The sequence below is a fragment of the Triticum urartu genome, chromosome 2A (assembly GCF_056163025.1).
Source record: "Triticum urartu cultivar PI428250 chromosome 2A, HENAU_Tu73, whole genome shotgun sequence".
Classification (NCBI taxonomy): Eukaryota; Viridiplantae; Streptophyta; class Magnoliopsida; order Poales; family Poaceae; genus Triticum; species Triticum urartu.
The window spans coordinates 398,459,967-398,532,055 of NC_141874.1; positions in this window are offsets into that span (position 1 = coordinate 398,459,967).

Here is a 72,089-nt window from a genome sequence, read left to right on the forward strand (position 1 = left end):
GCATTAAAGGTGCGAGGGAAGGGGAAGAGGTCATATGCATTCTCAGAAGATTTTGAAGATAAATCAGTTTAGAAGACATTGACCTCATAGTGCGAAGACATTCACTCATATGTAGAGAGTTGGTTCCAGATTTGTACGAATCCATGAATAAGTACAAGTGAGGAATCTAACTACTTTGTGAAGCATAAGTGAACATACTAGGCATGCTATGAGATGCAGAATGAGATAGATCCAACTTGTGGGAACAGAAACCACTTGTGGTTGAAAAGGATGAATCTATCGGATCAAAAGGACTGTAAAAAGAGGTTTTATTTACCACACGAGGAACTGCTAGACGGAGCGGGAGAGGAGGCCGAGCAGTTCGATCTTCCGTGCCCTAACTTGGCGACGGAGGACACCTACAGCGACGGCAGAGAAGACGATGTCCGCGGCCGGCGTGAGGACGGCGTCGGTGAGGTCGCGACAGCTAAGCGCTTCGTCGCATGCGTCGTCGAGGGCTAGTGGTGGCACTAGGGTTTGTGCGAGAGTGGAAGAAGAGATAATGACTGGGGTGAGGCGTGTATTTATAGAGACAGGGACGGCACAACGTTATTACGCAAGTGCCCCTGGCGGTTCACATCTGAAGGACACGTGGCGATCATGCAACACATTGGAGGTTGTTCCATGTTCCCACGCACGCCTGGATTGTCGGGTGGTCGTTCCCGCTTCTTCGGGTTTCAGGCAAAAGGATTGAGCATTTAAAACGGATTTAATGTTTGTCTCTGTATCTGCTGTTGACAAGGACACATCAAAGACATTCGACAGTTTCAATAGAATGCATATGATTTGTATAGATAGACTTGAGACGGGAGCATAGAAAGGTTAGGGTCCGATCACATTCACTTAGTTTAAAAAAATTCAACATGAAGACATAGCTATAAGTGAATGCTGTAGAGGACAGAAACCAAATCAGTACATTGAAGATAAACATGAGGCCATGTTAACATTGAAGACAAACAAAATGTGAAGACCTGCAAATGTAACGCAATGAGAAAAAACACTTCTAAGGGAAGAATTTGGTGGTGGCGTTACCCACCGTATAGGAAGTATTAGACCCAGACACGGCGCACAATTATCGTGGCGCTCCGAAGTCAAATTCCATGTTAATGTATTCACACTCAGAATGTAAGTCTTCATTGATTGAAGATATACTTTACTTCGTGTGTTGCACATCTAAGTCATCAACATGCATAAGTGTGAGGATGTGTGCCTGATCACAGGACATTTGAGGATTCCAAGATATTTAGCTCATACTGTAACTTGCAAAACCTTTTCTCATCCAAGGGCTTTGTGAAGATATCTGTCAGTTCCTCTTCAGTGTTGACGTGTATGATATCAATATCTTCCTTCATGACATGATCTCTGAGAAAGTGATGACGAATTTCAATGTGCTTTGTCTTCGAGTGCTGAACTGGGTTATTAGCAATCTTGATGGCGCTTTCGTTGTCGCAGTAGAGTGGCACTTGCTTCAGATAATTGCCATAGTCTTTGAGTGTTTGCTTCATCCATAGAAGTTGAGCGCAGCAAGATCCAGCATCAATGTATTCAGATTCAGTAGTGGAGAGAGATACACAGTTCTGCTTCTTTGAAGACCAACATACAAGTGAGCGTCCCAGAAAGTGACATGTGCCTGATGTACACTTGCGATCCACCTTGTCACCAGCATAATCAGCATCCGAGAATCCAACTAGATCAAACTCTAAGCCCTTTGGATAGCATAATCCTAGTGTTGGGGTGTGAGCCAAATATCGAAGAATTCGCTTCACAGCTAAGTGATGCGATTCCTTTGGTGCCGCTTGGAATCGGGCACACATGCAAACACTAAGCATGATATCTGGCCTAGATGCACATAAATAAAGCAAAGAACCAATCATGGAGCGGTATACCTTTTGATCGAACTCTTTACCATTGTCGTCGGGACCCAGATAGTGTTTAGCTGGCATTGGCGTCGTGTAACCTTTGCAGTCTTGCATTCCAAACTTCTTCAGGCAATCTTTGAGGTATTTCTCTTGAGATATGAAGATGCCGTTGCGTTGCTGTCGTATTTGAAGACCAAGGAAGAACTTCAACTCTCCCATCATGGACATCTGATATTGCTCTTGCATCATGTATCCAAACTCACCACTGTATTTCTGATTAGTGCAGCCGAAGATAATGTCATCCACATATATTTGGCACACAAACAGTTCACCATCATATGTCTTCGTGAAGAGTGTGGGATCTAGGGAACCAGGTTTGAAGCCTTTGCTCTTCAAGAAGTCTTTGAGTGTGTCATACCAAGCACGAGGGGCTTGTTTGAGGCCATACAGTGCCTTGTTGAGCTTATACACCATGTCAGGATGTTTTGGATCTTCAAAGCCAGGCGGTTGTGCAACATACACTTCTTCTTCAATCTTGCCATTGAGAAAAGCGCTCTTCACATCCATTTGATACAGAAGAATGTCATGATGATTTGCATAGGCCAACAGTATGTGTATAGCTTCAAGCCTAGCCACAGGAGAAAATGTTTCATCGAAGTCAATTCCTTCAACTTGAGTGTATCCTTGAGCAACGAGATGAGCTTTGTTTCTGACAACTTGACCATGCTCATCTTGCTTGTTGCGATATATCCATTTAGTGCCTCTGATATTGTGCTTACGAGGATCAGGACACTTGACCAGTTCCCATACATTATTCAGCTCAAATTGTTGAAGCTCTTCTTGCATAGCTTGAATCCATTCAGGTTCCATGAAGGCTTCATCAACTTTCTTGGGTTCAGATATTGAGACGAATGTGAAGTGCCCACAGAAATTTGCTAGTTGTGTTGTCCTTGAACGAGTGAGTGGACCAGGTGCATTGATGCTATCAATTATTCTCTCAATCTGTACTTCATTTGCAACCCGAGGATGAACAGGACGAAGATTTTGCTCTTGCTGATCATTGTCATCGTTAGAAGGATTGTCTTCAGGTTGATCAGGTGCAGAGATGATGAGTTCCTCTTCGGGCTGTGCTTCAGATGGTATGATTTCTCCAGTTCCCATAAGCTTGATGGATTCACTGGATGGACCTTCATCTAGCACATTTGGCAGGTGCTCTCTTTGCGAGCCGTTAGTCTCATTGAACCGCACATCCACAGTTTCAACCACTTTATAGTGAAAGAGGTTGAAGAATCTGTAGGAGTGCGAATCCTTTCCGTATCCAAGCATAAAACCTTCATGTGCTTTCGGTGCAAATTTTGAAGTGTGATGTGGATCCTTGATCCAGCACCTGGCATCAAATACTCTGAAGTAACTGACATTTAGCTTCTTACCAGTGAGAAGCTCATAGGATGTTTTGTTCAGAAGCTTGTGAAGATAAACACGGTTGATGATATGGCATGCAGTATCAATGGCTTCAGGCCAGAACTTTCTTGGAGTCTTGTATTCATCGCGCATCGTCCGAGCCATCTCAATGAGTGTTCTGTTCTTGCGTTCCATGATGCCATTCTGCTGCGGCGTGTACGGAGCTAAGAACTCATGAGTGATGCCCAAAGTATCAAGATAAGTGTCGAGGCCGGTGTTCTTGAATTCAGTGCCATTGCCACTTCTGATGTGCTTGATCTTGACGCCATAGTTGTTCATGGCTCGATTGGCGAAACGTCTGAAGACATCCTGCACTTCAGTCTTGTAGAGAATTATATGCACCCATGTATATCTTGAATAATCATCAACAATGACGAAGCCATAGAGACAAGTAGTAGTAGTAAGAGTTGAGTAGTGAGTGGGACCGAAGAGGTCCATGTGTAGCAGTTCGAAGGGTTGAGTCGTTGTCATGATTATCTTCAAGGGATGTTTGGCCCTCGACATCTTTCCAGCTTCGCAGGCACCGCATAAGTGATCCTTCTTGAACTTGACGCCCTCGATGCCTATGATATGCTTCTTCTTTGCAAGAGTGTGCAAGTTCCTCATGCCAGCATGCCCTAGCCTCCGATGCCAGAGCCAGCATTCTGAAGCTTTTGCAAGAAGACATACGGCAAGTTGTGGTCCTGCTGAGAAATCTACCATGTACAAATCATCTTTCCGATACCCTTCAAAGACTAGAGACTTGTCAGATTCCATTAGAACAAGGCAATGATATTTTCCAAACATCACAATCATGTTTAAATCGCAAAGCATTGAGACAGACATTAAGTTGAAACCAAGGGATTCAACAAGCATCACTTTATCCATGTGCTGATCCCTTGAGATTGCAACTCTACCTAGACCCAATTGTTGGGGAACGTAGCAGAAATTCAGAATTTTCTACGCATCACCAAGATCAATCTTTGGAGTAATCTAGCAACGAGGGGAATGAGAGTGCATCTAAATACCCTTGTATATCGCTAAGCGGAAGCGTTCAAGTGAACGGGGTTGATGGAGTCGTACTCGTCGTGATCCAAATCACCGATGATCCTAGTGCCGAACAAACGGCACCTCCGTGTTCAACACACGTACAGCCCGGTGACGTCTCCTACGCCTTGATCTAGCAAGGGGAGAAGGAGAGGTTGGGGAAGACTCCATCCAGTAGCAGCACGACGGTGTGGTGGTGGTGGAGGAGCGCGGGACTCCAGCAGGGCTTCGCCAAGCACTACGAGAGACAAGGAGGGAGAGGGGTAGGGCTGCGCCAACAGGGAGAGCAAATCACATGTGTTGGGCAGCCCCAAACCTCAAGTATATATAGGGGAAGGGGAGGGGCTGCGCCCCTACCTAGGGTTCCCTCCCTAGGGGTGGCGGCAGCCCCCAGATCCCATCTGGGAGGCGGCCAAGGGGGAGAGAGAGGGGGGCGCACCTAGGGTGGGCCTTAGGGCCCATCTGCGCCTAGGGTTTGCCCCCTCTCCTCTTGAGGACGCCTTGGGCCTTGGTGGGAGGCGCCCCAGCCCACCCAGGGGATGGTCCCTTCCCACTATTGGCCCATGTAGGCCTCCGGGGCTGGTGGCCCCACCTGGTGGACCCCCGGACCCCTCCGGTGGTCCCGGTACACTACCGATGATGTCCGGAACATTTCCGGTGGCCAAAACCATACTTCCTATATATTAATCTTTACCTCCGGACCATTCCGGAACTCCTCGTGACGTCCGGGATCTCATCCGGGACTCCGAACAACATTCGGTAACCGCGTACATACTTTCCCTATAACCCTAGCATCATCGAACCTTAAGTGTGTAGACCCCACGGGTTCGTGAGTCATGCAGACATGGCCGAGACAACTCTCCGGTCAATAACCAACAGCGGGATCTAGATACCCATGCTGGCTCCCACATGCTCCACGATGATCTCATCAGATGAACCACGATGTCAAGGATTCAATCAATCCCGTATACAATTCACTTTGTCTATCGGTATGATACTTGCCCGAGATTCGATCGTCGGTATCCCGATACCTTGTTCAATCTCGTTACCGGCAAGTCTCTTTACTCGTTCCGTAACACATCATCCCGTGATAAACTCCTTGGTCACATTGTGCACATTATGATGATGTCCTACCGAGTGGGCCCAGAGATACCTCTCCGTTTACACGGAGTGACAAATCCCAGTCTCGATTCGTGCCAACCCAACAGACACTTCCGGAGATACCTGTAGTGTACCTTTATAGCCACCCAGTTACGTTGTGACGTTTGGCACACCCAAAGCACTCCTACGGTATCCGGGAGTTGCACAATCTCATGGTCTAAGGAAATGATACTTGACATTAGAAAAGCTTTAGCATACGAACTACATGATCTTTGTGCTAGGCTTAGGATTGGGTCTTGTCCATCACATCATTCTCCTAATGATGTGATCCCGTTATCAACGACATCCAATGTCCATGGTCAGGAAACCGTAACCATCTATTGATCAACGAGCTAGTCAACTAGAGGCTTACTAGGGACATGGTGTTGTCTATGTATCCACACATGTATCTGAGTTTCCTATCAATACAATTATAGCATGGATAATAAACGATTATCATGAACAATGAAATATAATAATAATAATAACTAATTTATTATTGCCTCTAGGGCATATTTCGAACAGTCTCCCACTTGCACTAGAGTCAATAATCTAGTTCATATCACCATGTGATTAACACTCACAGGGTTCTGGGTTTGATCATGTTATGCTTGTGAGAGAGGTTGTAGTCAACGGGTCTTGCCATATTCAGATCCCTATGTATTTCGCAAAACTTTATATCGTAGATGCTGCTACCACGTTCCACTTGGAGCTATTCCAAATTATTGCTCCATTATACGTATCCGGTATCTCTACTCAGAGCTATCCGGATAGGTGTTAAGCTTGCATCGACGTAACTCTTTACGTCGAACTCTTTATCACCTCCATAACCGAGAAACATTTCCTTATTCCTCTAAGGATAATTTTGACCGCTATCTGGTGATCTACTCCTAGATCACCTTTGTACCCTCTTGCCAGACATGTGGCAAGGCACACATCAGGTGCGGTACTCAGCATGGCATACCGTATAGAGCCTATGACAAGAGCATAGGGGACGACCTTCGTCCTTCCTCTTTCTTCTGCCGTGGTCAATCTTTGAGTCTTACTCAACTTCACATCTTACAACTCAGGTAAGAACCCCTTCTTTGACTGATCTATTTTGAACTCCTTCAAAAACATGTCAAGGTGTGCGTTCTTTGAAAGTATCATCAGGCGTTTTGATCTATCTCTATAGATCTTGATGCCCAATATGTAAGCAGCTTTATCTAGGTCTTCCTTTGAAAAACACTCTTCAAACAATCGTTTATGCTTTCCAGAAATTCTACATTATTTCGGATCTTACAATATGCCATCCACATATACTTATCAGAAATGTTGTAGTGCTCCCACTCACTTTCTTTTAAATACAATTTTCTAGCAAACATTGTATAAACCTAAAAGCTTTGATCACTCCATCAAAGCATGTATTCTAATTCCGAGATGCTTGCTCTAGTCCATAGAAGGATTGTTGGAGCCAGCATACCTTTTAGCATCCTTAGGACCGACAAAACCTTTTATTGTATCACATACAACTGTTCTTACGAAAACTGGTAAGAAAACTTGTTTTGAGATCCATCTGTAAGATTTCATAGTCGAAAAATACAGCTAATGCTAACATGATTCCGACGGACTTAAGCATCGCTACAGGTGAGAAATTCTCATCGTAGTCAACTCCTTGAACTTGTGAAAAGACTCTTTCCCACAAGTCGAGCTTCATAGACGGTAACATTACTGCCCACGTCCGTCTTCTTCTTAAAGATCCATTTATCTCAATGGCTTGCCGATCACCGGGCAAGTCCACCAAAGTCCATACTTTGTTCTGATATATGGATCCTATCTCGGATTTCATGGCTTCTAACCATTTGTCGGAATACGGGCCCACCATCGCTTCTCCATAGCTCGTAGGTTCATTATTGTCTAACAACATGATATCTAAGACAGGATTACCGTACCACTTAGGAGTAGTACATATCCTTGTCGACCTACGAGGTTCGATAGCAACTTGATCCGAAGCTTCATGATCACTATCATTAACTTCCTATTCAACAGATGTAGGCTCCACAGAAAACATCTTTCTGTGTTGCATCACTCTTTGGTTGAAATAAGGTTCGACAACCTTATCAAGTTCTATCTTCCTCCCACTCAATTCTTTCGAGAGAAACTCCTTCTCGAGAAAGGACCCGTTCTTAGCGACAAACAATTTGCCCTCGGATCTGAGATAGAAGGTATACCCAACTGTCACCCTTGGGTATCCTATGAAGATGTGTTTGTCCGCTTTGGGTTCGAGCTTCTCCGGCTAAAGCCTTAAGCATCGCAGCCCCAAACATTAAGAAACGACAACTTTGGTTTCTTGCCAAACCATATTCTTACGACGTCGTCTCAATGGACTTAGATGGTGTCCTATCTAAAGTGAATGCAGCTGTCTCTAACGCATAACCTCAAAATGAAAACGGTAGATTGATAAGAGACATCATCGATCGCACCATATCTCATAAGGTTCGATTACGACGTCCGGACACACCATAACCCAGTGGTGTTCCAGGTGGCTTCAACTATGAAACAATTCCACAATGTCTTAAGTGTTTGCCAAACTCATAACTCAGATATTCTCATTGATCAGATCGTAGGAATTTGATCTTCTTGTTATGATGATTCTTAACTTCACTCTGAAATCGCTTGAACTTTTCAAACGTTTCAGACTTGTGCTTCATTAAGTAAATATACCTATATCTACTCAAATCGTCAGTGAAGATGAGAAAATAGCGATATCCACCGCACGGTTCAATTCTCATTGGATCACACGCATCAGCATGTATGATTTCCAACAAGTCACTTGCCCGTTTCATTGTACCTGAAAACGGGGTCTTAGTCATCCTGCCCATGAGGCATGGCTCGCATGTGTCAAGCGATTCAAAATCAAGTGACTCCAAACATCCATCGACATGGAGTTTCTTCATGCATCTTACGCCAATATGACCTAAGCAGCAGTGCCACAAGAAAGTGGTACTATCATTATTAACTCTACATCTTTTGGCGTGAACATGTGTATTACCACGACCGAGATTCAATGAACCATTCACATAGGGTGCATGACCATGAAAGGTATCATTCATGTAAACAGAATAACCATTATTCTCTAACTTAAATGAATGACCGTATTGCAATGAACATGATCTAATCATATTCATGCTCAACGTAGACACCTGATAACATTTATCTAGGTTCAATACTAATCCCGAAGGCAGATGGAGCGTGCGATGGTGATCTCATCAACTTTGGAAACACTTCCAACACACATCGTCACCTCGCCCTTAGCCAGTCTCCGTTTAGTCTGTAGCTTTTGCTTCAAGTCACCAGTAATAGCAACTGAACCGGTATCCAATACCCAGGTGCTACCAGGAGTACTAGCGAGGTACACATTAATAACACGTATATACTTTGTTGAAGTTGCCAGCCTTCTTATCTACCATGCATTTGGGGTAATTCCGCTACCAGTGACCGTTCCCCTTACAATAGAAGCACTTAGTCTCGGGTTTGGGTTCAACCTTGGGTTCCTTCACTGGAGCGGCAACTGGTTTGCCATCCATGAAGTTTCCCTTCTAGCCCTTGCCCTTCTTGAAACCAGTGGTCTTGCTAAACCATCAACACTTGATGCTCCTTCTTTGATTTCTACCTTTTGCGGTCTTAAGCACCGTGAACAGCTCCGGGATCAACTCCATCCCTTGCATGTCATAGTTCATCACGAAGATCTAGTAGCTTAGTGATAGTGTCTAGAGAACTCTATCAATCACTATCTTATCCGGAAGTTTAACTCCCACTTGATTTAAGTGATTGTTGCACCCAGACATTCTGAGCACATGCTCACTAGCTGAGCTATTCTCCTCCATCTTGTTGGCAAAAGAACTTGTCCGAGGTCTCACACCTCTCAACACGGGCATGAGCCTGAAATCCCAATTTCAGCTCCTGGAACATCTCATATGTTCTATGGCGTTCAAAACGTCATTGGAATCCCGATTCTAAGCCGTAAAGTATGGTGCACTAAACTATCAAGTAGTCATCAGGATGTGTCTGTCAGGTGTTCACAACATCCACAGACGACATTGTAGGGGTTTGCACATCGAGCGGTGCATCAAAGACGGCAGCCTTCTGTGTAGCAATGAGGACACTCCTCGGACTACGGACCCAGTCCGCATCATTGCTTACAATATCTTTCAACTTAATCTTTCTCTAGGAACGTATTGAAATAGGGAGCTACAACGTGAGCTATTTATCTACAACATATTTGCAAAGACAATTTAGACTATGTTCATGATAATTGAGTTCATCTAATGAACTCCCACTCAGATAGACATCCCTCTAGTCATCTAAGTGAAACATGATCCGAGTCAACTAGGCCGTGTCCGATCATCACGTGAGACGGACTAGTCAACATCGGTGAACATCTTCATGTTGATCGTATCTTCTATACGACTCATGCTCGACCTTTCGGTCTTCCGTGTTCCGAGGCCATGTCTGTACATGCTAGGCTCGTCAAGTCAACCTAAGTGTTTTTGCTGTGTAAATCTGGCTTACACCCGTTGTATTCGAACGTTAGAATCTATCACACCCGATCATCACGTGGTGCTTCGAAACAACGAACCTTCGCAACGGTGCACAGTTAGGGGGAACACCTTTCTTGAAATTTTAGTGAGGGATCATCTTATTTAAGCTACCGTCGTTCTAAGCAAATAAGATGTAAAACATGATAAACATCACATGCAATCAAATAGTGACATGATATGGCCAATATCATTTTGCTCCTTTTGATCTCCATCTTCGGGGCTCCATGATCATCGTTATCACCGGGACGACACCATGATCTCCATCATCATGATCTCCATCATCGTGTCTTCTTGAAGTTGTCTCGTCATCTATTACTTCTACTACTATGGCTAACACTTTAGCAATAAAGTAAAGTAATTACATGACGTTTATGTTGACACGCAGGTCATAAATAAATTAGGACAACTCCTATGGCTCCTGCCGGTTGTCATACTCATCGACATGCAAGTCGTGATTCCTATTACAAGAACATGATCAATATCATACATCACATATATCATTCATTATATCCTTTTGGCCATATCACATCACAAGGCATATGCTGCAAAAACAAGTTAGACGTCCTCTAATTGTTGTTGCAAGTTTTTACGTGGCTGCTATAGGTTTCTAGCAAGAACGTTTCTTACCTATGCCAAAACCACAACGTGATATGCTAATTTCTATTTACCCTTCATAAGGACCCTTTTCATTGAATCCGATCCGACTAAAGTGGGAGAGACAGACACCCGCTAGCCACCTTATGCAACTAGTGCATGTCAGTCGGTGGAACCAGTCTCACGTAAGAGTACGTGTAAGGTCGGTCCGGGCCGCTTCATCCCACGATGCCGCCGAATCAAGATAAGACTAGTAACGGCAAGTAAATTGACAAAATCAACGCACACAACTGCTTTGTGTTCTACTCGTGCATAGAAACTACGCATAGACCTAGCTCATGATGCCACTGTTGGGGAACGTAGCAGAAATTCAAAATTTTCTACGCATCACCAAGATCAATCTATGGAGTAATCTACCAACGAGGGGAAGGAGAGTGCATCTACATACCCTTGTAGATCGCTAAGCGGAAGCGTTCAAGTGAACGGGGTTGATGGAGTCGTACTCGTCGTGATCCAAATCACCGATGATCCTAGTGCCGAACAGACGGCACCACCGTGTTCAACACACGTACAGCCCGGTGACGTCTCTTACGCCTTGATCTAGCAAGGGGAGAAGGAGAGGTTGGGGAAGACTCCATCCAGTAGCAGCACGACGGCGTGGTGGTGGTGGAGGAGCGCGGGACTCCAGCAGGGCTTCGCCAAGCACTACGAGAGACAAGGAGGGAGAGGGGTAGGGCTGCGCCAACAGGGAGAGCAAATCACATGTGTTGGGCAGCCCCCAGATCCCATCTGGGAGGCGGCCAAGGGGGAGAGAGAGGGGGGCGCACCTAGGGTGGGCCTTAGGGCCCATCTGCGCCTAGGGTTTGCCCCCTCTCCTCTTGAGGACGCCTTGGGCCTTGGTGGGAGGCACCCCAGCCCACCCAGGGGATGGTCCCTTCCCACTATTGGCCCATGTAGGCCTCCGGGGCTGGTGGCCCCACCTGGTGGACCCCCGGACCCCTCCGGTGGTCCCGGCACACTACCGGTGATGTCCGAAACATTTCCGGTGGCCAAAACCATACTTCCTATATGTTAATCTTTACCTCCGGACCATTCCGGAACTCCTCGTGACGTCCGGGATCTCATCCGGGACTCTGAACAACATTCGGTAACCGCGTACATACTTTCCCTATAACCCTAGCGTCATCGAACCTTATGTGTGTAGACCCCACGGGTTCGTGAGTCATGCAGACATGGCCGAGACAACTCTCCGGTCAATAACCAACAGCGGGATCTGGATACCCATGCTGGCTCCCACATGCTCCACGATGATCTCATCAGATGAACCACGATGTCAAGGATTCAATCAATCCCGTATACAATTCCCTTTGTCTATCGGTATGATACTTGCCTGAGATTCGATCGTCGGTATCCCGATACCTTGTTCAATCTCGTTACCGGCAAGTCTCTTTACTCGTTCCGTAACACATCATCCCGTGATCAACTCCTTGGTCACATTGTGCACATTATGATGATGTCCTACCGAGTGGGCCCAGAGATACCTCTCCGTTTACACGGAGTGACAAATCCCAGTCTCGATTCGTGCCAACCCAACAGACACTTCCGGAGATACCTGTAGTGTACCTTTATAGCCACCCAGTTACGTTGTGACGTTTGGCACACCCAAAGCACTCCTACGGTATCCGGGAGTTGCACAATCTCATGGTCTAAGGCAATGATACTTGACATTAGAAAAGCTTTAGCATACGAACTACACGATCTTTGTGCTAGGCTTAGGATTGGGTCTTGTCCATCACATCATTCTCCTAATGATGTGATCCCGTTATCAACGACATCCAATGTCCATGGTCAGGAAACCGTAACCATCTATTGATCAACGAGCTAGTCAACTAGAGGCTTACTAGGGACATGGTGTTGTCTATGTATCCACACATGTATCTGAGTTTCCTATCAATACAATTATAGCATGGATAATAAACGATTATCATGAACAATGAAATATAATAATAATAACTAATTTATTATTGCCTCTAGGGCATATTTCCAACACCAATACCTTGCTTTTACCTGTATCAGCAAATGTGATGTGACTCTTGTCAGATGGACGTAAGGTTGAGTCCATGAGAAGACTTCGCTTGCCAGTCATGTGATTAGTACATCCACTATAAATAATCCATTCTGAAGCAGCTGGTGTCATACCCTTGGCATCGCGTGCCATGAAGCAGTAGGTGGGAGCAGAGTTGTCATGGTCATTAGCATCGACGTCGGTGATGAAGTCATTGTCTACAATGTTGAAGATGCACTTGGCAACGTAGGCTGTAGCCAGACTTGCAACGCTAGAATCGGACTCCTCCTCAGACTCCACCTCCGCCTCCTCAGAAGCAGACTCCTCCTCTGAATCCATTTCCTTGCCAACAAATGCACGAGCCTTGCCAGATGAGCTCTTCTTGTGTGATGAAGACTTTGATGAAGACTTGGAAGAATACTTTGAGTATTTCTTCTTCTTCTTGTCGTCAGAATCATATTCCTTGCTCTTCTTCTTCTTCTTGTTCTCGTTGTCCCACTGCGGACACTCAGAGATGTAGTGACCAGGTTTCTTGCACTTGTGGCATGTTCTCTTCCTGTAGTCATGAGCAGAAGCTTCATCATTCCTTGAGCTGGATCGTGACGACTTTCTGAAGCCTTTCTTCTTGGTGAATTTCTGGAACTTCTTCACAAGCATAGCAAGCTCCTTTCCAATGTCTTCAGGATCATCAGAACTACAATCAGATTCTTCTTCAGATGAGGAAACAACTTTTGCCTTCAAAGCACGAGTTCGTCCATAGTTGGGACCGTAGATGTCTCTTTTCTCAGAAAGATAAAACTCATGTGTGTTGAGCCTTTCAAGTATGTCGGACGGATCGAGTGTCTTGAAGTCAGGGCGTTCTTGTATCATCAGGGCTAGGGTGTCAAACGAGCTGTCAAGTGATCTCAGGAGTGTCTTGACGACTTCATGCTTGGTGATCTCAGTAGCGCCAAGGGCTTGAAGCTCATTTGTGATGTCAGTGAGTCGATCAAACGTGAGCTGAACATTCTCATTGTCGTTTCTCTTGAAGCGGTTGAAGAGGTTACGAAGGACACTGATTCTTTGATCTCTCTGGGTTGAGACGCCTTCGTTGACCTTGGAGAGCCAGTACCAGACTAGCTTGGATGTTTCCAGAGCACTCACACGGCCATACTGTCCTTTGGTCAGATGACCACAGATGATATTCTTGGCAGTGGAATCCAGTTGAACGAACTTCTTGACATCAGCAGCGGTGACACCTTCACCAGCCTTGGGAACGCCATTCTTGACGACATACCAGAGGTCGACATCAATGGCTTCCAGATGCATGCGCATCTTATTCTTCCAGTAGGGATATTTAGTTCCATCAAAGACTGGGCACGCAGCGGAGACTTTGATTATCCCTGCAGTCGACATAGCTAAAACTTTAGGTGGTTAAACCGAATCACACAGAACAAGGGAGTACCTTGCTCTGATACCAATTGAAAGTGCTAGTGATCGACTAGAGGGGGGTGAATAGGCGATTTTTATGAAAGTCTTCAAAACATGGAAGTTTCAAAGACAAACGATAGAAATAAACCTATTACCACGCAGCAGAAGGTAGACTACACTAAGCAAGCCATAGTCAAGCATTCAATGAAATGAAGGCACAAAGACTAATAGCAGCTAGGCAGTATAGATCAGGACGGAAGATAGTATGAAGTCAATCAGAACAAGCAGTCACACAGTGAAGACAAATAGATAATGCAAATAGGCAATGACTTCACAAGGACCAATATGCAAATAAAGAGATGGGAAGGATAGAACCAGTGGCTCGTTGAAGACAATGATTTGTTGGACTAGTTCCAGTTGCTGTGACAACTGTACGTCTGGTTAGGGAGGCTGAGATTCAACTCAGAAGACCGCGTCTTCACCTCATTCCCCTTGAGCTAAAGGACACCCAGTCCTCGCCCAATCACTCTGCTAAGTCTTCAAGGTAGACTTCCAAACCTTCAGAGACTTCGTTCACCGACGATCCACAATGACTCTTGGATGCTCAGAACGCGACGCCTAATCGGCTGGAGGATTCACAGTCCTCAAGTGTAATAAGTCTTCAGATCACACAGACAGGAAGACTTCAGTGATGCCTAACACTCTTTGGCTCTGGGTGTTTAGGGCTTTATCCTCGCAAGGAATTCTCTCTCAAAGGCTTCGAGGTGGGTTGCTCTCAAACGACAAAAGTCGTACACTAGCTCTGAGCAGCCAACCAATTTATGGTGTAGGGGGTGGGCTATTTATAGCCACTAGGCAACCCGACCTGATTTGTCCGAAATGACCCTGGGTCACTAAGGAACTGACACGTGTTCCAACGGTCAGATTTCAAACACACACGGCAACTTTACTTGAGCTACAAGCAAAGCTGACTTATCCAGCTTTGGATAAGATTTGCGCTTATTATCTTCGCTCGAAGACATAGGATTTTGGTTAAGCATCACTTCAGCCATTCTGACTGGTTCACTTGGACCCCACTTAATAGTACGTGGTTCCTATGACTCAACAAAGAACAAAAAGAATGACGAAACAACTAAGTCTTCGCGCTCCATAGTCTTCACGCGATGTCTTCTCTTGTCACAGTCTTCAATGTGAATGTCTTCACATACCTCCTTTGACTTCAATGTCTTCATACTTTTTAGGGGTCATCTCTGGTAGGAAAACTGAATCAATGAGGGACTTCTACCTGTGTTATCCTGCAATTCTCACAAACACATTAGTCCCTCAACCAGGTATGTCGTCAATACTCCAAAACTAACTAGGGGTGGCACTAGATGCACTTACAATGCCCAAATATACAGGCTAGGTGTAAAGCCAAGGCTGTTTAAAAACAACCAGATATAAAATAAAGAATACATGTTACCTCATTGTTTGACCCATGGCTATTATAAAAGGGTGATGACACCAAGCCGGAGTATAGATGACTCCTTCCCGGTTGTCGGTTTATGATAAAACCGTACCGGGTTATGATAAGCACCGGTTTTATCCATATAATACTGGTGACTTGTAGTCAAAACCAGACCGAAATAATAAAGGCCGTATGATAACTGATCATGTACTAACAATTTAGCATTGTAAGCCATGCTGGGTTGTAATAAACGTCAGTTTATCAGAAAACACTTATGAAATTTATCAAAAGAGAAGGAACACTTTGCAAAAAATACAAGAAGAATATGCGAGGCTTTTCATGGGCTGCCAGGCCACTGAGTTAAACCATTTTTAAAAGCCTTTTAAGATGGACCTCAATCTTTAACCAATCATCTTTTAACTTTGACAAGTTCAGGGTCTATGAGATTGACTTGTCAAACGTTCGATGGGTCATACCAGGTTTACCTGGACGGAGTTGCTTAATTAAAAAGGTAGGATAACCCGAGGTTTTAGGTGAATACACCTGGCTTCCAAGCCTGGCTTGATAGCCTATTGCCAGGGTGCAGACTCTTTTTTCTTTGAGAAGTAAAGAGCCCCCAAGCAATATTTGAGATGTGCTCGATGGGTGCCTATGTTTGAGTTGTGCTAGTGCAACACTCTCTTTGGCCCCACATAATTTCCTTTTGGCCTTTAGCCTATCAAGAGGTGTAGCTATGGTGTGAATACAACCAAGACCCCTAGTGATTTCCCTTTGGCCCTAAGCCGATCAAGAGGTGTAGCTAAGGTTCAGATATGACCAAGCCCCCTAGTGATTTCCCTTTATATGTGTGGCTTTACAAGCCGGATCAACAGAATTCCGCTTTGTAAACAAAACCTCCATGTAAACACACATGATGTAAAAACAACAGAGACCCCGCTTTAGCTGAGGTTCCGATTTATTATATTGATCATAGTATATACATTGTCATAATTATGTACATAAAAAAGAGCCTATGGCTCAAGTATAGTAAGGCCGAAGATGAACTATATTCCACGGCCACTGGGTCTCCTCCTCCGATTTACGTGAGTCCTTATGCTCTCGAACATCGATAAGGTAGTATCATCCATTGTGCAAATTTTTGCTGACCACAAAAGGCCCTTCCCAAGGTGGGGATAACTTGTGCATATCAGTCTGATCCTGGATGAGCCGGAGCACCAGATTGCCTTCTTGAAAAGTTTTGGTTTTAACCCGACGGCTGTGATAACGTCGCAGATCTTGTGGATAAATCGCAGAACGTGCCGCCGCAAGATCACACTCCTCATCTAACAGGTCCAATGAGTCCTGATGTGCTTTTTCATTATCAGCTTCAACATAAGCCGCCACACGGGGCGAGTCATGACGTATGTCACTAGGGAGAACTGCCTCTGCTCCATAAACCATGAAGAAAGGCGTGTAACACGTAGACCTGTTTGGTGTGGTATTGATGCTCCATAACACGGAAGGTAACTCCTCCACCCAACAACCCGGCGTCCGCTTTAAAGGAACCATAAGCCGGGGTTTGATACCTCGCAAAATTTCTTGATTGGCCCTTTCTGCTTGACCATTAGATTGGGGGTGAGCCACTGATGACACGTCAAGCCGGATGTGCTCACATTGACAAAATTCTTCCATAGCACCCTTCAACAGATTAGTACCATTATCAGTGATAATGATGCATGGAAAAACAAACCGGAATATCACCTTTTTGATGAATTGAACCATCATGGCCGCATCACACTTACTGACTGGCTCTGCCTCGACCCACTTGGTAAACTTATCAACCGCCACCAGCATGTGGGTCTTCTTGTCCTTGGACCTCTTAAAAGGTCCAACCATATCTAGCCCCCAAGTTGCAAACGGCCAAGTTATTGGAATCATTCTTAATTCTTGATCCGGAACATGAGCGCGGCGTGCAAACTTTTGACAACCATCACACCTCTTTACCAAATCCTCAGCATCAGCATGAGCCGTCAAGCAATACAAGCCATGACAAAAGGCCTTAGCCACCAAGGATTTTGAACCGGCGTGGTGACCACAATCTCCCTCGTGGATCTCACGCAAAATTTCACAACCTTCTTGAGGAGAGACACAATGCTGAAATGCTCCTGTGACGCTACAATGATGTAGCTCCCCATTGACAATGGTCATTGACTTGGATTGCCGGATTATGTGCCGGGCCAAGGTTTCGTCGTCTGGTAACTCGCCCCGGTTCATGTATGCCAGGTACGGGACCGTCCAATCCGGAATAACATGAAGAGCTGCCACCAATTGAGCCTCCGGGTCGGGCACACCCAAATCCTCCTCCGTAGGTATCTTAATTGACGGATTATGTAGTACATCGAGAAAGGTATTGGGTGGCACCGGTTTACGTTGAGAGCCTAAGCGACTTAAAGCGTCTGCTGCTTCATTCTTCCACAGGTCTATATGGTCCACTTGATAACCCTTGAAATGACCAGCCATTGCATCCACCTCTCGTCTATATGCTGCCATGAGTGGATCCTTGGAATCCCAAGTGCCAGATACCTGCTGAGCCACCAGCTCCGAGTCACCAAAGCACTTAACCCGGCTTAAGTTCATTTCCTTAGCCATCCGAAGACCATGGAGCAAGGCCTCATACTCAGCTGCATTGTTAGTACAAGGGAACATTAAACAGAGAACATAACAAAACTTATCACCTCGTGGGGAAGTTAATATGACTCCAGCCCCCGAGACGTCCAATTGCCTGGACACATCAAAATGAATAGTCTAATAAGTGTTGTCTAGCTTTTCCTCTGGTGCTTGCGACTCTGTCCAATCATTGATGAAGTCCACAAGTGCTTGGGATTTGATTGATGTGCGAGGTGTATACTTTAGCCCGTGAGGTCCAAGCTCAATAGCCCATTTAGCAATCCGGCCAGTTGCTTCTCTGTTTTGGATGATATCTCCCAAGGGGGCTGAACTGACCACTGTGATAGGATAACCCTGAAAATAATGCTTGAGCTTCCGGCTTGCCATAAAAACTCCATACACCAGCTTCTGCCAATGTGGGTATCTCTGTTTGGACTCGATAAGCACCTCGCTGATATAATAAACCATCTGTTGAACCGGATACTCTTTCCCAACCTCCTTGCGCTCCACAACAATAGCCACACTAACAGCTCGGGCATTAGCAGCCACATATAGCAATAAGGGCTCCTTATCAACCGGAGCCGCAAGGACATGTGGCTTGGCTAACTGTCTTTTCAGATCTTCAAGCGCTTCATCGGCAGCATCACTCCAGACGAAGTGATCCATTTTCTTTAGCATCTAATACAAAGGGATAGCCTTCTCTCCAAGGCGACTGATAAACCGGTGTAAGGCCACAATCCGGCCCGCCAAACGTTGAACATCGTTAATGCACGCCGGTTTAGCCAGAGACGTGATAGCCGTGATCTTCTCCAGATTAGCTTCAATGCCCCTGTTAGACACCAGAAAATCCAAAAGCGTGCCTGCCGGTACACCAAAGACACATTTGGCTGGATTAAGCATCATCTTATAAACCCGGAGGTTATCAAAAGTTTCCTTCAAGTCATCTATCAATGTCTCCTCCTTTCTGGACTTGACCACAATGTCATCCACATATGCATGTACATTGCGCCCAATCTGTTTATGCAGACAATTCTGGACATAGCGCTGATAAGTTGCCTGGGCACTCTTGAGCCCGAAAGGCATAGATACATAGCAGAAGGCTCCAAAGGGAGTTATGAAGGTTGTCTTCTCCCAGTCCTTAACTGCCATTTTGATATGATGATAACCAGAATAAGCATCCAGAAAACACAAACGATCACGACCTGTTGTAGAATCAATAATTTGATCGATACGAGGGGGAGCAAAGGGGTCAGCTGGACAGGCTTTGTTTAAGTCTGTGTAATCCACACACATACGCCAAGTGCTATTTTTCTTAAGTACTAGCACCGGATTGGCTAGTCACTCAGGGTGAAAGACCTCCACAATAAACCCTGCTGCCAAAAGCCGGGCTACCTCCTCACCAATAGCTTTACGCCTTTCTTCGTTGAAGCGGCAAAGAAGCTGCTTGACCGGTTTAAACTTAGGATCTATATTAAGGGTGTGCTCAGCGAGTTCCCTCGGTACACCTGGCATGTCAGAAGGCTTCCATGCAAAGATGTACCGGTTCTCATGGATGAACTCGATGAGCGCGCTTTCCTATTTCGGATCCAGGTTAGCGCTGATGCTAAACTGCTTGGATGAATCGCCAGGAACAAAGTCAACTAGCTTAGTCTCCTCAGCCGATTTAAATTTCAGCGCCGGATCATGCTCACTAGTTGGCTTTTTCAGAGAAGTCATATCTGTCGGATCAACATTGTCCTTATAAAATTTCAGCTCCTCCGTGGCACAAACCGACTCAGCATAAGCCGCATCACCTTCTTCACATTCCAAAGCAATCTTCCGGCTCCCATGCACCGTGATGGTCCCCTTATGACCCGACATCTTAAGCTGCAAATAAACATAACAATGCCTTGCCATGAACTTAGCATAAGACGGGCGTCCGAACAGGGCGTGATATGGACTCTTGATTTTCACCACTTCAAAAGTCAACACCTCTAATCTTGAATCATGATCGTCTCCAAAAGCAACTTCCAGAGCTATCTTGCCAACTGGGTATGCCGATTTACCAGGCACTACCCCATGAAACACAGTGTTCGACAGTTTAAGATTCTTATCTGTTAACCCCATGCGACGAAAGGTTTCATAGTAAAGGATATTGATACTGCTTCCTCCATCCATAAGTACCTTGGTAAATTTATACCCCCCAACCTGAGGTGTCACCACTAAAGCTAGATGACCCGGATTGTCAACCCGGGGTGGATGATCCTCTCGACCCCACAGGATGGGCTGTTCAGACCAGCACAGATAACAAGGTATTGCCAGTTCAACAGAGTTCACGGCTCTTTTATGAAGCTTCTGATCGCGCTTACATAAGCTAGTGGTGAAGACATGGTACTGCCCACTATTCAACTGCTTTGGATTGATTTGATAACCCGATTGCTGCTGCTGCTGATTCCCCTGATGGTTGTAACCTCACTAGTTTCCCTGGCTGCTTTGATGGCCATGTACGGTTTGGTTGCCCTGGAACCCTGAACTGAAACTGCCACCACCATAACCCGACCCATGGAAACCGCCTCCTGAACCGCCGGGCGGTCCATTGTCATATTGAAAGAGATTTGAATTTTTGAACTCCCGCATGATGAAGCAATCCTTCCAAAGATGCGTAGCTGGCCTCTCCTTTGATCCGTGCTTTGGGCAAGGCTGGTTTAACAGGCGCTCCAGATTGGGGCCTGATCCTCCACCCCGCTGGGGCAGTTTGCCTTTGCGCCGCTGACCGTTATCCTGGGTGTTGGTGTTAGCCACAAAGTCCAAGCTATTATCTGCCTTGCGTTTACCGTTGTTCCCATGACCCGCTGGGTTATGCTGCTGCCCCTTGGTGCTACCGCTCTTCTTTCCCTTCCCTGTCTTGTCATCATCAGACTCGGGGTCCTTGGTACTATCAGAGTCGACATACTTTACCAGAGCTGCCATAAGTGTTCCATTGTCATTACAATGGTGTTTGAGCCACCCCAACTTCAGCTTCAAAGGTGCAAACCGGCAATTGCCTTCCAATGTTAAAACGGCTATGTCAGCGTTAATACGGTCTGATGAATGTAAAATCTTTGAAACCCGGCGCACCCAGTGGGTTCTTGATTCTCCTTCCTCCTGGACACAGGCAGCTAAATCCATAATGAACATGGGCTGCTTGCACGTATCTTTGAAGTTCTGGATAAACCGGGCCCTTAACTCGGCCCACGATCTAATAGAGTTGGCTGGAAGATTTTTCAACCATGTGCGAGCTGTTCCCTCCAACATCATGGTAAAGTATTTGGCACACGCCGCTTCGTCCACATCCAGCATCTCCATTGCCATCTCATAGCTCTCCATCCATGACTCAGGGGATAAATTGGCGGTGTAATTTGCACCTTACGCGGGCCTTTGAAATCCTTGGGTAACCATACGTCGCGCATCGCTGGGACAAGACATGGCACTCCCAAAGAACTGGAGGTAACCCCTGGTTCCACCGATGTTGTTGGATGAACCGGAGTGAACTGACGAACCGACGTGAGTTGACGAACCGGAGCTTCGTGTTGTGCCGCTAACTCGGCTTCCCAGCATGCCCTAGTGCGATCCACTACATCCTGGGCATTGCCACCGCCACCAGTGGGGTTATTACCACGGGGCGGATTACGATTCCTCGCACTGCTTGATACGGCTGGTTCATCGACATGCCTGCTGTTGCTCCGGCTTGGGCGGGGAGTAGAATGAATCCTTTCGCGGCTATATGAATAGGCCTGCTGCTGAGTCAAAGCCGTCTGAAGGAGCTCCCTAGCCTATCATGTCTCAACCGCTACTGGGGACTCGCCATCAATCGGGAGAGCTGCCAATCGTGAAGCGGCGGCAACGATGTTATCCAACGGGTTAGAGTAATGACCCGGAGGTGTTGAGACGTGTCGTGATGGGATATCATTCTGACGAGGCGGAGGCGGCGGATCCATCGCACGAGGCTGAACCGGTGCCCTGGTCCCAGGTGCCTCCGCCCGGTTTACCACGGGCTGGTTGCTGGTGCCCGCTCCTGGCGTGTTAAAGAGATTCCTTGCCTCAAAAACCAGCGGGAGGTGCCACCGGTATCTTCTTCTCATGACATCATCTGACGCACTCCGATCCAGCATAAGTCTGTAGGCCTGAGCCTCTAACTCGGCCCACTCTATAGCCATCCTGGCGTTCTCCGTCGCCAGGTCCACCTTAGCTTGAGTTATCTGATCCTTCACCTTTGCAATCTCTGTGTTGTGCTGATCCCGGTTTGCCGCGTCCACCTCTGCTGCCAGCAACGTTGCTAAAGCATCAAACAAATCGGACAAAACCTGAGCCGGAGGCGGCGCAGAGCCCCTGCTGGTGTTGCTGTTGCTGAACCGGAGATCATTGCCGCAGCGGTAGAAGAGTGCTGCGCTGATTGTGTACCGGCCATGGAGACCGTGACCCGGCTTGGCAGATCAAGGGGGTCCGGAATACTGTTGCCATCGGAACCTCCACTAATCCAGCCATCTTGCAGGTGGTACAGTGACTCGGTCTCTCCGGTTGAAGACTCATCATCAGAGCGGACAACGGTTTCGCCACCAGATGCCGATCTGTCCTCATATTCCGCTCCATGGATGACACCTACGAAGACATGCTTTACGGCGGGCCGAACCTGGGCAGAGCTTGCACGCTGAGCCGTCTCGATGATGTTGGTGCAGATGCCCGGCTTAGGGCCCGGTTCGCCGATCTTGCCGATGAAGACGTGAATTCCACCAAAGGGGACCCGATACCCGTACTCAATTGAGCCGGCCTCGGGACTCCATCCTGCATCGTCGATGTAGAGCTTGCCGCGATGACTTAGTCATCCGGCCCATAGCGTATCCCTTGAGTCCTTCGAAGCTGCCCTTCAAGAACTCGAAACCATCGTGCGATAGCCCCACGGTGGGCGCCAACTATCATGGTTTTGTCACGGCAGATGTCCTTGCGAAAGGACTTAGTCATGGAGCCATCGCTACGGGTTAGCTTAAAGGGGTTTAAAGCAGGCAAATGACGCGAGAGTTTATACTGGTTCGGCCCCTTACGATGAAGGTAAAAGCCTACTCCAGTTGTGATGGAATTGCTAGGGTTTCGATGACCAAGGAGCGAATCCGCTTTGCCTGGCTCTTGAGTTGTTGTGTGTTGTCCCTAAACCGCCGTCGGGTCGTCCCTTTATATACGTAGGTCGACGCCAGCCGGTTTACAGAGTCCCGATGCTGGATCATAAATGTCTCCGGTTCGGTCTCTACTCCTAACTTATCATACAAGCATACATCAATATCAGTTTATGTCTACAAGCCTTAACCCGCCTTTGGGCCTTGGGCCTTCATGAAGCGCCATCATTCATGTCTTCATGGGCTTCAAATAAGATAATCATCATGAGGATAACCCGGCCTCTCTTGGCCGGTTTATGTCCAGTAGTAATATCCCCAACATCGAGCGTGAATCATATAGTAGATATGATCAACATAGTGATGTTCACCATTGAAAACTATTCCATCTCACGTGATGGTTGGACATGGTTTAGTTGATATGGATCACATGATCACTTAGATGATTAGAGGGATGTCTATCTAAGTGGGAGTTCTTAAATAATCTATACCCACTAATAAAGCAAGGTGTGTTTCGCCAAATTTTTCATCCGTTCACCGCCAAAAAGATTTTTTTATCCGAGGTGGTACTAAATTCTTATGCGTTTGTCTACTAGAAAAGATTTTTCGCACATGGGCCACGCGCTGTGGCCCAGCAAAGCCAACCCACTTATTTTTCTGCCCTCGCAGCTGGTGAATTTCTATTTTCGGCACAGGGCGACAAATAGTCAGAGTTTCGCACAGGACGACCAATAATACGTTGGCCCATTTTTTTCTGTGTTTTACTTCTATTTTTATTCTCATTTCCCTATATCTTTTTTCACTTCCAAGTTTATTTTTCTTTTAGAATTTATTTCGTTAGTAAAAAATTCTCAAAAAACATTCAGAATTACAAAACCAAATTTTGGAAAATGTTCAGAATTCCAAAACTTTGTTGCCATTTTGAAAAATATTCGGAACTTTTAAAGTTTCCCATTTTTTCAAATAATATTGCTTTACAAGATTATTCGAGATTTCTAAAAAGAAAATGGCATTTTAAAAAAATGCTCCGAATTCAAAGTATGTTCTTATTTTAGTGAAATTTTCAAAATTAAAAATAATGTTAGTGTATAAAATATACACATTTTCTAAAATATTTATGAATTTTCAACACATGTTCCTGTTTAAAAAAATTATTCACAAATTCAAATAATGTTCATGTCAAAAAATTGGTGTTTTCAAAAAATGTTTGTGAATTTTAAAATATGTTCCCTTTCATATTTTGTTCGCGTTTCTTCAAAAGTGTACATAATTTCCAAAAAGCTATTCAGTATTTAAAACATTGTTCATGTTTCCTAGAATATTCAGAAACTACATACCTTGAAATCCCCTCGATTGAAAAGAATTGAAAGGAAGAGTATATTGAATAACTCATGGGTCTTCTCTTAAATGCCCTCAATCAATGAATGAAAAAAATAGCGAATTGATTCCTTCACACGCGCCGGAACCGAGAAACTAAATGTCCATTTTTCATGCGCACGCAAGGTTTTGCTTGCACATATAATTCTCATTGACTTTAAATGCATACTATTTTATCTCCTGTTGCAACGCATGGGCATATGTGCTAGTATGATTAAATTGAACTTTAATTTATCATGAACTTAGTCCTGGTAGTATTTGCATAACTATGTTGTAGATCAATAGCTCGCAATGTAGCTCCACGTTTATTGTTGATATGTTCCAAGAGAAAAATAAGTTGAAAGATGTTAGTAGCAATGATGCGGACTACCTCTGTGATCTGAGGATTATCCTCAATATTGCAGAGAAGTATTATGTCGTTGATGCACCACTAGGTGACAGAACTGTTGCAGGAGCAGATGCAGACGTTATGAATGTTTGACAAGCTCGGTATGATGACTACTTAATAGTTTAGTGCATCATGCTTTACGGCTTAGAACCGGGACTTGAAAAATGCTTTTGAATGCCACAGAGCATATAAGGTGTTCTAAGAGTTGAAATTGGTATTTCATACTCATGCCCGTGTCGAGAGGTAGAAGACCTCTGACAATACTTTGCCTATAAGATGGAGGAGAATAGCTCAACCAGTGAGCATGTACTCAGATTGTCTGAGTACTACAATTGCTTGAATCAAGTGGGAGTTAATCTTCCAGATAAGATAGTAATTGACAAAGTTCTCTAGTCACTATCACCAAGTTACTAGAACTTAGTGATGAACTATAATATGCAAGGGATAACGAAAGTAATTCCCAAGCTCTTCGCGATGCTGAAATCGGCGAAGGTAGAAATCAAGAAATAGCATCAAGTGTTGATGGTTAACAAGACCACTAGTTTCAAGAAAAAGGGCAAAGGGAAAGAAAGAGGAACTTCAAAGAAGAATAGCAAGCAAGTTGCTGCTCCCATGAAGAAGCTCAAAGCTAGACCCAAGCCTGGAACCGAGTGCTTCTACTGCAAAGGAAATGGTCACTGGAAGTGGAACTGCCCTAGATACTTGGCGGATAAGAAGGATGGCAAAGTGAACAAAAGTATATATTTGATATACATGTTATTGATGTGTACTTTACTAGTGTTTATAACAACACCTCAGTATTTGATATTGGTTCAGTTAGTAAAAGTAGTAACTCAAAACGGGAGTTGCAAAATAAACAGAGACTAGTTAAGGGTGAGGTGATGATGTGAGTTGGAAGTGATTCCAAGGTTGATAAGATCACCATCGCACACTCCCTTTACCTTCGGGATTAGTTTTGAACCTAAAATAAATGTTATTTGGTGTTTGCGTAGAGCACAATATGATTGGATCATGTTTATTGCAATATGGTTATTCATTTAAGTCAAGGATAATTGTTATTCTGTTTACATGAACAAAACCTTCTGAGGTCATACACCCAAGGTGAATGGTTTATTGAATCTCGATCATAGTAATACACATATTCATAATATTGAAGCCAAAAGATTCAAAGTTAATAATGATAGTGCAACTTATATGTGGCACTGCCGTTTAGGTCATATTGGTGTAAAGCGCATGAAGAAACTCCATGCTGATGGGCTTTTGGAATCACTTGATTATGAATCATTTGATCCTTGCGAACCATGCCTCGTAGGCAAGATGACTAAAACTCCATTCTCCGGAACAATGGAGCAAGCAACTGACTTATTGGAAATAATACATACTGATGTATGCAATCCGATGAGTGTTGAGGCTCGCGGCGGGTATCGTTATTTTCTGATCTTCATAGATGATTTGAGCAGATATGGGTATATCTACTTGATAAAACATAAGTTTGAAACATTTGAAAAGTTCAAAGAATTTTAGAGTGAAGTGGAAAATCATCATAACAAGAAAATAAAGTTTCTGCGATCTGATCGTGGAGGAGAATATTTGAGTTACGAGTTTGGTCTTCATTTGAAACAATGCGGAATAGTTTCGCAACTCATGCCACCTGGAACACCACAGCGTAATGGTGTGTCCGAACATCATAACCGTACTTTATTAGATATGGTGCAATATGTCTCTTACCAATTTATCACTATCGTTTTGGGGTTATACATTAGAGACAGTTGCATTCACGTTAAATAGGGCACCATCTAAATCCGTTGAGACGACACCATATGAATTGTGGTTTAGCAAGAAACCTAAGCTGTCATTTCTTAAAGTTTGGGGCTATGATGCTTATGTGAAAAAGTTTCAACCTGATAAGCTCGAACCCAAATCAGAGAAATGCATCCTCATAGGATACCCAAAGGAAACTGTTGGGTACACCTTCTATCGCAGATCCGAAGGCAAGATATTTGTTGCTAAGAATGGATCCTTTCTAGAGAAGAAGTTTCTCTCGAAAGAAGTGATTGGGAGGAATGTAAAACTTGATGAGGTAATTGTACCTTCTCCCGAATTGGAAAGTAGTTCAACACAGAAATCAGTTCTAGTGATTCCTACACCAATTAGTGAGGAATTTAATGATGATGATCATGAAACTTCAGATAAAGTTACTACCGAACCTCGTAGGTCAACCAGAATACGTTTCACACCAGAGTGGTACGGTAATCCTATTCTGGAGGTGATGTTACTTGACCATGACGAACCTACGAACTATGAGGAAGCGACGATGAGCCCAGATTCCGCGAAATGGCTTGAAGCCATGAAATCTGAGATGAGATCCATGTATTAGAACAAAGTATGGACTTTGATTGATTTGCCCGTTGATCGATGAGCCATTAAGAATAAATGGAATTTCAAGAGGAAGACAGACACTGATAGTAGTGTTACTATCTACAAAGCTTGAATTGTCGCAAAAGGTTTTCGACAAGTTCAAGATGTTGACTACGATGAGATTTTCTCACTCGTAGCAATGCTTAAGTCTGTCCGAATCTTGTTAGCAATTGTCACATTTTATGAAATCTGGCAAATGGATATCAAAACTACATTCCTTAGTGGATTTCTTAAAGAAGAGTTGTATATGATGCAACAAGAAGGTTTTGTCAATCCTAAAGGTGCTAACAAAGTGTGCAAGCTCCAGCGATCCATCTATGGACTGGTGCAAGCATCTCATAGTTGGAATATATGTTTGATAAAGTGATCCAAGCATATGCTTTTATACAGACTTGCGGTGAAGCCTGTATTTACAAGAAAGTGAGTGGGACCACTACAACCTTTCTGATAAGTATATGTGAGTGACATATTGTTGATCGGAAATGATGTAGAATTTTCTGGAAAGCATAAAGGAGTGTTTGAAAGGGGTTTTTCAAAGAAAGACCTCGGTGAAGCTGCTTACACATTGAGCATCAAGATCTATAGAGATAGATCAAGACGCTTGATAAGTTTTTTTCAATGAGTACATACCTTGACAAGATTTTGAAGTAGTTCATAATGGAACAATCAAAGAAGGAGTTCTTGCCTGTGTTGCAAGTGAAGGAAATATGCCCTAGAGGCAATAATAAAGTTATTATTTATTTCCTTATTTCATGATAAATGTTTATTATTCATGCTAGAATTGTATTAACCGGAAACATAATACATGTGTGAATACATAGACAAACATAGTGTCACTAGTGTGCCTCTACTTGACTAGCTCATTGATCAAAGATGGTTAAGTTTCCTAAACCATAGACATGAGTTGTCATTTGATCAATGGGATCACATCATTAGGAGAATGATGTGATTGACTTGACCCATTCCGTTAGATTAGCACTTGATCATTTTTGTTTACTGCTATTGCTTTCTTCATGACTTATACATGTCCTTATGACTATGAGATTATGCAACTCCCGAATACCAGAGGAACACTTTGTGTGCTACCAAACGTCACAACATAACTGGGTGATTATAAAGGTGCTCTACAAGTGTCTCCAATGGTACTTGTTGAGTTGGCATAGATCAAGATTAGGATTTATCACTCCGATTGTCGGAGAGGTATCTCTGGGCCCTCTCGGTAATACACATCACTATAAGCCTTGCAAGCAATACAACTAATGAGTTAGTTGTGGGATAGTGCATTACGGAATGAGTAAAGAGACTTGCCGGTAACGAGATTGTGTAAGTGCATCTAGTGCCACCCCTAGTTGGTTTTGGAGTATTGACGACAAACCTAGTTGAGGGACTAATGTGTTTGTGAGAATTGCAGGATAACACAGGTAGAAGTCCCTCATTGATTCGGTTTTCCTACCAGAGATGACCCCTAAAAATGTATGAAGACATTGATGTCAAAGGTGGTATATGAAGATATTCTCATTGAAGACTATGACAAGAGAAGACATCGCATGAAGCCTATGGAGCTCGAAGACTCAGATCTTTCGTAGTTCTTTTTCTTCTTTATTGAGTCATAGGAACCACCGTACTGTTAAATGGGGTCCAAGAGAACCAGTCAGAATGACTGAAGTGATGCTTAACCAAAACCTATGTCTTCGAGTGAAGACTATGAGAGCGAATCTTGTCCAGAGTCGGACAAGTCAGCCTTGCTTGTAGCCCAAGTAAAGTTGTCGTGTGTGTTTGAAATCTGACCGTTGGAACACGTGTCAGTTCCTTAGTGACCCAGGGTCATTTCGGACAAATCAGGTTGGGTTGCCTAGTGGCTATAAATAGCCCACCCCCTACAACCATAAACGGTTGGCTGCTCAGAGTTAGAGTACGGCTTTTGTCGTTTGAGAGCAACCCACCTCGAAGCCTTTGAGAGAGAATTCCTTGCGAGGATAAAGCCCTAACCACCCAGAGCCAAAGAGTGTTAGGCATCACTTAAGTCTTCCTGTCTGTGTGATCTGAAGACTTATTACACTTGAGGACTGTGAATCCTCCAGCCGGTTAGGCGTCGCGTTCTGAGCATCCAAGAGTCATTGTGGATCGCCGGTGAACAAAGTCTGTGAAGGTTTGGGAGTCTACCTTGAAGACTTACCAGAGTGATTGGGCGAGGTCTGTGTGACCTTAGCTCAAGGGGAATACGGTGAGGACTGGGTGTCCTGAGCTGTGTGTTCAGGACTGGGTGTCCGGGACTATGTGTCCTCAGGTTTAAATACCTAGCCGCCCTAACCAGATGTACAGTTGTCACAGCAACTAGAACTGGTCTAACAAATCATTGTCTTCAACGAGTCACCGGTTTCATCCTTCCTTTCCCTTTACTTACTGTTGGTACTTGTGAAGTCATTGTATGATTGCATTATCTTTTGTCTTCACTGAGTAACTGCTTGTTCTGATCGGCTTCATAATATCTTCCTACCTGATCCTTACTACCTAGCTGCTATTAGTCATTGTGCTTTCACTTCATTGAATACTTGACTATGGTTTGCCCAGTGTAGTCTACCTTCCGCTGCATGGTAATAGGTTTATTTCTATCGTTTGTCTTCGAAACTTCCATGTTTTGAAGACTTCCATAAAAATCGCCTATTCACCCCCCTCTAGTCGATATAACGCACTTTCAATTGGTATCAGAGCGAGGTACTCCCTTGTTCTGTGTGATTCGGTTTAACCACCTGGAGTTTTAGCTATGTCGACTGCAGGGATAATTAAAGTCTCCGCTGCGTGCCCCGTCTTCGATGGAACTGAATATCCCTACTGGAAGAATAAGATGCGCATGCATCTTGAAGCCATTGACATCGACCTACGGTATGTCGTCAAGAACGACGTTTCCAAGGCTGGAGAAGGTGTCACTGCTGCTGACGTCAAGAAGTTCGTTCAACTGGACTCTACTGCTAAGAATATCATCTGTGGTCATCTGACCAAAGGACAGTATGGCCGCGTGAGTGCTTTGGAAACATCTAAGCTAGTCTGGGACTGGCTCTCCAAGATCAACGAAGGCGTCTCAACCCAGAGAGATCAGAGAATCAGTGTCCTTCGCAACCTCTTCAACCGCTTCAAGAGAAATGACAATGAGAATGTCCAGCTCACGTTTGATCGACTCACTGACATCACAAATGAGCTTCAAGCCCTCGGCGCTACTGAGATCACCAAGCATGAAGTCGTCAAGACACTCCTGAGATCACTTGACAGTTCGTTTGACACCCTAGCCCTGATGATTCAAGAACGTCCTGATTTCAAGACACTCGATCCGTCTGACATACTTGAGAGGCTCAACACACATGAGTTTCAGCTTTCTGAGAAAAGAGATATCTACGGTCCCAACTATGGGTGAACTCGTGCCTTGAAGGCAAAAGCTGTCTCCTCATCTGAAGAAGAATCTGACAGCAGTTCTGATGATCCTGAAGACATTGGAAAGGAGCTTGCTATGCTTGTGAAGAAGTTCCAAAAATTCACCAAGAAGAAAGGCTTCAGAAAGTCTTCACGATCAAGCTCAAGGAATGATGAAGCTTCTGCTCATGACTACAAGAAGAAAACATGTCACAAGTGCAAGAAACCTGGCCACTACATCTCTGAGTGTCCGCAGTGGGACATTGAGAACAAGAAGAAAAAGAAAAGCAAGGAGTATGATTCTGATGACAAGAAGAAGAAGAAATACTCAAAGTCTTCTTCCAAGTCCTCCTCAAAGTCTTCATCACACAAGAAGAGCTCATCTGGCAAGGCACGTGCGTTTGTTGGCAAGGAAATGGATTCATAGGAGGAGTCCGCTTCTGAGGAGGCGGAGGTGGAGTCTGAGGAGGAGTCCGATTCTGGCGTTGCGAGTCTGGCTACAGCATACGTTGCCAAGTCCATCTTCAACACTTAAGACAATGACTCCATCACCGACACCGATGCAAATGACAAGGACTACTCCGCTCCTACCTACTGCTTCATGGCACGCGGTGCCAAGGTAAACACACGCACTACTCACTATCAAACATCTAGTGACGATGACTCTGATTATGGTTCCAAACCCAGCTACAAAACACTCGCTAAAATTGCAACTGAACAACAGAAAACCATGGAACACATTCAAAAACTGTTAGACAAAAGCGATGATCCGTTAGACGCTGAAATGACTCGACCTCAGTCCTTAATTGAAGACATAAAAAATCTTCACGTTAAGTATGAGGAACTTGAAAGTCGTCATGAAACGCTCTCAACAGCTCATGAAAGGCTTTCCTATGATTATCTTCAAAGGAAGCAAGATCTTGAGAAATTGAGAGCGGCTCATGAAGATCTTCAAAAAGAAAACGAGTCGCTTCGCTCCGAACAGATCAGTTCAGCTCAGGAAGGATTTGAACCACCATGTCTTAAATGCATTGAGCGTGATAATGCTACTTCTGTTGCTGAATGTTCTACTGCTGCTACTGTTGCAATATCTTCAACTGTTGATGTGGGAACTAACCCCTCTGCTGAGGATACCACTGCTATTGCTGATGAGAATGCTAGGTTGAAGACATTGCTTGAAATAGGGATGTACAAAAGTCTCAAAGGGCATCAGACACTATGTGATGTCCTCAAAAGGCAGATCCTGAACCGAAACCCTAGGAAAGAGGGTGTTGGGTTCGTAAGGAAAATGAATGCTGATGGCTCTTACTGGAAACCTGAGCAGTACCCCAAAACCACGTGGGTTGCTGCAAAGGAACCTTCAGCAGATCCATCCACTCTATCTGGCTTCACTTGTGCTAACCCCATTGTCATTGATGAATCCTTTGATGCAAACGATAAACTGTTTAAGAATCAGAATGGTGAAGTGTTTTCTAGGTATATTGGTACTAACTGTAGGAATGGACCGCCTATGAAGAAGATCTGTGTGCCGAAAAAGTGTTTGGAGAATCTTCGTGTGAATATCATCATGACACCACAGGTGAAGAAGACAAACCCCAGACCACAGGCTTCATACGGTCCAAAGGCTTCATACAGGCAGAGGACTTACCTGAGTCGCACTAATGCAAATGTTTTGCAGGGAAACCATACTCAGGCCTATGAATATGAGCGCGGTTCATCAAACCGCCATGTTCATAAGACCAAGAACTATTCTGCTTATTCTTATGAGTACTATTGTCCTCCTGCAAGACTTTTTGCTAGGGCTCCAAAGCCAAAGTTCTCAGATGCTGCACTTAGACTTATTGCTTCTAAGCCACCCTTGAAGATGTGGGTGGCTAAGAAAGCTTAACTCTCTTTTGCAGGGAAGGGTCTCCAGCAGAAAACCAAAATTGTCTGACGCTATTGCTGGGGACCTTAAACATCTTGTAGGGCACAAGATCAAATGCCCGAATGGTCTTATTATGTACTTCGTACCTGAATCGCTTGCTACTCGCCCTATCAGTCCAAATCTCGATCTAAGCTTTCATAACCCACTGGTTCGTCAAATGTTTTTGCTTCACAATTCTCTTCGTGAAGCCTATCCCCCTAACTGCACTGTAGGGTACGACACCAGCAGCTTCAGAATGGATTATTGATAGTGGGTGTACCAATCACATGACTGGCAAGAGAAGCCTTCTTATGGACTCAACCTTACGTCCATCCGACAAGAGTCACATCACATTTGCTGACACTGGTAAAAGTAAGGTATTGGGTCTAGGTAGAGTTACAATCTCAAAGGATCAACACATGGATAAAGTCATGCTTGTTGAATCCCTTGGCTTCAACTTAATGTCTGTCTCAATGCTTTGCGATTTAAATATGATCGTGATGTTTGGAAAATATCGTTGCCTTGTTCTAATGGAATCTGACAAGTCTCTAGTGTTTGAAGGGTATAGGAAAGATGATTTGTACGTGGTAGATTTCTCAGCAGGACCACAGCTTGCCGTATGTCTTCTGACAAAAGCTTCAGAATGCTGGCTCTGGCATCGGAGGCTAGGGCATGCTGGCATGAGGAACCTCCACACCCTTGCAAAGAAGAAGCATGTCATAGGCATCGAGGGCGTCAAGTTCAAGAAAGATCACTTATGCGGTGCATGTGAAGCAAGAAAGATGACGAGGGCCAAGCATCCCTCGAAGACAATCATGACAACGACTCGACCCTTTGAATTGCTCCACATGGATCTTTTCGGTCCCACTCATTACTCAACTCTTACTACTACTGCTTATCTCTATGGCTTTGTCATTGTTGATGATTATTCTAGATATACTTGGGTGCATATAATCCTCTATAAGACTGAAGTGCAGGATGTCTTCAGACGCTTCGCCAATCGAGCAATGAACAACTATCCCGCCAAGATAAAGCACATCAGAAGTGACAATGGCACTAAATTCAAGAACACTGGCCTTGATACATATCTTGATACTTTGGGCATCACACATGAATTCTCAGCTCCGTACACGCCACAGCAGAATGGCGTCGTCGAACGCAAGAACAGAACACTCATTGAGATGGCACGAATGATGCTTGATGAATACAAGACTCCAAGAAAATTCTGGCCTGAAGCCATTGATACTGCATGCCATACAATCAATCATGTTTATCTTCACAAGCTTCTGAACAAGACATCTTATGAGCTCCTTACTGGCAAGAAGCCAAATGTCAGTTACTTCAGAGTATTTGGCGCCAGGTGTTGGATCAAGGATCCACATCACACTTCAAAATTTGCACCAAAAGCACATGAGGGTTTTATGCTTGGATATGGAAAGGATTTGCACTCCTACAGAGTCTTCAATCTCTTTCATTATAAAGTGGTTGAAACAGTGGATGTGCGGTTCGATGAGACTAACGGTTCACAAAGAGAGCACCTGCCAAATGTGCTAGATGAAGTTCCATCCAGTGAATCAATCAAACTTATGGGAACTGGAGAAATCATACCCTCTGAAGCTCAACCTAAAGAGGAACTTATCATCTCTGCACCTGATCAACCTGAAGACAATGCTCAGCCTGAAGACAATCCCTCTAACAATGACAATGATCAGCAAGAGCAAAATCTTCGCCCTGTACATCCTCGTGTTGCCAATGAAGTGCAGATTGAGAGAATAATTGATAGCATCAATGCCCCCGGTCCGCTCACTCGTTCAAGGGCAACACTGTCGTGGTTCTAACTCTGACAGTGATGTAGGGGGGTATGTATGGAGAGGCTAGATCTCAGCTATTGGGAAGTTGTAAACACACCAAGATGTACGAGTTCAGGCCCTTCGCGGAGGAAGTAACAGCCCTACGTCTCGGTGCCCGGAGGCGGTCGATTGGATTACTGGCGTGTGAATAACAGGGGTGCGAACCCTTCATACTGAGGAGGGGGGTGGCTTATATAGAGTTCGCCGGCCCTCTCCTGCCCTCGGTAATGCAGGGTTTAAGGTACATTTAAGGTTGGGTGTTACTGGTAACGCCCCCAATAGAGTGCTACAATGACCATAAAGACTACTTAATAGCCGACCGTTTGCCTGCGGAGTGACTTCAGATCTCCTGGTGGTCGAGTGGCTAGCTTCATGGTCGAGTGGTAGCTTCTTGGTCGAGTGTCTTGAACCCGTCGAGTGAGATACCTTCAAGTCGATTGAAAGGTGACTTCTTCTAGGGATGTCCTTGGGTAGGGCTCTTTGGACGGGTCCGTGCCCCTACCCTAGGTACATAGTTTCATCATTAGCCCCCGAATGGATCGAGGTTAGAGTGGGGAAAGAGTTGGGGATCTTCCCGACTGGTTCTTTGGGCTACACGAGTGCCTCGTTTTGGGCCAATCGTCACGGATGACGTTATCAACCTCTTTCAGTCGCCTTGATCCATTCCAGGCCTATCGTCGAGTGAATTTCTTTACTTGTGACATACTGAGCGCCGGCGCGATCAGGGTCTCCTGTTTCGACAAGTTGTTCTGTGGCCCGCGGATGTCGCAGGATTCGGATTTTGGGAAGCGCGCGGGACGGGAGCGGCCGTAGTAATCGGAAGCGATAAAGCGGAAGCTCCTCGATCCCCGCGTCGCCTTTTTCGCCACGTACTGTGCGCGCGTCTGCTGCGGGATTTGACTGGATAGCCTGGGCCTACCAGTCAGCCACTCGGAAGCGGCCCCTTATAAGTTGCCGGCTCGGGGTTTCCAAACAGTGCGCTCCCTTCTACTTTCTTCTTCCTCTCCCCCTTCGCAAGTCCTTCCGCCACCTCCGTTCTCACCCTAGCACCGCAAGCCCGTTCGAGATTTCGCCGGCGACGATGGTGAAGGGCAAGACGACTGCTCTGGAGCGCGCGAAGAAGGCGGCGGCGGCGGGGAAAGGGAAGAGGTCTGCTCGGGGCGGATCTTCCTCTAGGACCGCTCTGCCCAAAGGTTGGATCCAGGGCGACTGGATGCCGTCGGTGCTCCGGCAAGAGGATCTCGATGACATGGTCGAGGGGGGAGTCATTCCCCACGAAGCCGCGCGTCTTCCGGGGGGAGAGATCGAACCTCAACCCCGCGACGGTGAGTGCGTGCTCCTAGCCACCCACATCGACCGAGGGTTTTCTCTGCCGCCCCATCCTTTTTTCCGGAGCTTCTTGAACTTCTTCGGAGCGTAGCTCCACCACTTTACTCCCAACTCCATTGTATACCTTGCCGCTTTCATTTCCATGTGTGAGGCTTTCTTGGGTTGCCGCCCCCATTGGGGACTTTTCAAGCACATCTTTACCTGCCGTTCTCAATCGGTCAAGAAGGCCAAGTCGAGTGACGAGAGGACGCAGGTGATCCAGTTGTGCGGGGGCTTGGCGATCCAGACGAGGGGGAAGAGCTGTTTTCCATCCATTACTTTCCTGGAGTCGGTCCATGGTTGGCAGGCGACCTGGTTCTACTGTTAGGACCAGGCGACCCCAGGACAGTCGACTGGTCTTCCTCCTTTCTCCCTCGACCGAGCTGAAAAACCCGCTTATCTGAAAGTGACGCTGGAGGAAAGGGCCCAAGTCAAAGTGTTGGCCGGTCGAGTGGTCGAGCTTGTCCGTGAGGGTGTGACTGGGATGGACCTGCTGGAGGTCTTCCTCCAGAGGCGCATCCAACCGCTCCAGGCCCGTGACCACCCGATGTGGTTGTACTCGGGTCTCGATGACACCACTCGGATCCACCCGGAGGAGGTCACCGACGAGATGCTGGAGGGGTGGCTGTCGAGCATCACGGGGAACAAAGACAACCCCCGAGGAGCCAGGAGGGTAACTCCACTCGACAACTCGTATGAAGTGGACCAGGTATGTCTTTATGCTCCCGACTGAAATCTTGTTTTCTGCATTGGTCTTCTTTGAGTTGGTCGATTGACTTTCGTCTTGTCTATTGCTTTCCAGGCGACCACCGAGATGTACTCGACGCCCAACGGGGCTCAGGAGCCAACTGAGGAAGGGGAGGCGAGTGGAGGTGAGAGTGGGGACGACCAAGGCGAGTGGGAGTCCGACGGTGAAGGAGAGGGAGACGACAACGTCGACTCCAGCGAAGAGGAGGAGGAGGAGGTCGAACCCCCTCGCCCAGAGGGGCGGTCCAAGCACACACACGACCCAGCGCGGGAACGTGGCAAGGCGACTGCTTCTGTTGGGCAGTCGTCGAAACGCCCTCGGACCTCTTCTCCTACACCGACTGGGAAGGTTCCCAAGCACCCACGCACGACGCTGTCCAAGCCGCCCAAGGCTCTGCCCAAGATGAAGATAGCTGTCCCTACCATTTCCGGGTAATAATAAAACTTGCTTTCCTTCGTCGACCATGGACAGATCCTTGGTCGATTCATTGAGCCAACTGACTGACTTTCGAGATTTGCAGCGCTGCTACTTCTGAGGTCTCCGCCAAGGACGACGACCAAGAGATGGAGGATGCTGTTACCTCCAACCCTGGTACGATTACTGACGTTCTGCTTTGAGTCGACTGATCATTTATTGCAACTCTGGTCGATTGAATGTTTCTCTTGCAGCCCCTCCTCATGTTATCGACCTTCCGGATGACGACGACAAAGAACCGCTGAGAATGAGGAGGAACAAGAGATCGTCGGCTGACAAGACCCCCCAACCTGCTCCGGCGTCTGAGGCCATGGCTCGGGATGGTGGTGACACCACTCGGGCTTCTGTGACTTTCGCCATTCCTCTGACGAGCGTGCGGCCTTCGACGTCGACTACGGATCCACCTTCGCTTTTTGCTGCGTACCCCGTCCCTGAGGACCAAGCGGCTTCTGCAAAGGAGGCTATACGCCAGGCGGGGATCATGATGGAGCAAGTGAAGATGGCTCGGGAGGCCAGCCAAGCAGCCTATGACGCGAGTTCGGCTCTTCAGAGCAACGTCTAGGTCAGTCGACTCAACACTTGGTCTGTTATGATATGCTGTTTGAAGAGTCTCTTTTCCGAAGATCTTTTGTATCTGTATTTGTACACCCACTGGGTGTGTCTGCCAATCCTTGGACGAGTGGGGGCACGCTAAGTGCACCCACTGGGTGTAGTCCCCGAGACTACGGTGGACTGCTGGCAGTCGACTATAGTCTTTACATTGTGTTGCTGTAGCTGTATTTCTTCACTCGGTTTGGTCGGGCCAGGTCGAGTGGAACTTTTTCTCTCTTTCTCTTTGTTTTTTTGGTCGAACCAGTGGGGGCACGCTGAGTGCACCCACTGGGTGTAGTCCCCGAGACTACTGTCGAATGTTTTTGATTCGGCTGTGGTCTTAGAAACGTCATCATTGTCTCTTAGTTACTCGGAAGCAACTTATCTTGGACGTCTGTCGACTGATTTTTCTTTTTACAGAAATCTTGCGAACTTGTAGCTCGCTATACTGAGTTGGAGAATCAGCAGATCCAGCTCAACCTTAACTTGAAGCTTGCTCAGGAGAATTTGAAGAAGGCGCAAGAAGAAGCAAAAGGTATGGCTGGTGAGGTTCTCCATTCTTGACGAGTGGCTTTTCTTTCTTGTCCATTCTTGATGTTGGTTCCACTCGACGCGCCGTAGATAAACTGGAGGAAGCTCTGAAGGAGAAGGATCAAGACCTTGCAGAGGCACAGAAGGAGGCCTCGAGCAAAACGAAGCTCGCAGAAGAGAAGCTGGCTTCGGTCGGAACTCTTGAACAGGAGAACTCCAGACTGAAAACTGCTCTCGAGACAGCTAATCGAGATGCTAGTCGACTGAAGAAAGAAAAGATGGCTCTGCACGACAAGGCGGGTGAGCTGGCGGGGAAGGTAAAAGATCTGTAGGCTTATGTCGGTGGACTCGCCAAGAAGCTGTTCGTCATGCTCGAAGGTAATTATTCCAACCCGGCTGTCTTGTAGTTGCCGAGCCCGCGTACGGCCACTGTCTTATTCTTGAATCGTGTTTGCAGAATTCTGCCAGAGCTTCGAAGAGGAAACCGGTCGAGTGGAGCCAGGCTTGGATCCCGCCAATTCTCTCGTGAAGGACGAGGCTGCTATGAACGTGCTCCGACTGGAGTCTCGTGTTACCAGCGTTGTTGATTATCTTGCTCGGCTGAAGGTTGCGATGTCACGGATCGACACATCACTCTGGCCCGGAACGACACTTTAGAACGACCTCGAGTCCCTGATGGTCCGACTGAATGAAGTCCCGGGTCGAGTGGCGGAATGGAAGAAATCTTCTGCTAGATGTGGTGCTGATGTCGCTCTGTCTCTGGTCCGCGTCCATTGCAAGGAGGCGCGAGAAGAAAAGCTGGCCGCCATCCAAGTTGCCAATACCAGGAAGCACAACTTTCAGGACTTCATGGAGACTTTTATTGCTGCTGCCACTCGTATTGCAGACGGGATCGACTTGGACGAGTTCGTCGCCCCTTCCAGTCCTCCTCCTGAGGAATGAAAAACTTTTTTGCTTCACTTTAAATTTGCCTCGGAATGCCGAGTGGATTTGTAACCGTTAAACTCCGCCGAGCCGAGGGCTTGAGTACTTTGATCTGAGGTCTGGGACCTTTTAGGCTTTATCTGATCTTGATTTCTCGTTTGAATATCTTCATGGTTTAATTCGTCGAGTGGATCTTGATCTTCACTCGGAATAACCTAGTATTTGCGGCGCAGCTCCGAAGGGGAAGGTAGCAGTCGACTCGCGGATTGGGTTGTGTCTTGTACTTAGGCGAGCACTGGGCTGCAGCTAAGCCTCCGAGTGGGAGGTTTGCTCTCCACTCGGTAGGATTTTTAAACACTTAGGCGAGCGCTGGGCTGCAGCTAAGCCCCCGAGTGGGAGGTTTGCTCTCCACTCGGTAGGATTTTTTCAAACTTAGGCGAGTGTCTGACTGCAGCTAAGTCTCTTAGTGGGAGAACTTAGGTGAGTGCTGGACTGCGGCTAAGCCCCCGAGTGGGAGGTTCGCTCTCCACTCGGTAGGATTTTTTTTCAAACTTAGGCGAGTGCTGACTGCAGCTAAGTCTCTTAGTGGGAGAACTTAGGCGAGTACTGGACTGCAGCTAAGCCTCCGAGTGGGAGGTTTGCTCTCCACTCGGTAGGATTTTTGAACACTTAGGCAAGCACTAGGCTGCGGCTAAGCCCCCGAGTGGGAGGTTTGCTCTCCACTCGGTAGGATTTTTTCAAACTTAGGCGAGCGTCTGACTGCAGCTAAGTCTCTTAGTGGGAGAACTTAGGCGAGTACTGGACTGCAGCTAAGCCTCCGAGTGGGAGGTTTGCTCTCCACTCGGTAGGATTTTTGAACACTTAGGCAAGCACTGGGCTGCAGCTAAGCCCCCGAGTGGGAGGTTTGCTCTCCACTCAGTAGGATTTTTTCAAACTTAGGCGAGTGCTGACTGCAGCTAAGTCTCTTAGTAGGAAAACTTAGGCGAGTACTGGACTGCAGCTAAGCCTCCGAGTGGGAGGTTTGCTCTCCACTCGGTAGGATTTTTGAACACTTAGGCAAGCACTGGGCTGCAGCTAAGCCCCCGAGTGGGAGGTTTGCTCTCTACTCGGCAGGATTTTTGAACACTTAGGCAAGCACTGGGCTGCAGCTAAGCCCCCGAGTGGGAGGTTTGCTCTCCACTCGGTAGGATTTTTTCAAACTTAGGCGAGTGCTGACTACAGCTAAGTCTCTTAGTGGGAGAACTTAGGCGAGTACTGGACTGCAGCTAAGCCTCCGAGTGGGAGGTTTGCTCTCCACTCGGTAGGATTTTTGAACACTTAGGCAAGCACTGGGCTGCAGCTAAGCCCCCGAGTGGGAGGTTTGCTCTCCACTCGGTAGGATTTTTTCAAACTTAGGCGAGCGCTGGGCTGCAGCTAAGCCTCCGAGTGGGAGTCTGGCTCTCCACTCGGTAGGATTTTTCGAACTTAGGCGAAATGGATTCGCAGCTAAGTCACCCACTGGGGGATTTCGTAAGCAAAAAAAAGTGACAGCAATTATTGGGACACTCTTGTCTTTGATAAAAATAAACTGCAGAAATTTTTCTTATTACATCTCGTCCAAGGGAGAACTCAAGTGTAAAAGGGGCAGAGTAGTTCCGCATTCCAAGCTCGTGGCTCGTCGATCTGGCGATCAACATTGTAGAGGTGATACGCTCCATTGTGGAGGACTTTGGTGACGATGAAGGGGCCTTCCCAAGTAGGAGCAAGCTTGTGTGGTTTTTGTTGATCCACTCGGAGGACCAAATCTCCTTCTTGGAAGGCTTGACTCTTCACATTCCGGGCGTGGAATCGACGCAAGTCTTGCTGATAAATGGTCGATCTGATCATGGCCATCTCCCTCTCTTCTTCTAGGAGGTCGACTGCGTCTTGCCGGGCCTGTTCTGCTTCATCTTCGGTGTAAAGCTCGACTCGGGGCGCGTTGTGAAGAAGATCACTTGGCAGAACTGCTTCGGCTCCATAAACCAGAAAGAATGGAGTTCTTCCAGTCGACCGGTTAGGGGTGGTCCTCAATCCCCACAGAACTGACGGAAGCTCGTCGACCCAAGCACCTGCCGCGTGCTTGAGATCACGCATCAGTCGAGGCTTTAGTCCTTTGAGAATCAGACCATTTGCTCTTTCAGCTTGTCCATTCGACTGGGGATGGGCGACCGATGCGTAGTCGACTCGAGTGCCTTGAGAGGCGCAAAAAGCTTTGAACTTGTTCGAATTGAAGTTTGACCCATTGTCAGTGATGATGCTATGCGGGACTCCATATCTGAATGTTAGCGCTCTGACGAAACTGATAGCAGTGCAAGCATCAAGATTCTTGATAGGCTTAGCTTCAATCCATTTGGTAAACTTGTCGACTGCCACAAGCACATGAGTGAAACCACTTCTGCCCGTTCTCAGTGGACCAACCATGTCTAGTCCCCAGACAGCAAAGGGCCAGACGAGTGGAATGGTCTTCAGGGCTGATGCAGGTTTGTGTGACATGTTGGAGTAGAACCGGCACCCTCCACACTTCTCGACTATCTCTTTTGCCATCTCATTTGCTCTAGGCCAGTAAAATCCCGCTCGGTATGCTTTAGCCACAATGGTCCGAGGGGACGCATGGTGACCACAGGTCCCCGAGTGGATATCATCAAGGATTATCCGACCCTCTTCTGGTGTTATGCACTTCTGACCAATTCCAGTCGCGCTTTCTCTATACAACTGCCCCTTTATGACTGTGAAGGCCTTGGATCGACGGATGATCTGTCGAGCCTCCTCCTCGTCCTCTGGGAGTTCTTTCCTTAGGATATACGTGATGTACGGTATCGTCCAGTCGGGAGTGATTGCCAAGACTTCCATGATTAGGTCGACCACAGTAGGAACTTCGACTTCAGTTGGATCTGTGGCACTTTTCGGCTGCGGGGCTTCTTCTGTAAAAGGATCTTCTTGGACCGACGACGAGTGAATGTGCTCCAGGAACACGTTGCTGGGAATGGCTTCTCTCTTGGAGCCTATCTTTGCCAAATCGTCAGCTGCCTGATTTTTCAGTCGGGGGATGTGATGAAGCTCCAACCCCTCGAATTTCTTTTCTAGCTTTCTCAGTGCATTGCAATAACCAGTCATAGCCGAACTTCTGACGTCCCACTCCTTCATCACCTGATTAACCACCAAATCTGAGTCGCCATAGACCATGAGGCGACGGACGCCGAGTGAAATGGCCATGCGCAACCCGTACAAAAGTGCTTCATATTCTGCTTCATTATTGGAGGAATCAAAGTGAATCTGGAGAACATATCTGAGCTTATCTCCTCGGGGGGAGACTAGAACTACCCCAGCACCGGAACCATTCAGCATCTTAGATCCATCAAATAACATGGTCCAGTGCTCCGAGTGAACTTGAGTCGGAAGTTGCTATTCAATCCACTCGGCGATGAAATCTGCGATTGCTTGGGACTTGATAGCCTTCTTTGCTTCAAACTTGATATCTAAGGGAAGGAGTTCAATCGCCCACTTGGCCACTCGACCAGTTGCATCTCTGTTATGCAGAATCTCTGATAGTGGGGCGTCGCTGACGACTGTAATGGAGTGGTCAGAGAAGTAATGTGCAACCTTCTTCGTGGTCATGTAAATCCCATATACAAGCTTCTGATAGTGAGGGTATCTTTGTTTTGAAGGGGTCAAAACTTCAGATAGATAATAGACTGGGCGCTGAACTCTGAAGGCCTTTCCTTCTTCTTCCCGCTCGACCGTAAGTACTGTACTGACAACTTGTCCTGTGGCTGCAATGTAAAGCAGCAGAGGCTCTTTGTTGATTGGGGCAGCAAGCACCGGCTGGGTGGAGAGCAGAGCTTTGAGCTCTGCAAATGCTGCGTCAGCTTCTGGAGTCCACTCGAACTTGTTAGACTTCTTCATCAGTCGGTAAAGAGGCAATGCCTTTTCACCGAGACGAGAAATGAATCGACTTAGAGCGGCCAAGCAGCCTGTAAGCTTTTGGACATCGTGCACGCGTACAGGACGCTTCATCCGGAGTATGGTGCCAACTTTTTCAGGATTGGCATCGATCCCCTGTTCAGAAACGAGAAAACCGAGTAACTTTCCACCTGGAACTCCGAACGTGCACTTTGATGGATTGAGCTTGATATCATACCTCCTGAGGTTGGCAAAGGTTTCAGCAAGGTCAGCCCGCAGGTCGGAACCTTTCCGTGACTTGACCACAATATCATCGATGTATGCCTCCACATTCCGACTGATTTGAGTGAGTAGACACTTCTGAATCATTCTCATGAACGTGGCTCCGGCGTTCTTGAAGCCGAACGACATGGTGACGTAACAGAAGCATCCGAATGGAGTGATGAAAGCTGTTTTGATCTCGTCGGGTCCATACAGACGGATCTGATGGTACCCGGAATAGGCATCTAGAAAAGACAATCTCTCACACCCCGCAGTCGAGTCGACTATTTGGTCGATGCGAGGGAGAGGAAAATGATCTTTCGGGCAGGCCCGATTGATATGTTTGAAATCAATGCACATGCGAAGTGACTTGTCCTTCTTGGGGACCATGACGACATTGGCGAGCCACTCGGAGTGGTAAATCTCTCGGATGAACTCCGCTGCTAAGAGCCGAGCTACCTCCTCGCCAATGGCTTGCTTCTTCTGGACGGCGGACCGTCGAAGATGTTCCTTCACAGGCTTGAATTTTGGGTCGACTCGTAGACGGTGCTCAGCCAGCCCTCTGGGAACTCCAGGCATGTCAGAGGGCTTCCATGCGAAGATGTCCCAGTTCACACGGAGGAGCTGGACAAGCGCTTCTTCCTATTTGGAGTCGAGCGTCGTTGAGATGTGAGTCGGGGCAGCATCGGGGTCGGTCGGGTGAATGTGGACTGGCTTTGTTTCACCGGACGACTGAAAAGCTGATTCTGAAGCAGGCTTCTGGGCTCGAAGCAATTCACTCGGATCAGCAGTCTTTTGGTACTTTTGTAGCTCGACCACTGCCATCTGAGCATCAGCGATCTTTGAGCCTTTCTGAAAACACTCTTCTGCTTTCTTTCGGTTGCCTGTAGCAGTGATTACACCTTTAGGGCCAGGCATCTTTAGTTTGAGGTACACGTAACATGGTCGAGCCATGAAGCGTGCGTAAGCTGGCCTGCCCAAAATGGCATGATAAGCACTTTGGAAGTCCACAACCTCGAATGTCAACTTTCCCTTGCGGTAATTCTTTGAATCGCCGAAAACCACATCAAGAGCAATCTGGCCGAGTGATTCGGCTTTCTTGCCAGGAATGACTCTGTGGAAGCTCATGTTACTGGTACTTAGTCTGGACATCGGAATGCCCATTCCTTTCAAAGTTTCGGTGTACAGTATGTTCAGGCCACTGCCACCATCCATCAGGACTTTGGTCAGTCGAGTGCCTTCGACAATTGGATCAACCACCAAAGCTTGCCTCCCAGGGGTGGCAATGTGCGTAGGGTGATCAGACTGGTCAAACGTGATGGCAGTCTGAGACCACTTCAGGTAACTGGGTGTTGTCGGAGCAACCATATTCACCTCACGGTTAATGACTTTCAGTCGACTTTTGCTTTCGACATCAGCAAAAATCATCAGGGTGGAATTGACTTGGGGGTATCCATCGTCACTGTCTTCCTTGTCCTCGACTCTGTCCGACTCTTTTTCCTTATCCTTGGACTGTTTGCCTTGAAACTGCTGGATTAGGAGCCGACACTGTCGAGTGGTATGCTTTGGGTAAATGAAATTACCCTCTTCATCTTTCTTGGTGTGGATGTGACATGGCAGATCCAAAACACCATTTCCATCTTGATCCTTAACTTTCTTGGGCTTCCAGGTGCCCTTGGGTTTTCCCTTGAAGTTTCCCTGGGCTACGGCCAAGGCCTCCCCAGGAGCGGCTGGCTCGGCCTTCCGCTTCTGTTTCCGACTGGAGTTTCCTCCGGTTTCTTGGGCGACTGCCTTGTGCTTGCCACTCCGGAGTCGGTCCTTGTCTTCACCATTAGCGTACTTGGTGGCAATCTCCATCATCCGATTCAGAGACATCTCTCCAGTTCGACCGAACTTCAGATTCAACTCTCTGTATTTAACGCCTTCCTTGAAGGCACAAACTGCTTGATGGTCTGGCACATTCTCAACCGAGTGATGCAGTGTGATCCACCTCTGGATGTATTCCCTCAGAGTTTCATTCGGCTTCTGCACACAAGACCGCAACTCTGTAAGGCCTGCAGGTCGCTTGCACGTTCCTTCAAAGGTTGTGATAAACACTCGGGAGAGGTCCTCCCAAGTGTAAATGCTGCTGGGTGCCAACTGATTTAGCCACGCTCTGGATGAGCCCTCTAACATGAGAGGCAAATGCTTCATGGCCACCTCATCATTGCCACCGCCAATCTGTACAGCCACTCGGTAATCTTCGAGCCAAGTGTCAGGCTTAGATTCACCGGTGAACTTGCTGATTCCAGTCGCCAGCCTGAAATTGGGAGGAATCACTGCGGCTCTGATGGCTCGACTGAAACACTCTGGCCCTGAAGCATGTACTCCACTGCTGGCAGGCGCATCTCTGTTGTGGCCTTCTCGATGAGCTCTGTTCCTGTCAACCAAACCTTAAACGAGGATGGATCTCGCATCAAAGCCTGGGTCCCTGGGGTCGACTGGAATCCTCTGCCCAACACTATGAGGGCGTCTGTCATCTTGCCGTCGAGGCGGATACGACCCACTCCTCGGGGGAGGGGTTGGCACTCGACGTCGATCATCACAATCGAACCGGTGATCATACTGCTCATTCCTCCTGTACTGATCATGCCGGTCGCCACATCCCTCACGCCTCGGGGGTGATCTCGGGCTGTGAGCTGACTGGACTGTATCTGTTGCAACGGATCGACTGTGGATCCTGTCCCGCGACTGAGAAACAGCGGAATTCTGGTTTCCCGCCGCCCGGAGCAACGCTCTGATCTGTAACAAGCCCCTGCCAGCCTCCGACTGGGAGGGCTGAATCGATTCTGCTATACGGGCCGCGGCGGCCAAATTCTGAACTGGGGTTCGGTATACCTGCGTCGGCGGGAAGAGCTGACGTCGACTAGACTCGGGAGCCCGCTGACGCGCTTGCTCGTCGAGTGCTTGCTGGAGATTGTCCAGTCGAGTGCGCTCGGCCAAATTAGCCAAGCGCGCGTCCTCCAAGGCTCGGGCCTCGGGGGACTCTCCGACGATAGGAGTGCGGAGTGCGTCCGTGTTCCAGCGGCGAAGCTCCTCTCGCTGCAATGACGTGAGAGGTTCGGGGAGATACTCATCGTGGGGATGCGACGGGTCGCCCCCACCCGCGCCTCCACCAGCGCGAGGGAAACCGGGAGGACTGTGCGTTCCATCGACCGCCAGGATCTCAGTCGCTGGGTCGCTGCTGTCGCACTCGGATGCGGTCTCCGCGGAGCCAGTCGACAGGTCGAACAGGCCGCAGAGGGATTCGTCGGGCTCGATTGTCGCGACTTGCGAGACGGCCGACTGGCGAGCCACGGCATGCCTCACCCACCTCTGAAGTCTCGACCGACCGGAGCGCTTGCGCCGGTGGGAGACAGAGCGGGGAGACGACACGGGGGCCGACCGATACTGGGTCGACGGCTGCCGCAGGAGGACACCACGAACGCATGCGCGGAAATGCGTCGCACCGCGGACGGGGAGCGCATCGATGTCGAGTGGCGCCTCCTGAAGCCAGGCGGAGTCGTCGGCGATGAACGTGAGTGCGCCGAGGCGGATCTCGCGGCCCTCCACCAAAACTCCGCACGAAACCATGATCAAAGGGATCGGAAAAATCGCAACTTCTCCAATCAGGCGCTAAGATTCCTGCCCCACGGTGGGCGCCAACTGTCATGGTTCTAACTCTGACAGTGATGTAGGGGGGTATGTATGGAGAGGCTAGATTTCAGCTATTGGGAAGTTGTAAACACACCAAGATGTACGAGTTCAGGCCCTTCGCGGAGGAAGTAACAGCCCTACGTCTCGGTGTCCGGAGGCGGTCGACTGGATTACTGGCGTGTGAATAACAGGGGTGCGAACCCTTCATACTGAGGAGGGGGGTGGCTTATATAGAGTTCGCCGGCCCTCTCCTGCCCTCAGTAATGTAGGGTTTAAGGTACATTTAAGGTTGGGCGTTACTAGTAACGCCCCTAATAGAGTGCTACAATGACCATAAAGACTACTTAATAGCCGACCGTTTGCCCGCGGAGTGACTTTAGATCTCCTGGCGGTCGAGTGGCTAGCTTCATGGTCGAGTGGTAGCTTCTTGGTCGAGTGTCTTGAACCCGTCGAGTGAGATACCTTCAAGTCGATTGAAAGGTGACTTCTTCTAGGGATGTCCTTGGGTAGGGCTCTTTGGACGGGTCCGTGCCCCTACCCTAGGTACATAGTTTCATCAAACACAGCTAGCAAATTTCTGTGGACACTTCGCATTCGTCTCAATAACAGAACCCAAGAAAGTTGAAGAAGCCTTCATGGAACCTGAATGGATTCAAGCTATGCAAGAAGAGCTTCAATAGTTTGAGCTGAATAATGTATGGGAACTGGTTAAGCGTCCTGATCCTCGGAAGCACAATATAATAGGCACCAAATGGATATACCGCAACAAGCAAGATGAGCATGGTCAAGTTGTCAGAAACAAAGCTCGTCTCGTTGCTCAAGGATATACTCAAGTGGAAGGGATTGACTTTGATGAAACATTTGCTCCCGTGGCTCGACTTGAAGCCATACGCATACTGCTGGCCCATGCAAATCATCATAACATACTTCTATATCAAATGGATGTGAAGAGCGCTTTTCTCAATGGCAAGATTGAAGAAGAAGTGTATGTTGCACAACCACCTGGCTTTGAAGATCCAAAGCATCCTGACATGGTATACAAACTCAACAAGGCACTGTATGGCCTCAAACAAGCCCCTCGGGCTTGGTATGACACACTCAAATACTTCCCGAAGAGCAAAGGCTTCACACCTGGTTCCCTCGACCCCACTCTCTTCACGAAGACATATGATGGTGAACTATTTGTGTGCCAAATATATGTGGATGACATTATCTTCTACTGCACCAATCAGAAATACAGTGAAGAGTTTGGATATATGATGCAAGAGCAATATCAGATGTCCATGATGGGAGAGCTGAAGTTCTTCCTCGGTCTTCAAATACGACAGCAACGCAACGGCATCTTCATATCTCAAGAGAAGTATCTCAAAGATTGCCTGAAGAAGTTCGGTATGCAAGACTGCAAAGGATTCACGACGCCAATGCCAGCCAAACATCATCTGGGTCCCGACGACAATGGTAAAGAGTTCAATCAAAAGGTATACCGCTCCATGATTGGTTCTTTACTTTATCTATGTGCATCTAGGCCAGATATTATGCTTAGTGTTTGCATGTGTGCTCGATTCCAAGCGGCACCAAAGGAATCGCATCACTTAGCTGTGAAGCGAATTCTTTGATATTTGGCTTACACCCCAACTCTAGGATTATGGTATCCAAAGGGCTCAGAGTTTGATCTAGTTGGATTCTCGGATGCTGATTATGCTGGTGACAAGGTTGATCGCAAGTCTACATCAGGCACATGTCATTTTCTGGGACGATCACTTGTATGTTGGTCTTCAAAGAAGCAGAACTGTGTATCTCTCTCCACTGCTGAATCTGAATACATTGCTGCTGGATCTTGCTGCGCTCAGCTTCTGTGGATGAAGCAAACACTCAAAGACTATGGCATTCATCTGAAGCAAGTGTCACTCTACTACGACAACGAAAGCGCCATCAAGATTGCCAACAACCCAGTTCAGCACTCGAAGACAAAGCATATTGAGATTCGTCATCACTTTCTCAGAGATCATGTTGTGAAGGAAGACATTGATATCATACACGTCAACACTGAAGAGCAATTGGTAGATATCTTCACCAATCCCTTGGATGAGAAGAGATTTTGCAAGTTACAGTGTGAGCTAAATATCTTGGAATCCTCAAATGTCCTGTGATCAGGCACACATCCTAACACTTATGCATATTGATGACTTAGATGTGCAACACACGAAGTAAAGTATATCTTCAATCAATGAAGACATGCATTCTAAGTGTGAATACATTAATGAGGAATTTGACTTCGAAGCGCCACGATAATTGTGCGCCGTGTCTGGATCTAATACTTCCTATACGGTGGGTAACGCCACCACCAAATGTTCTGTTTAAAGTGTTTCACTCATGGTGTTACATTTGCTATGTCTTCACATTTGGTTTGGCTTCAATCTCAACATGTCTTCATGATTATCTTCACTATGTTGATTATATATATATACTAGTGTTCTGTCCTCTACAGCATTCACTTATAGCTATGTCTTCTTGTTGAATCTTTTGAACTAAGTGAATGTGATCGGACCCTAACCTCTCTATGCTTTCTATCTCAAACTCTATCTCTCCAAATCATATGCATTCTTTTGAAACTGTCAAATGTCTTCTTTGCGTCCTTGTCAGCAGAAGATACAGAGACAAACATTAAGTCCGCTTTCAATGCTAATTCCTTCACCTGAAACCCGGAGAAGTGGGAACGACCACCCGACAATCCAGGCGTGCGTGGGAACATGGAACAACCTTCGATATGCTGCATGATGGCCACGTGTTCCTCAGATGTGAATCGCCAGGGGCACCTGTGTAATAACACTGAACCGCCCCTGTCCCTATAAATACACACCACACCACAGTCATTATCTCTTCTTCCACTCTCGCACGAACCCTAGCGCCACCGCTAGCCCTCGACGACGCCGACGATGAAGTTCTTAGCTGCCGCAACCTCTCCGACGCCGTCTTCACGCCGACCGCGAACATCGTCCTCTCCGCCGTCGCCGTAGGTGTCCTCCGTCGCCAAGTTAGGGCACGGACGATCGAACTGCTCGGCCTCCTCTTCCACTTTGTCTAGCAGTTCCTTGTGTGGTAAATAAAAAACCTCCTTTTTACGGCCCCTTTGATCCTACAGATTCATCACTTTCTACCACAAGTAGTTTCTGTTCACACATGTTGGATCCACTTCACACTGCATCTCATATTATGCCTAGTATGTTCACTTATGCTTCACAAAGTAGTTAGATTCCTCACTTGTACTGATCTCTGGATTCGTACAAATCTGGAACCAACTCCTTATCTATGAGTGAATGTCTTCGCATGATGAGGTCAATGTCTTCTAAACTGATTTATCTTCAAAAATCTTCTGAGAATGCATATGACCTCTTCCCCTTCCCTCGCACCTTAATGCTGTCACAGGTACATGTCCGTGGGAGAACCCCTTGGTTCTCATAGTCTGCATTCATTTGCAGAATTCTTACAACATCATATAAATTCTCCCGAAGCCAGTTCCTGTTTGTCCAGCAAGCGAAAGCCTTTGAAGCCTTTGAACGTGTTGAAGCCATTCAGTTTGAAGTTCATGGCTGCAGGGAAATCAGTAAGGAAGGGTGGCAGACAGCGTCATGGGGGAACATCAAGAGATTTGCCTAATGACCTCTCAGAGCTTTACAAGACAGATCCTGAAGAGGATTACAATCAGCGCAAGACCCGAATCCAATGGATTCGAAGATATTGGGTAGAACAATGGTTCAAATACTGGTTTGTGACCCAGGAATATGCTGAGAAAAATGCCATCAAGCAACCGTGGGGAGACATCCTATACAAGAATCTTCAACCCAGGTCCAGAGAAGAAGCCATTGAACAAGGCTTCTGTCCCTGCATGGTCCGTGGGCCACAGCCTGCAGATGCACACCCATCGTCACTATTATGGTGTCGTGACGACAATCTGTTCAAGCGCAACTTACAGTTTGCCAAGAACTCAGCGAAGCAGAACAAGAAGTCTTTGGGATTAGACTTCAACCCTGGTCCCTCTGCTCCCCGTGCTGATGGAACCCGCGAAGCTGAACCAATCTTCTTGGGCCCTTCTACAACTTGGAAGGTCTCATCACTCATATCGTGGTTCAAGGGACAGCCATGAATGAGCCTGCAGATGACGCTGAATCAGATGAAGCGCCTGCAGCGTCGAAGCCAAAGAAGTTGAAGCAGCCTAAAGCTTCAAAGCCTGCCTCTGCACCAAAAATCTCATGGGCGAAGCCACTGGCTACTGCACCTCCTGAAGACAGTGTGCAGTCTGAAGATTTGTCACGCATCTCCAAGCCCTAGAAAGTCAAGATGTGTCTGCCACACACCGGCCAAGAACTGACAGCTGCTGCTATTCTGTGCAACGATGCCATCGATCTGTCCAGTGATGAAGATCTTGCAGATGACGCTCTTGAGCAACTGATCAAGAGCAAAGAAGAAGCAGAAATCTTCAATGATCTGCCTCTCTTTGACGTGGCAATCATCCACAACTTCATTGATGAGTGGTTTGACATGCCCAACCTCAGCTTCGAAGATCTGCAACTTCCAATTGGCCTCAGTGTCGCCTTCCATGGCGCCATTGCTTCAGAGTTAGCTATCGCCCAGCGCATTGTTGAACTGAAGCAGAAGATTGACTTTGAGAAAACTCAGTTCAAGAAGCATATGGCCACGCTCAGCGTGCGAGAGGTGAAGAACTTCAAGATTATGCTGCACGAGCTCAAAGAAGCCTTTCTCAAGAAACATGCAGAAGCTCAGGGTTCTCGTGAGCGCATGAAGAGCCTGGCTGACAAGTGTGTGCAAGGCTACAACAAGGCTGAGAAGCGCAAGGCCCTTGGGCGTCCGGGCATTGATCCCGGGATGGCTGCTAAGAAGAAGAAGAAGCCCACTGTGGCCGAACCCAACGCACCCAGGCAGGAAGCAGATCCCATTGTCTTCCCAACCAGCATGACTGGCTCAAGGCCAAAAGCTAGATCTACCGCTTCAGAGCTGAAGAAGACGAGGACTGCTGAGGCTGAAGCCAGAAAGAGGAAACATCCTGAAGCCTCTGCTGCTGCTCCCTCCAAGAAGCGGAAGACCAAGAAGGAATGGGCTGCTCCCACAGAGCCCTTAATTGTTGAACCCATCTCCATGGTTCGCCCTGCCACTGAACATCAAGAGCGCCAACTGACTGTCCATGAGCCTGCTTTCACAGAGGCTCATGAAACTGAAGACTTTCCAGCATGGGATCATTGGTCACCATGACCATGTTGAAGATGATGCAGTTCTTCCTCAGATCGAGCACCAACAGGTATCATCGCCTGTGCTTACGCACAGCGAACTCATCAGCATTGGTCGTCCTCAGACGCCAATTGCTCAGGATGCATCATGGGCTGATCACCCACAAGAACAAGAAGAAGATGACCTTGAGACCCAGCCAACTCCTTCTCCAAAAGCGTCGCCAGCATTCCGCAGGCTTCGCAAAGGATCAAGGTCTCAAGTCCCTATTTCCACCATTCCAGAAGGAGAAGTGCCTCACCAATCTGTTGCACGTCAAGTGTTTCCAGATGCCACTCCTACTGAGACTGAATCTGAAGCCAAACTGGCTGAAGATGTTCCGGCTGCATCAGCCGATGAAGAAGAAACCCCAAGAGTTGCTACACCCCCGTCTCACCAAGAAGCTGTTCTCGAGGAGAACGTGACTGTGACCGACCCTCTAGCTCACCAAGTGGAGGTTGAGAATCTTGAGGCTGCCACCACCAAAACAAATGAAGCCAATGACGTTGTCACGGCTGAAGCAAATGTGGAGCCTCCACCAACCCAAGAACCAGAAGTCAGTGAAGCAAATGATGCTACTGCTCCTGTTCCTACGCCTGCTGCTGGTCCTCAGTTTGACTATCATGTTGAGCATAGGCCTCAGGTACAGAAGCCAATTCCAAGGTTGCCCAGGTTTCCAGGTCCTGCATCAGCACCTGGATCCTTCAATGTCAATGGCTTCAAAGCAGACAACACTTTCTTCAATAGCTCCAAGAACCCCTACTCAAGGGAAAGAATATCTTCTGATCGGTTCTGGAGCTATCCGCAGCGAAGCTATTACTCCTGCATTATGTACAATCAAGGTCGCATCTTCCCACATAAGCGTCTTGACACCGAAGCAATAGCTGGTCTGCCCTGTCTGGAAGAAGCTCTGGATTGCTTCAAAGAGGTTGGATTGTTGCCGTTTGTCACCGACCAAGATCACTGGAATGAAGAGTTGCTGCTCCAATTCTATGCCACACTTCACATCCGTGGGTACAACAGAGATCCGAAGACTTGGGTCCTGGAGTGGATGACAGGAAATGTTCATCACGAAGCCAAAGCCTTTGATATCATTGAGCTCACTAGTCTGCCCACTCCTGGCGATCTCTATGAACCTGGCTGTCAGCTTCACAGTGAAGCTATGGAGAACATCTTTCAGAAGCCTGAACCGAACATGAGTCAGATGCTCAGTATGATGAAGCCCTTGCCACAAGATGCTGCATATCCTAAGGAGTTCTTTGTTGAAGACCTTGAGTATCTGCCAAGGACTATTTATCACATCATAAGGCGAACTCTCTGGCCCATCAAAGGACATTCTCCACATGCCAAGCTGGAAGGTGCAATGAAGACTTTGGTATTCTATATTCTTCATGGAATATGCTTCGATGCACAGGACTTCTTCATCCGCCAACTTGCTGCATCAGGCTCTGATCTTTTTGGCTTGAAGTTCTACGCTCCATGGATAATGCGGCTGATTAAACTCCACTCTGCTATCTCATATCAGCCATCTGCTCACAATCATCGGATCTTTCTGCCTGATGTGGATATGTCCTTTGAAGCCATTTATCCTGAGCCTGCCAAGGAGCCTCTTAGTCTTCAGAATGCGGAGCATCAAAGTTTCTCTCAGAACATTGAAGGAGTTGAAGCAGTCACTCGTGTTAATCCTCTGGCTGGAACTACACGTGCACCTCATCATGCCCATACTGAAGCCACCGAAAGCACTATTGCCCAACGACCCAAGAAGGGTTCTCAATGACCGAGAGCTTCTGGTGGCTCTTCATCAGAAACAGGATAGGCATCATGACTGGCTGAAGCGCCAAATGCAAAGCCTCTTGGTGGATGTAAACCGCATTCGCAATCTTGCCACCAAGAATGCCTTTGTTGCCCATGAAACCTCTCGACGCACATGGAAAGGGCTGACGCTTATGTGCTCTGAAGATGATCTTCAAGAGGATGGCTTCTCTGAACGCTTCAAGTTTGACTCCACACCTCCTCGAAGGGCAGTGCTGCGACAACTCCATCTCTTGAAGACTCTGAGTTCTCTTCCTCTGCGGCAACTGTGAATGCCAGAGTGATCGAGGACGAAGACGATGCTACTTCACCGCCCCCTCCTTCAGCACACTTCGACACTGCTCCAAGTTCTTCTGCACCGCCGAACACCACCGTCGACCCTGTTGCTTCACCTACTCTTCATGGGAACGAGTAGATGCTCTATGTCTTCAAACCTTTTTGGTCCTTACTGACAAAAGGGGAAGAAGCATCTGAGTTTGATAGTCTTCAAGCGGGTCCACATGGGCGGTTGCTTTATATTTTGCCTAGTGTTTACAACTCTCGTTTTGATACATTTGGTTCTTTCAGTTGTACCACCTAAACTCGATGGTCGTCTGCTACTTATTTGCTACTTTGTGATGCAATGATAAATTCCGCATGTGCGACGATAAATTCCGCACTTAGATCATTTTGCAGACGTCCATTTTCCATTATGCATGTCATTATCTTCACACACCTTCACATGCATAATGAATTGTCATCATAAGTTGAAGAGGATCTCCACGAGTACAACCTGCCATGTGCATTTGCATTCCAAAAGCAAATTACTTATATGCACATCTTCAGGGGGAGCCCTTGCAACTTATGAAGACAATTCCTTATCCTTTACAATTTCACATATTATATTCCCCGTTGAAAACTTCAACTAGTTTGTCATCAATCACCAAAAAGGGGAGATTGTAAGTGCATCTAGTGCCACCCCTAGTTGGTTTTGGAGTATTGACGACAAACCTAGTTGAGGGACTAATGTGTTTGTGAGAATTGCAGGATAACATAGGTAGAAGTCCCTCATTGATTCGGTTTTCCTACCAGAGATGACCCCTAAAAATGTATGAAGACATTGATGTCAAAGGTGGTATATGAAGATATTCTCATTGAAGACTATGACAAGAGAAGACATCGCATGAAGCCTATGGAGCTCGAAGACTCAGATCTTTCTAGTTCTTTTTCTTCTTTATTGAGTCATAGGAACCACCGTACTGTTAAGTGGGGTCCAAGAGAACCAGTCAGAATGACTGAAGTGATGCTTATCCAAAACCTATGTCTTCGAGTGAAGACTATGAGAGCGAATCTTGTCTAGAGTCGGACAAGTCAGCCTTGCTTGTAGCCCAAGTAAAGTTGTCGTGTGTGTTTGAAATCTGACCGTTGGAACATGTGTCAGTTCCTTAGTGACCCAGGGTCATTTCGGACAAATCAGGTCAGGTTGCCTAGTGGCTATAAATAGCCCACCCCCTACAACCATAAACGGTTGGCTGCTCAGAGTTAGAGTACGGCTTTTGTCGTTTGAGAGCAACCCACCTTGAAGCCTTTGAGAGAGAATTCCTTGCGAGGATAAAGCCCTAACCACCCAGAGCCAAAGAGTGTTAGGCATCACTTAAGTCTTCCTGTCTGTGTGATCTGAAGACTTATTACACTTGAGGACTGTGAATCCTCCAGCCGGTTAGGCGTCACGTTCTGAGCATCCAAGAGTCATTGTGGATCGCCGGTGAACGAAGTCTGTGAAGGTTTGGGAGTCTACCTTGAAGACTTAACAGAGTGATTGGGCGAGGTCTGTGTGACCTTAGCTCAAGGGGAATACGGTGAGGACTGGGTGTCCTAAGCTGCGTGTTCAGGACTGGGTGTCCGGGACTGTGTGTCCTCAGGTTTAAATACCTAGCCGCCCTAACCAGACGTACAGTTGTCACAGCAACTGGAACTGGTCTAACAAATCATTGTGCTCAACGAGTCACCGGTTTCATCCTTCCCTTCCCTTTACTTACTGTTGGTACTTGTGAAGTCATTGTATGATTGCATTATCTTTTGTCTTCACTGAGTAACTGCTTGTTCTGATCGGCTTCATAATATCTTCCTACCTGATCCTTACTACCTAGCTGCTATTAGTCATTGTGCTTTCACTTCATTGAATACTTGACTATGGTTTGCCCAGTGTAGTCTACCTTCCGCTGCATGGTAATAGGTTTATTTCCATCGTTTGTCTTCGAAACTTCCACGTTTTGAAGACTTTCATAAAAATCGCCTAATCACCCCCCCTCTAGTCGATATAACGCACTTTCAGATTGAACTAGGTATTGGGATACCGACGATCGAATCTCGGGCAAGTAACATACCGACGACAAAGAGAACAACGTCTAGTGTTACGCGGTTTGATCGATAAAGATCTTCGTAGACTATGTAGGAACCAATATGAGCATCCACGTTCCGCTATTGGTTATTGACCGGAGACATGTCTCGGTCATGTCTACATAGTTCGCGAACCCGTAGGGTCCGCACGCTTAAAGTTCTGTGACGATCGATTTTATGGGTTTATATGTTTTGATGTACCAAAGGTAGTTCGAAGTCCCGGATATGATCACGGACATGACAAGGAGTCTCGAAATGGTCGAGACATAAAGATTGATATATTGGAAGCCTACATTTGGACATCGGAAGAGTTTCGGGTAAAATCGGGATTTTACCAGAGTACCAAAGGGGTTACCAAAACCCCCCGGGGGCTAATGGGCCTTGTTGGGCCATAAGGGAAAGAGAGAGGGGCCGACCTAGGGCAGGCAGCGCGCCCCCTCCCTTTGGTTCGAATTGTACTAGGAGAGGGGGGGGGGGCTTTCCTTCTCTTTCTTCCCCTTCATTTCCCCCTCCTAGTAGGAGTAGGAAAGGGAGGAATCCTACTCCTACTAGGAGGAGGATTCCTCCTCCTGGTGCACCAACAAGGGCTGGCCGGCCTCCCCCTTGCTTCTTTATATACAGGGGCAGGGGGGAACCTCTTGACACACAAGTTGATCACAGAGATCTCTCCCAGCCGTGTGCGGTGCCCCCCTTCCACCATAATCCACCTCAGTCATACTGTAGCGGCGTTTAGGGGAAGCCCTACTGCGGTAGCTTCATCAACATCGTCACCAAGCCGTCGTGCTGACGAAACTCTTCCCCGTGCTCTACAGGATCATGAGTTCGCGGGACATCATCGAGCTGAACATGTGGTGAACGCGGAGGTGCCATACGTTCGGTATTGAGGATCGGTCGATCATGAAGACGTACGACTACATCAGCCGCGTTGTCATAACGCTTCCGCTTAACGGTCTACGAGGGTACGTGGACGACACTCTCCCCTCTTGTTGCTATGCATCACCATGATCATGCATGTGCGTAGGATTTTTTTTCAAATTACTACGTTCCCCAACAGTGGCATCCGAGCAAGGTTTTATGCGTAGATGTTATATGCACGAGTAGAACACAAGTGAGTTGTGGGCGATACAAGTCATACTGCTTACCAGCATGCCATACTTTGGTTCGGTGGTATTGTTGGATGAAGCGGCCCGGACCGACATTACGTGTACGCTTACGCGAGACTGGTTCTACCGACGTGCTTTGCACATAGGGGCTAGCGGGTGTCAGTTTCTCCAACTTTAGTTTAACCGAGTGTGGCTACGCCCGGTCCTTGAGAAGGTTAAAACATCACTAACTTGACGAACTATCGTTGTGGTTTTGATGCGTAGGTAAGAACGGTTCTTGCTCAGCCCGTAGCAGCCATGTAAAACTTGCAAGAACAAAGTAGAGGATGTCTAACTTGTTCTTGCAGGGCATGTTGTGATGTGATATGGTCAAGACATGATGCTATAGTTATTGTATGAGATGATCATGTTTTGTAATGGAGTTATCGGCAACTGGCAGGAGCCATATGGTTGTCGCTTTATTGTATGCAATGCAATCGCCCTGTAATTGCTTTACTTTATCACTAAGCGGTAGCGATAGTCGTAGAAGCAATAGTTGGCGAGACGACAACGATGCTACGATGGAGATCAAGGTGTTGCGCCGGTGACGATGGTGATCATGACGGTGCTTCGGAGATGGAGATCACAAGCACAAGATGATGATGGCCATATCATATCACTTATATTGATTGCATGTGATGTTTATCCTTTATGCATCTTATTCTGCTTTATTTGACGGTAGCATTATAAGATGATCTCTCACTAAATTTCAAGATAAAAGTGTTCTCCTTGAGTATGCACCGTTGCCAAAGTTCGTCGTGCCGAGACACCACGTGATGATCGGGTGTGATAAGCTCTACGTCCATCTACAACGGGTGCAAGCCAGTTTTTGCACACGCAGAATACTCGGGTTAAACTTGACGAGCCTAGAATATGTAGATATGGCCTCGGAACACTAAGACCTAAAGGTCGAGCGTGAATCATATAGTAGATATGATAAACATAGTGATGTTCACCATTGAAAACTACTCCATTTCACGTGATGATCGGTTATGGTTTAGTTGATATGGATCACGTGATCACTTAGATGATTAGAGGGATGTCTATCTAAGTGGGAGTTCTTAAGTAATATCACTAATTGAACTTAAATTTATCATGAACTTAGTACCTGATAGTATTTTGCTTATCTATGTTGTTGTAGATAGATGGCCCGTGCTGTTGTTCCGTTGAATTTTAATGCGTTCCTTGAGAAAGCAAAGTTGAAAGATGATGGTAGCAATTACACAGACTGGGTCCATAACTTGAGGATTATCCTCATTGCTGCACAGAAGAATTACGTCCTGGAAGCACCGCTAAGTGCCAAACCTGCTGCAGGAGCAACACCAGATGTTATGAACGTCTGGCAGAGCAAAGATGATGACTACTCAATAGTTCAGTGTGCCATGCTTTACGGCTTAGAACCGGGACTTCAACGACGTTTTGAACGTCATGGAGCATATGAGAAGTTCCAGGAGTTGAAGTTAATATTTCAAGCAAATGCCCGGATTGAGAGATATGAAGTCTCCAATAAGTTCTATAGCTGCAAGATGGAGGAGAATAATTCTGTCAGTGAGCATATACTCAAAATGTCTGGGTATCATAATCACTTGACTCAACTGGGAGCTAATCTTCCTATTGATAGTGCCATTGACAGAGTTCTTCAATCACTGCCACCAAGCTAAAAAAGATTCATGATGAACTATAATATGCAAGCGATGAATAAGACAATTCCCGAGCTCTTCGCGATGCTAAAGGCTGCAGAGATAGAAATCAAAAAGGAGCATCAAGTGTTGATGGTTAACAAAACCACTATTTTTAAGAAAAAGGGTAAAGGGAAGAAGAAGGGGAACTTCAAGAAGAATGGCAAACAAGTTGCTGCTCAGGAGAAGAAACCCAAGTCTGGACCTAAACCTGAGGCTGAGTGCTTCTACTGCAAACAGACTGGTCACTGGAAGCGGAACTGTCCCAAGTATTTGGCGGATAAGAAGGATGGCAAGGTGAACAAAGGTATATGTGATATACATGTTATTGATGTGTACCTTACCAGAGCTCGTAATAGCACCTAGGTATTTGATACTGGTTATGTTGCTAATATTTCCAACTCAAAACAGGGACTACGGATTAAGCGAAGACTGGCTAAGGACGAGGTGACGATGCGCGTGGGAAATGGTTCCAAAGTCGATGTGATCGCCGTCGGCACACTACCTCTACATCTACCTTCGGGATTAGTTTTAGACCTAAATAATTGTTATTTGGTGCCAGTTTTAAGCATGAACATTATATCTGGATCTTGTTTGATGCCAGACGGTTATTCATTTAAATCTGAGAATAATGGTTGTTCTATTTATATGAGTAATATCTTTTATGGTCATGCACCCTTGAAGAGTGGTCTATTTATGTTAAATCTCGATAGTAGTAATGTTGAAGCCAAAAGATGCAGAGTTGATAATGATAGTGCAACTTATTTGTGGCACTGCCGTTTGGGTCATATTGGTATAAAGCGCATGAAGAAACTCCATATTGATGGACTTTTGGAATCACTTGATTATGAATCACTTGGTACTTGCGAACCGTGCCTTATGGGCAAGATGACTAAAACACCGTTCTCCGGAACTATGGAGCGAGCAACAGATTTGTTGGAAATCATACGTACTGATGTATGTGGTCCGATGAATATTGAGGCCCGTGGTGGGTATCGTTATTTTCTCACCTTCACAAATGATTTGAGCATATATGGGTATATCTACTTAATGAAACATAAGTCTGAAACATTTGAAAAGTTCAAAGAAATTCAGAGTGAAGTGGAAAATCATCGTCACAAGAAAATAAAGTTTCTACGATCTGATCGTGGAGGAGAATATTAGAGTTACGAGTTTGGCCTACATTTGAAACAATGCAAAATAGTTTCGCAACTCACGCCACCCAGAACACCACAACGTAATGGTGTGTCCGAACGTTGTAATCGTACTTTACTAGATATGGTGCGATCTATGATGTCTCTTACTGATTTTCCGCTATCCTTTTGGGGTTATGCTTTAGAGACTGCTGCATTCACGTTAAATAGGGCACCATCAAAATCCGTCGAGACGACGCCTTATGAACTATGGTTTGGCAAGAAACCAAAGTTGTCGTTTCTTAAAGTTTGGGGTTGTGATGCTTATGTGAAAAAGCTTCAACCTGATAAGCTCGAACCCAAATCGGAGAAATGTGTCTTCATAGGATACCCAAAGGAAACGGTTGGGTACACCTTCTATCACAGATCTGAAGGCAAGACATTCCTTGCTAAGAATGGATCCTTTCTAGAGAAGGAGTTTCTCTCGAAAGAAGTGAGTGGGAGGAAAGTAGAACTTGATGAGGTAACTGTACCTGCTCCCTTATTGGAAAGTAGTTCATCACAGAAACTGGTTCCTATGACATCTACACCAATTAGTGAGGAAGCTAATGATGATGATCATGAAACTTCAGATCAAGTTACTACCGAACCTCGTAGGTCAACCAGAGTAAGATCCACACCAGTGTGGTACGGCAATCCTGTTCTGGAGGTCATGTTACTTGACCATGACGAACCTACGAACTATGAGGAAGCGATGATGAGCCCAGATTTTGCAAAATGGCCTGAGGCCATGAAATCTGAGATGGGATCCATGTATGAGAACAAAGTGTGGACTTTGGTTGACTTGCCCGATGATCAACAAGCCATCGAGAATAAATGGATCTTCAAGAAGAAGATAGACGCTGACGGTAATATTACTGTCTACAAAGCTCGACTTGTTGCGAAAGGTTTTCGACAAGTTCAAGGAGTTGATTACGATGAGACCTTCTCACCCATAGCGATGCTTAAGTCCGTCCGAATCATGTTAACAATTGCCGCGTTTTATGATTATGAAATTTGGCAAATGGATGTAAAGACCGCATTCCTGAATGGATTTCTGGAAGAAGAGTTGTATATGATGCAACCTGAAGGTTTTATCGATCCAAAGGGAGCTAACAAAGTGTGCAAGCTCCAGCGATCCATTTATGGACTGGTGCAAGCCTCTCAGAGTTGGAATAAACATTTTGATAGTGTGATCAAAGCATATGGTTTTATACAGACTTTTGGAGAAGCCTGTATTTACAAGAAAGTGAGTGGGAGCTCTGTAGCATTTCTAATTTTATATGTGGATGACATATTGTTGATTGGAAATGATATAGAATTTCTGGATAGCATAAAAGGATACTTGAATAAGAGTTTTTCAATGATAGACCTCGGTGAAGCTGATTATATTGGGCATCAAGATCTATAGAGATAGATCAAGACGCTTAATTGGACTTTCAGAAAGCACATACCTTGATAAAGTTTTGAAGAAGTTCAAAATGGATCAAGATAAGAAAGGGTTCTTGCCTGTATTACAAGGTGTGAAGTTGAGTAAGACTCAATGCCCGACCACTGCAGAAGATAGAGATAAAATGAAAAGTGTTCCCTATGCTTCAGCCATAGGCTCTATCATGTATGCAATGCTACGTACCAGACCTGATGTGTGCCTTGCCATTAGTTTAGCAGGGAGGTGCCAAAGTAATCCAGGAGTGGATCACTGGACAGCGGTCAAGAACATCCTGAAGTACCTGAAAAGGACCAAGGATATGTTTCTCGTTTATGGAGGTGACAAAGAGCTCATCGTAAATGGTTATGTTGATGCAAGCTTTGACACTGATCCGGACAATTCTAAATTGCAAACCGGATACGTGTTTATATTAAACGGTGGAGCTGTCAGTTGGAGCAGTTCTAAACAGAGCGTCGTGGCGGGATCTACATGTGAAGCGGAGTACATTGCTGCTTCGGAAGCAGCGAATGAAGGAGTCTGGATGAAGGAGTTCATATCTGTTCTAGGTGTCATACCTAGTGCATCGGATCCAACGAAAATCTTTTGTGACAATACTGGTGCAATTGCCTTGGCAAAGGAATCCAGATTTCACAAGAGAACCAAGCACATCAAGAGACGCGTCAACTCCATCCGGGATCAAGTCCAAGTGGGAGACATAGAGATTTGCAAGATACATACGGATCTAAATGCTGCAGACCCGTTGACTAAGCCTCTTCCACGAGCAAAACATGATCAACACCAAGGCTCCATGGGTGTTAGAATCACTACTGTGTAATCTAGATTATTGACTCTAGTGCAAGTGGAAGACTGAAGGAAATATGCCCTAGAGGCAGTAATAAAGTTATTATTTATTTCCTTATATCATGATAAATGTTTATTATTCATGCTAGAATTGTATTAACCGGAAACATAATACATGTGTGAATACATAGACAAACATAGTGTCACTAGTGTGCCTCTACTTGACTAGCTCATTGATCAAAGATGGTTAAGTTTTCTAAACCATAGACATGAGTTATCATTTGATCAATGGGATCACATCATTACGAGAATGATGTGATTGACTTGACCCATTCCGTTAGCTTAACACTTGATCATTTTTGTTTACTGCTATTGCTTTCTTCATGACTTATACATGTTCTTATGACTATGAGATTATGCAACTCCCGAATACCGGAGGAACACTTTGTGTGCTACCAAACGTCACAACGTAACAGGGTGATTATAAAGGTGCTCTACAAGTGTCTCCAATGATACTTGTTGAGTTTGCATAGATCAAGATTAGGATTTGTCACTCCGATTGTCGGAGAGGTATCTCCGGGCCCTCTCGGTAATACACATCACTATAAGCCTTGCAAGCAATACAACTAATGAGTTAGTTGCGGGATAGTGCATTACGGAACGAGTAAAGAGACTTGCCGGTCATGAGATTGAACTAGGTATTGGGATACCGACGATCGAATCTCGGGCAAGTAACATACCGATGACAAAGAGAACAACGTATAGTGTTATGCGGTTTGACCGATAAAGATCTTCATAGAATATGTAGGAATCAATATGAGCATCCAGGTTCCGCTATTGGTTACTGACCGGAGACATGTCTCGGTCATGTCTACATAGTTCTCGAACCCGTAGGGTCCGCACGCTTAAAGTTCTGTGACGATCGGTTTTATGAGTTTATATGTTTCGATGTACCGAAGGTAGTTCGGAGTCCTGGATATGATCACGGACATGACAAGGAGTCTCGAAATGGTCGAGACATAAAGATTGATATATTGGAAGCCTACATTTGGACATCGGAAGAGTTCCGGGTAAAATCGGGATTTTACCGGAGTACCGGAGGGGTTACTGGAACCCCCCGGGGGCTAATGGGCCTTGTTGGACCATAAGGGAAAGAGAGAGGGGCCGGCTAGGGCACGCAACGCGCCCCCTCCCTCTGGTCCGAATTGGACTAGGAGAGGGGGAGCAACGCCCCCCTTTCCTTCTCTTTCTTCCCCTTCCTTTCCCCCTCCTAGTAGGAGTAGGAAAGGGAGGAATCCTACTCCTACTAGGAGGAGGATTCCTCCTCCTGGCGCAACAACAAGGGCCGGCCGGCCTCCCCCTTGCTCCTTTATATACAGGGACAGGGGGCACCTCTAGACACATAAGTTGATCACAAAGATCTCTCCCAGTCGTGTGTGGTGCCCCCTTCCACCATAATCCACCTCGGTCATACTGTAGCGGTGTTTAGGCGAAGCCCTACTGCGGTAGCTTCATCAACATTGTCACCACGCCGTTGTGCTGACGAAACTCTTCCCCGAGATCTACTGGATTGTGAGTTTGCGGGACATCACCGAGCTGAACGTGTGCTGAACGCGGAGGTGTTGTACGTTCGGTACTGAGGATCGGTCGATCGTGAAGACGTACGACTACACCAACCGCGTTGTCATAACGCTTCCGCTTAACGGTCTACGAGGGTACGTGGATGACACTCTCCCCTCTCGTTGCTATGCACCACCATAACCATGCATGTGCATAGCATTTTTTTGAAATTACTACGTTCCCCAACAACAAGGTGTGAAGTGATACGTCCATTTTGCATCATGCTTTTATATCGTTATTTGTTGCATTATGGGATGTTATTACACATTATGTCACAATACTTATGGCTATTCTCTCTTATTTTACAAGGTTTACATGAAGAGGGGGAATGCCGGCAGCTGGAATTCAGGGCTGGAAAAGGAGCAAATATTAGAGACCTATTCTGCACATCTCCAAAAGTCCTGAAACTCCACGGGAATTATTTTCAGAATATATAAAAAATATTGGGCGAAAGAAGTACCAGAGGGGGGCCACCCACCGTCCACGAGGGTGGGGGGCACGCCCCCTGCCTCGTGGGGCCCCTGGTGGCCCTCTGATGCCCATCTTTGGCTATATGGAGTCTTTCGTCCAGGAAAAAATCATAAGCAAGCTCACGGGACGAAACTCCGCCGCCACGAGGCGGAACCTTGGCATAACCAATCTAGGGCTCCGGCGGAGCTGTTCTGCCGGGGAAACTTCCCTCCGGGAGGGGGAAATCATCACCATCGTCATCACCAACGATCCTCTCATTGGGAGGGGGTCAATCTCCATCAACATCTTCACCAGCACCATCTCATCTCAAACCCTAGTTCATATCTTGTATCCAATCTTTGTATCCAAACCTCAGATTGGTACCTGTGGGTTGCTAGTAGTGTTGATTACTCCTTGTAGTTGATGCTAGTTGGTTTACTTGGTGGAATATCATATGTTCAGATCCATTATGCATATTAATACCCCTCTGATTATGAACATGAATATGCTTTGTGAGTAGTTACGTTTGTTCCTGAGGACATGTGAGAAGTCTTGCTATAAGTAGTCATTTGGATTTGGTATTCGTTCGATATTTTGATGAGATGTATGTTGTCATCCCTCTAGTGGTGTCATGTGAACGTCGACTACATGACACTTCACCATTGTTCGGGCCTAGAGGGAGGCATTGGGAAGTAATAAGTAGATGATGGGTTGCTAGAGTGACAGAAGCTTAAACGCTAGTTTATGCGTTGCTTCGTAAGCGGCTGATTTGGATCCATATGTTTCATGCTATGGTAAGGTTTACCTTAATACTTCTGTTGTAGTTGCGGATGCTTGCAATAGGGTTTAATCATAAGTGGGATGCTTGTCCAAGTAAGGGTAGTACCCAAGCACCGGTCCACCCACATATCAAATTATCAAAGTACCAAACGCGAATCATATGAACATGATGAAAACTAGCTTGACGACAATTCCCATGTGTCCTCGGGAGCGCTTTACTTTATATAAGAGTTTGTCCAGGCTTGTCCTTTGCTACAAAAAGGATTGGGCCATCTTGCTGCACCTTATTTACTTGCATTACTTGTTACCCGTTACAAATTACCGTATCACAAAACTATCTGTTACCGATAATTTCAGTGCTTGCAGAAAATACCTTGCTGAAAACCACTTATCGTTTCCTTCTACTCCTCGTTGGGTTCGACACTCTTACTTATCGAAAAGGCTATGATAGATCCCCTACACTTGTGGGTCATCAAGACTCTTTTCTGGCGTCATTGCCGGGGAGTGAAGCGCCTTTGGTAGGTGGAATTTGGTAAGGAAAAATTTATATAGTGTGCTGAAATTTACTTTCACTTGTTACTATGGAACATAATCCTTTGAGGGGCTTGTTCGGGGTATATTCACCCCGACCAGTAGAGCAAAGAGTTGCTCCTCAACCTATTGAACCTACTGAAAATGTTTACTTTAAAATTCCTTCAGGTATGATAGAGAAACTTCTAGCTAATCCTTTCACAGGTGACGGAACATTACATCCCGATTTGCACCTAATCTATGTGGATGAAGTTTGTGGCTTATTTAAGCTTGCAGGTATGCCCGAGGATGTTATCAATAAGAAGGTCTTCCCTTTATCTTTGAAGGGAGAGGCATTGACATGGTTTAGGCTATGAGATGATATTGGATCATGGAATTGAAGGAAATATGCCCTAGAGGCAATAATAAAGTTATTATTTATTTCCTCATATCATGATAAATGTTTATTATTCATGCTAGAATTGTATTAACCGGAAACATAATACATGTGTGAATACATAGACAAACATAGTGTCACTAGTATGCCTCTACTTGACTAGCTCGTTGATCAAAGATGGTTAAGTTTCCTAGCCACAGACATGAGTTATCATTTGATTAACGGGATAACATCATTAGTAGAATGGTGTGATTGACTTGACCCATCCGTTAGCTTAGCACGATTATCATTTAGTTTGTTGCTATTGCTTTCTTCATGACTTATACATGTTCTTATGACTATGAGATTATGCAACTCCCGAATACCGGAGGAACACTTTGTGTGCTACTAAATGTCACAACGTAATTGGGTGATTATAAAGGTGCTCTACAGGTGTCTCCGATGTTACTTGTTGAGTTGGCATAGATCGAGATTAGGATTTGTCACTCCGATTGTCGAAGAGGTATCTCTGGGCCCTCTCGGTAATGCACATCACAATAAGCCTTGCAAGCAATGCAACTAAAGAGCTAGTTGCGGGATGATGCATTACAGAACGAGTAAAGAGACTTGCCGGTAACGAGATTGAGCTAGGTATTGAGATACCGACGATCGAATCTCGGGCAAGTAACATGCCGATGACAGAGGGAACAACGTATGTTGTTTTGTGGTTTGACCGATAAAGATCTTCGTAGAATATGTAGAAACCAATATGAGCATCCAGGTTCCACTATTGGTTATTGACCGGGGACGTGTCTCGGTCATGTCTACATAGTTCTCGAGCCCGTAGGGTCCGCATGCTTAAAGTTCTGTGATGATCGGTATTATGAGTTTATATGTTTTGATGTACCGAAGGTAGTTTGGAGTCCCGGATATGATCACGGACATGACAAGGAGTCTCTAAATGGTCGAGACATAAAGATTGATATATTGGAAGCCTACTGTCGGTGTCAAAACCGGCGGATCTCGGGTAGGGGGTCCCGAACTGTGCGTCTAAGGCGGATGGTAACAGGAGGCAGGGGACACGATGTTTTACCCAGGTTCGGGCCCTCTTGACGGAGGTAAAACCCTACGTCCTTCTTGATTATTCTTGATAATATGAGTAGTACAAGAGTTGATCTACCACGAGATCAGAGAGGCTAAACCCTAGAAGCTAGCCTATGGTATGATTGTCTGTTGTCCTACGGACTAAAACCCTCCGGTTTATATAGACATCGGAGGGGGCTAGGGTTACACAAGGTCGGTTACAAAGGAGGAGATATACATATCCGTATTGCCTAGCTTGCCTTCCACGCCAAGTAGAGTCCCATCCGGACACGGGACGAAGTCTTCAATCTTGTATCTTCATAGTCCAACAGTCCGGCCAAAGGATATAGTCCGGCTGTCCGGAGACCCCCTAATCCAGGACTCCCTCAGTAGCCCTAAACCAGGCTTCAATGACGATGAGTCCGGCGCGCAGTGTTGTCTTTGGCATTGCAAGGCGGGTTCCTCCTCCGAATACACCACAGAAGAGTTTGAATACAAGGATAGTGTCCGACCCTGCAAAATAAGTTCCACATACCACCGTAGAGAGAATAATATTTCCACAAATCTAATCTGCTGACACGTTTTGGCAGCATGACATCACGCCACAGCCCGGTAATTATTTGAACCGTTTTGCTTCAACCAGCCCCGCACATAACGCAAGGCAGTTTCTTGACACGTCTTGTCAAAGCAGAGATTGTGTTCCCCTTATTACGGGATTATCATCACTACGAACGTGGGTAACCCAACCGCGCCATCAATTACGGCGCTTGGTGAACAAGCGAGTTTTACCAGGCTAGTGGAGACGCATAGTTTAGTCCACCCTTATAAAGGGATAAGATCTCACCTTTTTCTACCCACGCCTTCTTCCTCCTTGCTCATTCATTCTCGCGTACTCGAGCTCCAGCGCCCAAGCTGGCATCCTCCTCCTCAACTCTCTCCAAACATGTCCGGAGCGGGAGGCAAGTGGATGGCCTCCTCCGTCATGGAGGGGCACATCAAAAAGTTACGCGGAGCCAGATACTTAGCCGCGGATATCACGCACCGGCTGCCAGCCGTGGGGCAGGTCATCCCTACCCCAGAACCCCACGAGAGGGTGATCTTCCTCCACCACTTCGTCCGCAGACTGGGGTTTCCCCTCCATCCATTTGTCCGCGGCCTCATGTTCTAATATGGGCTGGACTTTCATGACCTGGCCCCGAACTTCATCCTCAACATCTTGGCATTCATCGTCGTGTGCGAGGCCTTCCTCCGCATCCGGCCCCACTTCGGCATGTGGCTGAAGACCTTCAATATCAAGCCGAAGGTGGTGGGCGGACAACAGGCGGAATGCGACGGAGCCATGGTAGGCAAAATGCCCAACGTTACATGGCTCGAGGGCTCCTTCGTGGAGACCATAAAGGGGTGGCAATCAGGGTGGTTCTACATCACCGAGCCACGCGACACCAACTGGGCGGCGACCCTCGAGTTTCAATCTGGAATCCCCACACAGCTCACTTCCTGAAAGGAGAAGGGCCTCACCTGGGGTTCATCGGTGGAGCTGGACGGACTCCAGAAATGTATCCGGAACATGACAAGCAAGAAACTTAAGCTTGTCAAAATAGTCCAAGTCATGCTCTTCCGCCGGATCCTCCCGTGTCAGCAACGGGATTTCAACTTATGGGAGTTCGACTCAGCCCGGCACCAGACTCTAAGCGAGCTCTTCGACACGATGCACAAAGACGTCTGGAGGGTGCTATTCAAGGGCGCCGAGGTCCCTCCCTCTCTCACCGAGGACCGCGGGCTAAGAGCGAAGCGCCCTGCGAATCCGGTAAGTTCTATACATTTGGTAGGACATTTATTTCCCATAGCTTAACCCTGTGCGGGGTCTGAGCTCTCATGCCTTTAACAGGACTGGGTGGAGGCATCGGAGCAGATCGTCTGTCCGGCCCCTCTGCCCGAAGACACTGCGGGCGCTCTCCTGACGGAGATGCTGACTCCGGCTCCTTATAAGGTGCCGGAGAAGACCAAGAAGAAGGCCAAGGGAACCCGAAAGAGTTCCCGGCGCCAGGTGGTATCGGAGTCATCGTCCGATAACTCCGTCACTCCTCCCATGAAGATGAGGAGGAAGATGAAGATGCTCCCCCTCCAGCCAGGGGAGACAAGAAAAGGAAGGCCGCCCCAACCGGGGAGGCCAAAGGGTCCAAGAGAGGAAGGACTCTCCTTCCGGACTGCTCCACCATCGCCGCCGAAGGCGAAGACGAGTGGTTGCTCAGGGCCAAGCCCCTGGCGAAGTCATAAGTATTCGGATACCAGAGTAACTCATAGCATTCCTTTGTCGCACTGCTTCTCCTAACGCCGAATATGATTATGCAGACCGCCCCAAGCCCGTATCGACGTATCCTCGTTGGACGACTCCTTGGATTCGTCGGATATGGATAGCGATCCACTTCCGACTGCCACCTCCCCTTGCCCTATGGACAATGCTGAGGTATTGTCTCAAGGGGCACCGAGCCGGGGGGAGATAGTCCTGGAGGCGCCTCAAGGCGACCTTCCGGACTCCAGGAGCAAGGGGAGCAAGGCTCTCGGGGGCTCCCAGTTCGGCTCTCAGCCGAACACCACACTGGAACCTCCAGTGGTTCCAGACTCGGGCAGGCGGCTCCCTTCCAAAAGGGGTAAGATGCCCGTGCCGGTGACCTCTGTCCATCCAGAGGCACCGGACAACCTGCTGGGAGCGCTTCGCGGCGCTTCCATCGACGAAGAGCATCGTACTATTATGAGTGCGGTGATCAAGAAGGTTCAGTCTGCCAAGAGCGGACTGACTGAAGCCTGTGCCAGCCTTCTGACAGGCTTTGAGGTAAGTATTGAAAATGTAGGAAAAATATTACCGCATAGACAGTAGCCCCTGATGCTCTGTTTGGTGTTCACAAAGAAAAGCCGAATAGAGGATCAAATAAAATATGTAGGAGTCTAATATAAGTATGTCTATATGTATATGCAGGCTTTGCTACTGGCCTCTGCCGCACTGACTGCGGAGGTCGCTGCACTGAAGCAGGACCTCGAGGGGTCCGAAATAGAGCTCGGCCTTGCCAAGAGGCAGCTCGAGGAGAACAAAGGTAAGTAATACCTTGTCTCTCTATTAAAAAGAAAATGTGGTTGCGAAATGACAGGATCATCATGAATGTGCCAGGGGCCACGACCGAGGTGGCGACCCTAAAGCAAGCGTTGTCCGAGGCCGAAGACAAAGCGGCAAAGGAGCACACCGAGTGGGAGAAGCAAGAGGCACGGGTGGTCGAGGTGCAGTAAGAGCTCCAGGATCTCGTGACGAAGCACGAGGCTTTGGAGCTTGACTCGAAGACGCGAGAGTCTGAGCTTGCCGCAGCCCTTGAGAGAATGAAGAATGCCAAGGATGAAGCCCAAAGGGCCCTCCAGGAAATTGAGGCGATAAGGAAGATAGCGGCGGGTAAGGCATTCAATATGCAAAGCAAGCATGTGAAAGTAAATTACTTGTTACTTACCCGAGTCCGGAGTTCTCTAGGAGCATTCGCAAATTTGCCCCGCAGCGTGTCGGATGCTGCATAGTTTTACCAGGCCGAGGAGGGAAGCTCGACAGAGAAGCTGTTCTGGTCTCAGTATACTGGGACCGAACACCCGATGCCTATGAGCGACCAGCTGAAGCAACTGGTTGAGCTGCACAAGGCGGCCGAACAGGCCATGAAGGGCTTTATAGTCCGGATGTGGCCTGGCGAAGCCCTTCCCAGCAGCTACTTCGGCCTGGTGAGGCGGCTTGTGGATGCCTGCCCATGGCTGGAGGTCATCAAGCGGTCTGTCTGCATCGAAGGTGCACGTCGGGCTTTTGCCCGTGCAAAGGTGCACTGGGCCAAGATGGATGCCGAGAAGCTGGTGAAGGAGGGGCCGCCGCAGGGCAAGGAGCATCGCCACCCCGAGATGTATTATGAGGGTGTCCACAAGGGTGCCCGTCTTGTAGCGGACGAGTGTGCGAAAGATGTAATATTTGAATGAACATGCTCGTGTGATCCTGTATTATGAAAACTTGTTCATATGCGCTATGCAACGCTTGTTTGAATTTAAAATATTACCTTCTGTTCGGCTGTTTATCAAATCTGAGAGATGGCTAGTCGTCGGCTTCTGCCCCCATGCCACGAGTGCTGGGGTGTTCGGGATAAACCTGAGCACTCTTGTTCCCATTTTTGGGTCCTTCGAGGGAGGTGCTCAGCACAACGAACAAGGCAATTAGACTATAATGATTTATCACTCTCACTTAGCCATAGAATTCTATAATTTTAAATTTTGGCGAAGCCCCTAGTATTCGGAAGGCCGAATTTGGGGCGCTATACACGCCTTAATCCGGACAA